Source organism: Euphorbia lathyris, chromosome 8, assembly GCF_963576675.1.
Source record: "Euphorbia lathyris chromosome 8, ddEupLath1.1, whole genome shotgun sequence".
Lineage (NCBI taxonomy): Eukaryota > Viridiplantae > Streptophyta > Magnoliopsida > Malpighiales > Euphorbiaceae > Euphorbia > Euphorbia lathyris.
The window spans coordinates 73,179,315-73,251,403 of record NC_088917.1 but is presented as its reverse complement, the minus strand read 5'-3'; the positions used below and the strand labels follow the sequence as shown (position 1 = coordinate 73,251,403).

Below are 72,089 nucleotides of genomic sequence, written 5' to 3'. Positions count from 1 at the left end.
CCGTTTCGTTCCAAATCTAACATTTTGGGGCTCACGGTTTTAAAACACATCTAGATGCCTATCCATCGCTATCCCTTAGCGCCGCTCCTTGCTCAGACCTTCTATCCCGGCGCCATCCATTCCGGACCGGGTCGTTATAGGCCCACCAGCTTCTGTCTGGTTTGTCACCGAATCACACATCGGAGAGTCAGCTCTGATACCAATTGTAACATTCTGGTCCAATACTATGCAGATATTATTCGTTTTGGCCCAAATCCAATACCTTGGGCCACACGGCTTTAAAACGTGTTTGTATGTATTGGATGTCCACCTTACTAATAAGTCACATTCCCTGTCTCTCCATTTTCTATGTGAGATTCTGTTCATCTTTGCCCCCATCGTCATCTCTTAGTGTTGCTCCTTGCTTAGCCCTTCTACCCCGGCGCATCCATCCCGGACCGGGTCGTTACAATATTAATAACATAGTAAATATTTTAAACATTTTGACAAAAAAAAAAATTGTGATTAACTTATATGTAGCAGATTTAATACGTAGAATTTAACAGAATTTTTGTAATTTTATTAGTAATAAAATACTAAATATTTTAAACATAATTGATATTTAGAAAGTTTAAAGTGACAGTTAAATATCAGTCAAATCAATTTTTCTAATTTTCTATAACTTAGATTAAAATTGATTTTACTTGCACGCGTTAGAGTTAGATTTACATCATTTCATGTGTTATCGCTAAATTTACACTTCCTTTAAAACGTTAGTGCTAAATTTAGTCTTTCATTCCGCAAACAAATGAAGATCAGTCCCTGATTTATCATCATCATGTAAAATAATATTAAAATTTGGGACTGTCGATTAGTTGGGAATTTCTCGTTCCCGTTGGAGATCCGCTCCGGTTGGGATGGGAATCCCCGTTTGGGATCCCTAGGGCGGGGATGGGAATGATAGCTAAATTTTCCACATTTGTAATTTGAGGACGGGAACAAAGAATCCCTAATAGACTTGTGATCGATATGGTTAATGCAATCCCCACCCCTTACCTTACTATGATGCGTCAAGGGGGAAAAAAAAGCAAAATCATTTATTTGTTTATTAAATATCAACTATTACCAATAATTGAAATGTATTAAATATTTGTCATGAACTACTCATGGGGATCTGATAAGAAATAATTAATTAAAACATATTTTTGGTAATATTTGACATGCTATATTCAAAGCCTCAAATATTTGACCAAATCATATCCGAATTGGGTGAGATCGCAATCACATTTAAATAATTCATATAATTTGTTTGTCCTTTCCCAATTTCTTTTGTGTTAATTTATTGGCTTTTATGTTGGAAGTATCAATTTTACATCTAGATATATATTAAAAAAAAAAAATTGCAACCCAACCTCAATCTCCTAAAGACAAAAGGTCAAAACCATCCTGACAAGAGTGATTCTGAGAGTTGGGTCTGGGTGGTAACCAGTGGCGAATACAGAACTGTTCGATTGAGGGGACGATTTGACACCAAGCCGAGCGGGCGAATTTTACACCAAGCAAAAATGTTAAAAAAAAATCAACGATATAAAGAGTAGTAGCTAACAATAACTTCAATCATTTCAATAAAAGATAGTTAAAAAAATACACCGCTAGTTAGTTCCTATTAGTAGAAGCCAACGACTTACTAACAACTTTAGAACTACCAAGAGGTGGCAAGTATATCCTTCGAGATCTCATATTCTAAAAATTTTGCAAAATTACCCCATGATCAACATTCATGAATTTTTTTTTTCTCAATGTAACATATCAAGCAATCTCCAAGCAAATCATCTCCCATTCGGTTGCGCAAATCAGTCTTGATAATTTTCATTGCTGAAAAACATCTTTTAACTGTAGCTGTTACAATAGGTAATACCAATGCTAACTCGATAAGTCGATACACCAAACGATAAGTGGTGTGATATTTATTTTTCACCATCTGCTTTGCAAGCTCGTCAATATCACAAAGACCATATAATGCTTCATTCAATCTACATCAGTAATGTAGTTTTTAAGCTGATGGTCAAGCTCAATCAACTCAAAAGAGGAAAAATCTTCCGAATACAACCCAACAAAATAAAGCGGTCTTTCATGATTAAAAATAGCAAAAGAATCAGAAGGATAAGACATGTTATGCACCTAAATAGCTCTGAACTTGCCTAAGTGAAACGTCTGTCTAATGCTCCAGAAATATCATCAATTACCTAGAATAAAATGAAGGGATTATCCGAAAACCAAGGATATCCAAACTAATAGAGATGAGAAATAATCGTAAAAAGTGAAGATAGGGATGGAGATGGGGATGGGGAGAAAAAAATTTCCTGAAACCTAAATGGGGATGGGAATGAGGATTGTTATATCCACCATGTGGAGATTTCCATCCCGTTACCATATAAATCCTCATCAAAATCCCTGAATAAACTTAATAATTTTAAATATCACTCAAATAACATTAATTATTTACAAACTATCATGTTGTTCTAACATTAATTAGTTAAAATATGGAGGGAGAATACTGAATTAAATAGAAGAAAGCATCAAGTATCAGTGAATATGTGCTATTCAAGCGGAAATTATGACACGTTTGATTTGGGATTATTAAGGTTTTAATTGAGTGCATCATGTTATGATTGACAGTACAACACAAGGTATGTGGAGATAAAAAAAGTATTAGTGGATAAAATATTTAGGTTAGTAATTAGTATACCCGTTACTGTTTTATAACGATTTTACGTGTTATAAAACAGTAACTAGTTAAAACTAGTGTGGTGTGATTTTGATATATAAATTAAATGTATTTTTAAATTAATGTTATTATTTTATTGGGTATGGGATTTCCCATTATCCTTAGGAATCTGTATGGAGAGGGGACGATGATGAAAAAAAAAATCCTTAAATCATTTAACGGGGATTTTCCGGAACCATCTCCATAAATATTAGGAACGAAGTGGAAAATGCATTTCCGTCCCCGCTCCACACTGTTGCCACCCATAGTTGGACCTCCAAGCCCACTTATCTCCGCCCATATGGTCCTTATATTTTTATTCATTTTAATTCATTTTTTTAAAGAATAAAAAAATTTATTGGCTGATATCAGCTAAAAGAATGAGGACAAAAAAGGAGGGGCAGAATGCCACTCACTACGGTGAGACAAAGAATTGACAACCCTGGCTAACCTATGAGCCGCAATTCACTAACCGTTTAACAAAAGAGATAGATACTGTTGAAACACCTTTCCACAAGATTTTGATTTGACAAAATCATCCATGATTAAGAGGCAATTAAATTTAAATGCTTTGATTTAATTGTACTAATGTGTTTGTTCAATATTGAGTGCAAAAATATATATAAAGTAAGACAGGTCAAAAGTCAGCATAAGCCAAAAGCTGAGTGGAACGGAACTCAGCATGAAAGGATAGAAGCTGAGTAAAGTAGAACTCAGCATTAGAAGCTTCTTTCAAAATTGCCAGAACGAAGCTGACTAAATTAGAAGACTCCTTCAGAATTGAATAAACAAGAACGGAGCTGACTAAGAAGGAACTCAGCATAGAAGTTGAACATTCGAAGATAACAAATGAAGCTGAGTGACAGTCAGGACAGCATGAAGGATCTGTTTACTAAAGGACAAAGTCTGCCAATCTTCTGCACCAATAATTGAAGCCTCGAAAATACAAAGAAGACTAATTCCAAGAAACATGGGTCAATGGATTATTGGTAAAAGACAATTGGCACAAAAAGACAAGTCTGATGCAAGAAGACAAAACTTGACGCCTGAAGAAAACAGAGGAAGGGAATGGCGGAACAGACTGAAGCTGACCAGAATCTGTCCCCCCAAAAGAGCCGTTTTGGTGTTAACGGCTAAAACAATTCAAACGATCCAATCTGCAGATTTCCTTCTATAAAAGGACAATCAAGAACCTTGGATCATTGCCGAAGCATCAAAAGAAAAATACAAGAGAGAAAATCTTCAAAGCACTCAAATACAAAAGATCTTACACCGAATCTTCCATTCTTTGTGTAAATGCTAGATTGATTGTTTTGTAATCATCTAATGTGCTCTTTAGTTATAAAAGAACAAGTTTTTGGTCAATAGGAATATTGAGAGTGTTGAGCTGAGTACTTGGTTGTAAGTATTCAGTGGTAGAAAAATCTAAGTGCTGGGTTGTAGTACTTAGTAGGAGCTGAGTAGACGAATAGAGGACGTACTCTTGCATACTCACTGCCTTGTAAAGGGTTTGTGCTCTACCTTGAAAGAGCTCAGTATTGGATTGAAAATCCCAGGAGGAACTGGGGACTGGACGTAGGCAGAGAGGCCGAACCAGGATAAGTCGTGCTGAGTAACTTCTAAACTCTTTCCCTCAATATATATATATATATATATATGTGCATGTGTTGCTTGTGAAATTTACTCAACTTATAAATTGCTAAAACTGAAACTGAGTAAATCTAAGTGCTAAGTTGGAAGCTGACCTTTCAAGTGTCAATTCCCAATTTTCGAGTCAAGCAGTCTTAGTCAGCATAGTACTAAAACTGTCTGACTAATCAACCGGCCGTGCTGACCAACACGCTGAGTTATCTAACTCTTAAAATAACTCTAAGTCAGCTTAATTAAACGCGAAAAAGTTACATTAGTTCCTAACCCCCCCCCCCCCCCCCTTGGAACTAATTACTAGGGACCAACAAGTGGTATCAGAGCCTAAGCTCTCTACTCAAAGATCTAACAATCTTGAGCTGATCCCTAAAAATGGGTGAGAATAGCATTCGGTTCCTTCCAGGAAACCAAACAACACAAATACTCCCTGAGGGATTATCAATCACTAGACCTCCCCTATTCTTTGGGTCAAATTATACATTCTGGAAGAATAGGATGAAGAACTTTATTCAAGCCACAAACATGAGTGCATGGCTTGCAATTGTTCAAGGTCCACATGTGCCATACAAAACTGTTAACAATGAGAAAATTGTTAAAAGTGAGGCTGAGTGGACAGAGGATGACCTCAGAAAACTACAAAATAATGCTTCGGCTATAAATATGCTTCAGTGTGCTTTAGATGCTGCAGAATACAATAAGACTTCAGGTTGTGAGTCAGCACAGGAGATTTGGAAGAAGCTTGAAGTAACTTATGAAGGCACAAGCAAAGTTAAGGAGTCTAAAGTCAATCAGCATATGAGACTCTACGAGCTGTTTGAGATGAATGAGAATGAAGACATCTCAGAAATGAACGCAAGATTCACAAACATTATAAACGAGCTCAAAAGGCTTGGAAAGAACTTCACTGAAGAGGAACAGGTGAAGAAAATCCTGAGAAGTCTGCCTAAGAGCTGGCAAGCAAAGAAAACAGCTGTAGAAGAAGCTCAAGACTTGATTACCTACAAATATGATGAGCTGATCGGATCCCTGCTGACCCATGAAATCTCTATGAAAAACTTTGAAGCTAAAGAGAAAGAAAAGTCAGAAGATAAGAAACAAAAGTCACTTGTCATGAAAGCTGACTCGACTGAAGCTGAGTCAACTGATGATGAGGAAATGGCCATGTTCACCAGAAAGATGAAGAAGCTGTTCAGGAGAAATGATAGAAACGGCAAAATGTCATTTAGAAGAAATGACAAGTACAAAGCTAAGTCAAGTGACAAGTACAAAAAGGACAGCTCGAAGTTTGTCACATGTTTTGAGTGTCATCAAACTAGGCACATCAAATCAAGCTGTCCCAACCTCAAGAAAGAGAAGAAGGGAAGTAAAAAGGCTATGGTAGCCACGTGGAGTGACAGTGATGAGTCAACGTCATCTGAAGCTGAGCAAAATGAAACAGCCAATATATGCTTCATGGCAGATGATGGAGCTGACCAATCTCAATCTGAGCAAGCTGACCTTTCTGATAAAACTGACCAGGAGGATCACAACAATGAGGTAACATCCCTACTTTTGCTCAGAAATGAGATGGTAAACGCCTTGAGTGATTTATACACACTAACTAAAAAGTGTAACAAGAAAATCAAATCACTCAGCAGGCGGTGTGACGAGATTGAAGAGGTCAAGCTGAGTGACCTCCGATATCTCCTCTAGGACAACTCTGACTTACATACCAACATGCAAATCATGCATGAGTTTGTCACGGAGGTTCAAACTGAGTCAAAGAAACTTAGAAAGGATGTCACAATGTTACAAAGCCAAGTAAAAGGTTTGAGTAAAAATAAACCCCATGCTAAGTACGCAAGTACTAGTCAGCGTAAGCAATTCACTCTATGTGAATGTTGTGGAAAAAGGGGGCACACAAAGGATGTGTGTTGGCATAACAAGCGGATTGTCCAATGTGACTTCTGCGGAAGAAAAGGGCATACCACAAAAGTATGTTGGTATGCCCAACACAACAATGCTGACCATGCTCAGTTCAATCCTCAAAGGGTACCTTTTTGTGACTTCTGTGGTAAGCCAGGCCACACCATAAAAGTATGCCGTCACAAGTTAAAATATGATTTTGCACCTGTTTATACTAACAAGAAAGGACCCAAAAGGAATTGGGTACCTAAAATGAATAGTTTGAACTGCAGGTCAGCTTGACATGCGTGGAGAAGTCAAAACTATGGTACATAGACAGCGCATGCTCAAGGCACATGACAGGTGATGAAACACAGTTCATCACACTAGAGCTTAAACGAGGTGGAAGCGTAAGCTTTGGAGACAACAAGAAGGGTAAGATAGTCGGCTCAGAAACACCTCTTCCAAGCGACTCAACATTGCCAAAGGAAATAAAGATCCCAATAGGACACACAGAACAGTCCATTCTTGATGCTGCCAACAACAAGTTGATGAGCAGAGATCAGCTTAGAAAATACCTTATCAATGTTGCCTTCGTCTCAATGCTTGAGCCAAAGAATTTTGCTGATGCTGAGCAAGATGAATATTGGATAAATGCCATGCAAGAAGAACTTGACCAATTCACCAGAAATAAGGTATGGGATCTAGTACCTAGACTTAGGAATCAAAAGCCCATAGGAACCCAGTGGGTCTTTAGAAATAAACTAGATGAGCATGGAAATGTAATTAGAAACAAAGCTCGACTTGTAGCCCAAGGCTATAGTCAGCAAGAGGGTATAGACTATGGAGAAACGTTTGCACCAGTTGCTAGGTAGAAGCTATACGTATATTGTGTGCCTATGCTAGTTTTATGAATTTTAAACTATACCAAATGGATGTAAAAAATGCATTTCTTAATGGTTTTATAAACGAAGAGGTATATGTTAATCAACCTCCTGGATTTGAAGATTCAAAGTTTCCAAACCACGTTTATAAACTCAAAAAGGCCCTGTACGGCCTAAAGCAAGCTCCAAGAGCTTGGTATGAGAGGTTGACCAATTTCCTGCTGACCAGGAACTATGTCAGGGTAAAAGCTGACACAACCTTGTTTATTAAGAAAAAGGGTAAACATACCCTACTTGCACAAATATATGTAGATGATATGATATTTAGTGCTACTAACGAATCCTTGTGTAAAGAATTTAGCCAACAGATGCAAACTGAGTTTGAAATGTCCATGATAGGTGAACTCAACTTCTTCCTTGGACTTCAAATCAAGCAAGGTAAGAATGGCATCTTTATAAGTCAGTCTAAGTACACCAAGGAAATGTTAAAGAAATTCAGCATGGTAGATTGCAAACCAATATCAACCCCCATGGGTACTGATACTGTCCTATGCAAGGATGAGAAGAGTAAGTCAGTTGATAGTAAACTCTATCGAGGTATGATAGGTTCCTTACTCTATCTCACAGCTAGTAGACCTGATATTCAGTACTCAGTATGCTATTGTGCTAGATATCAAGCTGACCCAAGGGAATCTTATCTAACTGCTGTGAAAAGAATTTTTAGATACTTGCAAAGCTCAGTTGATGCAGGTCTATAGTATCCAACTTCAAATGACTTCACACTCATTGGATATAATGATGTTGACTATGGACGAGATAAGCTAGAATGGAAGAGTACTTCGGGAGGATGTCATTTCCTCGAAAGCTGTCTAGTATCTTGGTTCAGCAAGAAGCAATCATCCGTAGCCCTGTCTACAACCGAAGCTGAGTACGTGGCTGCTGGAAGCTGTGCTGCGCAAGTCCTATGGATAAAGCAACAGCTTGAGGATTATGGAGTCAAAACAAAGACAATAGAGATCAAATGTGACAACAAAAGTGCCATTGATCTATCTAAGAATCCAGTCCAACACAGCAGGATGAAGCATGTTAGCATCAGACACCACTTCATCAGAGACCACGTACTAAAAGATGAGATCAAGCTGACCTATGTGCCAACAAATGAACAGCTTGCAGATATCTTCACTAAGCCCTTGGCACGAGAACAATTCAATACACTAAGGGAAGCCATCGGTATGTCAAATCCACTCTAAATAAATCTATATGAAAAATTGAATGTTGAGTGATTGCCATGTTGAGTGGAAAGTTGAATGTTTGTGCAAATGCCATGCTGAGTAAATTAACAATAAGAAACTTCTACTCACCAAGTTTGAAATGATCACCCTATGCTGAGTTGACATATACATTGTGTGATTATACTGAGTAGATACAAATATTGAGTAATCACCTTATGCTGAGTAGATGTACATGCTGAGTGATCAACGTATGTTGAGTTATTTAGAAAAATCATGTTAACAAAAAAACTAGGCACTCAACATCGCGAATACTTCGAATTCTAGCAAAACCAAGTAAAAAACCCACTCGCATAAAATAAATGCCTACACGTGTAACCACTGGCACCTTGGAAAGACGCACATTAATGATAAATCCCATGCGCCGAAGATGTCATAAATGACAGTATCTTTGTCGGTTGAACGTCCCTAGGCAAAACGGCTAGTTAAATGAATAGGGCCGCCATAAATCTATATAAAAAGTGGAAGGATCCCCACTCATTACTCTTTACGCCTACGATTTTCTGAAATTGAACTCTTCTCTCTCCCTAAAACCTCAAAACCTTCATCTATAACAATGGCTTCTGGCAAAAACGAAATCCCTAACCTCACCTCTCAGCTCGATCAAACATCTAGCAAACCTACTCATGATGACCCCGCTGGTCCCTCGAAGCAAATAGAGCGAAATATGATCAAAGTCCATAAGAAGGTCAACAATCTGGAAGTTCTGAAATGCAGATGGTTCTCTCCAGGATTCGTCACCTCTGAGAAACCGTTCTGTGACTGGATCAAGAAGAACAAGTGGACTGGTCTCTTCTCTCTCTCAGGAACAACCTACCCTAGGTTAGTACGGGAATTCTATTCGAATCTATATGTTGATGAAGATGATTCTGATTATTTGGAGACCTCGGTCAAAGGTCAGAAAATCACCATAACTCCTGCCTATCTAGCCACCTTACTAGATTTACCAGACGAAGGAATAGAATTTAGGACAACAAAGGAGAAGGTGCCAAAAGAAAAGCTTGAGAAGATCAAGGGGTTCTGTAAACCCAAGGATCATAAAGGTGAAATACCCAGCACCTGTATGGGGCAAGAACAGAAGATGGCACACTACATGCTGACCAACTTTATCTTCCCCAAACTCAGCTCAGCTTCATCCGCCTCTAACTTTGAGCAGTGCTTCATATGGCACATGCTGACCTACACTCCGCTCAATCTTCCCGTCTTCTTAGTTGGAGCTCTTCAACGAGGTGGTAAGAAACTCCGTTTGGGCTCTCTGATCATAAAAATTCTCGAGGACAAGCAGATCGAGACGGTAAATGAAACAAGTAGCTTGGGGAGTGAAATCACTGCAGTTCTGCTGGATGGATTGTTGTACAATCAACCCTTGAAAGGCTATGAAGAAGCTGGAGATGCTGAGGAAAATGAAGAAGCTGAGCAACTAGAAGTTGAGCTTGAAAATGAACCTGAAAAAGAAGTGGAGGCTCATGCTGAGTCCCCTAAGACAGCTCAGCCTGAGAAGAAGAAGAAGAAGAGGAAGGCTCTTGAAACTTGCTCCAAAGACATTCATGCTGTCCCAAAGAAAGTGAGGCTATTGTCTCAAGAAAAAGTTAAAGCTGACAAGGCTAAGGAAAAAGCTGAGTCATCAGAGAAGAGAAAGAGGCCAGAAGGGCCTGAAGATGAAGAAGAGGAAACTCCAGAATCCCCCTTGATGAAAAGGAAGAAGGTTAATACCTTAAAGACAGTTGAAGCTGATCCCCTAGATTGGGCTATCTCTGACGGTCATGGAACTGACCTAGAAACAGAAGCTGAGAAAGAAGCTGAGCAACAAGCTGAGAAAGAAAGGGAAGCTGAAACTCATGCTGAGGAAGAAGTTCATACTGAGCAGGAAAAACCTACAAATGTTGAGCAACCTCAGGATGAGGCTGAACAGAGAGTTGAAGAAGAAGAAAGTGTTGCTGTTGAGGATCATGCTGAGCAACTTGAGAATCCATGTCACATCCGTGTCCCTAATTTTAGTTATTATACCCTAATATTATGTTGTATTATATTTATTTATTGATTGAAGAGTTAATTGGATATTATGGATATAGTTTGGAGGCCAATTTCATGCTTTAAGTGTAAAATTAAAAGTTTAGGATAAATTTTAAAAGAAGCTAAAGTTTAGAGGGACCAAAATGGATATTTTTCTTTATTGGGAACATAAATCTCAAGATTCAAGGCTTGTAATTTCGTGGTTCAAGATGTATTCCCAACCCAAACAAAACTTCATTTTCTCATTTTTATACATTCAAACACTAAAATTACCCAATTTCATCAATTTTTTTATCATTCTTTGATATCTGGAGTATGCACCGTTGGATCGAGCTCATTTTTTTACAATAGGTTTTAGACATCCTAATACACATTGTGTTCGGTGTGATTTGGATTTGGAGACGTCTAGCTTGGGTTTGACCTAGACAGATTAGAGGGACAAATTTGGGGTTTAATGTGCTAATTTTCTCAATTAGTGCTAAAGTAAGTAATTATCAACTACCCTTTTAAGTTTTTATGTATATATAACTCTATATTTTCCAGAAAATTGAATTTTTATGGTGATTTTTGACATGCATTTGATTAATTGGAGTTTCTATGAATTAGTTTTTAACATGAGATTAAAGTTAAGTTCAAAGTAATTATATATGTATTTGCATGTCAATTTCAACATATAATATATGTTTATGTATATATGATTTAAGTTTGGTTTTGATGAACTTAGTATATTTGATTAATATTTGTGTAAGATTTGATATTTTGAAGAGTTAAAATTCAAAGAAAAGTGTGTTGAGAAATTTTATTGATAATTGATTTATGAACAAGGGTACATTTATATATTAAGTGATTTTTTTATAAATTTATTTCTCAAAGTAAATTTTAATTTTAATTAAAGATTGTTAAAGTTGCAATTTTGATGAATTTATGATTTATTGAAATAAAGTATATTTTTAAATTATTTATTGATGATTTTAGTATAATAATGATTATGATGGAATATTTTAGAAATTGATTGAGTAAAGGTGTTGATAAAACTTTACGATGTTTGTTTATGAGTTATATATATTTTGATATATATATATATATTTCTGATTTTAAATTATATTATGAAATTATAATAGTTTTAGTATCCATCAAGAGTAATCCAGATAGGTGGTTTTTATTAAAGTCCGTATTTAGTGAGAAATACGGCCTGTGTACACAGTTGAAAGACCTATCGGGTATGGCAAAGAAGTGTTGAGTAAGACCATGCGGGCTAGGCAAATTATGAGATATCTCGATATATTGTGGGGATTGATACATACGGGGATTATCTATCGGATGGATACAATTTATTGAGATACGATTTGCGATGAATTTATTGATATACAGTTTGTGAAGTGTTTATCGAGATACGATTTGTGAAGTATTATTGATATACGGTTTATGAAGTAACTATTGATTTACGGTTGATTTGAGTAAATGGTTAATTGCGAACTTATTTATTTTGTTTAGTTGAGATTTTAACCAAATAAATATATATAGCTATTTTGAATACAAGTTTTGTATTAAGTACTTTAATACAGTTTTACAATGTGTGATATTTGAGAAATAATGCTTATAACAAGCTTATGATATTTTAAAGTGCATATTTGGTTAAAAGTACTATTTTGAGTATTTTATTATAGTTTAATCCATAAAGTGTTCATTTTTAAGAATATGAATTTTATATGATGCATTTTGAAAATTAAAGTATATATATATAGCTATTTTGAGTATAAGTACTTTATGTAGTTGATAATTACTTACTGAGATTTTTGTCTCACCCTTTTCAAATGTTTTAATGTTTTTAGGTGAACAAGTACAGGATAGAGAGAATGTTACCGGCCGATTAGGCGAGAATTAGAAGTTGTTGCTTATTGCTAGAATTATAATTAGAACTTTAGTATTTAATTGTAATATGATGAAGTTGGTAAATATGTTGAGGTTTTAATGTAATAGGAATATGAATTTGTTTAGAATATATCTAAGAGGAAGTTTTAAAAAGTGTGATATTTATGACATTTGGATAATTTGGAGACTATTAGGTGTTGATTGTGATCTTTCTATTTCACGCCCGATGCCGATTGAGGTCGTTTACGGGTCGGGTGTGACAATCCATATATAGAAGAGGAGACAGTTGCTACTGAGTCCAGTGAAGGTATTTCAGCTGACCCTTCATCCCCAAAAGCTCCGACACGAAGAAGACTCAAAAAGAAGGCACAAAAGCAAATTGATCTTATGGACGACTTTCCTGTTGAAGATATTGAGACTGACCTCTCCAAAATCCAGTTCCAGTATTTCTCGAATGATGCTGAGACTGAGTCACCTCCAGTAGATCCCGTACAAAAACAAGCCTCTGTTACTTAGGATGAGGAACAAGCCAAAACCCCTGAAGATCCAATCCAAGCTGCTCAAGATGAATCAAATCCTGCCTCAACTTCACCCACTCAAGTTGAGCAGGTCAACATGACTATCCAAACTCCACCTCCAACTCAGCATGTTGACGACTCAGCTCCTGAAGTCAATCAAAGTCCAGGTACCAATCAAGGTACTCAATCTGGCAAAGAGCCCACTCCTCCACCACCATCAAGCTCAATACACGCCTCTGAGTCTAATGCTGCTCAATTCACGTACTTGAATGCTACTGAGTCAGGACGCCGTATCATTGCTTCTGCTCAGTCCTTGCTTCAAGAATTGAACCCTCCTCAAGTTGATGCTGCTAGATCTTCTGATACTGAGTCCTCTCAACTACCTGGAATCACTCATCTTCTCAATGAACTACGAGGACTCAAGGATCTAGTAAGTGTAATAACCACCATTCAAACTCAGCAGCCAAGGCAAGACCAAATCACAAAGCTGACTGAATTGGTTCTCACAATGGTGAACCATCTGAACTCACTTGAAGGCAAAATCCACCAACCATCAGAAGTTAATCTAGGGTATGCCACTTCCACAGAACTTCAAGACTATTTTGCTAAGTTAACTGCAGAACTGCCCAAATCAAGCGCACCTGGCCATACTGAGTTTGCCACCTCTGCTGAACTTCAAGAGTGCTTTACCAAGCTTAATGCGGAGCTGACCAGTACGCGTGACTTAGTATCTTCCTCCTCTTAGTGTACAATTGACCAACTGAGTGAAGCAGTCAGCCTACTCAACATCAACAAAGCACAGATGGATGTTGATCCAGTCGCCAACAGTGAACTCTTGAGCTTTTCCCAGGCGATAATGAAGGCTTTGCGCATCAACAATGCCCAGCGCATATTTATGACTCTGCCCTGCTCAAGATGTACCACCAGTCTTTTGGTCAGCTCACCAGCTCGCTCACCTGGCTTAGCAAATCTCATGAATTCCTGCTCAGCATGATTAGCAGTTCTCTTCGTGTTCCTCGCCATGTCCAAGATGACAGTGTTCCTATAATTGATGGCTTGCGAGAAAGTACTAGGAGGCTCCAGCGTTATTCCACTCACCTCTCCGCTCATGCTCGCACTGACACATTCATTTATAAACCCGATGATGGCAAAACGGGGGAGACAAGTCAAGGAGGAACTCAGCTTGCAGGTAATGCCTCAGGAAGCAAAGACAAAGGCAAAGGAATAGCTAAAGCTGACCACCAAGCCCAGAAGAAGAAGAACTAGATATAGTCTAGTAAATGTTTAGAACTTAGCATAGAAACCTTTATATATGTGTTTGCCTTATTTTTCTTGTTCAATCTATGCCAAGTACTATTTTCTCAATATAGTCGATAAAATTGAACAAACAAATTAAGAAGTAAAACATACTCAGTATACATTAACACTAAAACACTTAGGTAATAAACTGAGTAACAACATACTTCTAATATTTTTGAAAGCTGACTTAAAATTCAAAAAGTTCATATCTTGAAAAATCCAACATTAAACTAAGTCAGTATACACAAATGTCTTAAAGAAAATTCAATTAAATCTTGGAAGGTTTAGAATTAAGTTAAGACAATATGTGCAACCCTTACGGGGGAGTCATTTCAAAAATATATCAATCATGGGGTAACTTATAACTGAGTTCCATAATTATGTATTTTGCCAACATCAAAATGGGGGAGTTTGTTGAAACACCTTTCCACAAGATTTTGATTTGACAAAATCATCCATGATTAAGAGGCAATTAAATTTAAATGCTTTGATTTAATTGTACTAATGTGTTTGTTCAATATTGAGTGCAAAAATATATATAAAGTAAGACAGGTCAGAAGTCAGCACAAGCCAAAAGCTGAGTGGAACGGAACTCAGCATGAAAGGATAGAAGATGAGTAAAGTAGAACTCAACATCAGAAGCTTCTTTCAAAATTGCCAGAACGAAGCTGACTAAATTAGAAGACTCCTTCAGAATTGAATAAACAAGAACGGAGCTGACTAAGAAGGAACGCAGCATAGAAGTTGAACATTCGAAGATAACAAATGAAGCTGAGTGACAGTCAGGACAGCATGAAGGCTCCGTTTACTAAAGGACAAAGTCTGCCAATCTTCTGCACCAATAATTGAAGCCTCGAAAATACAAAGAATACTAATTCCAAGAAACATGGGTCAATGGATTATTGGTAAAAGACAACTGGCACAAAAAGACAAGTCTGATGCAAGAAGACAAAACTTGACGCCTGAAGAAAACAGAGGAAGGGAATGGCGGAACAGACTGAAGCTGACCAGAATCTGTCCCCCCAAAAGAGCCGTTTTGGTGTTACCGGCTAAAACAATTCAAACGATCCAATCTGCAGATTTCCTTCTATAAAAGGACAATCAAGAACCTTGGATCATTGTCAAAGCATCAAAAAAAAAATACAAGAGAGAAAATCTTCAAAGCACTCAAATACAAAAGATCTTACACCGAATCTTCCATTCTTTGTGTAAATGCTAGATTGATTGTTTTGTAATCATCTAAGGTGTTCTTTTGTTATAAAAGAACAAGTTTTTGATCAATAGGAATATTGAGAGTGTTGAGCTGAGTACTTGGTTGTAAGTATTCAGTGGTAGAAAAATCTAAGTGCTCGGTTGTAGTACTTAGTAGGAGCTGAGTAGACGAATAGAGGACGTACTCTTGCATACTCACTGCCTTGTAAAGGGTTTGTGCTCTACCTTGAAAGAGCTCAGTATTGGATTGAAAATCCTAGGAGGAACTGGGGACTGGACGTAGGCAAAGAGGCCGAACCAGGATAAGTCGTGCTGAGTAACTTCTAAACTCTTTCCCTCAATATATATATATATGTGCATGTGTTGCTTGTGAAATTTACTCAACTTATAAATTGCTAAAACTGAAACTGAGTAAATCTAAGTGCTAAGTTGGAAGCTGACCTTTCAAGTGTCAATTCCCAATTCTCGAGTCAAGCAGTCTTAGTCAACATAGTACTAAAACTGTCTGACTAATCAACCGGTCGTGCTGACCAACACCCTGAGTTATCAAACTCTTAAAATAACTCTAAGTAAGCTTAATTAAACGCGAAAAAGTTACATTAGTTCCTAACCCCTCCTTGGAACTAATTACTTGGGACCAACAGATACATCATCTAACTCTTGGAACAAATCTATACAATCAGAAATCAAAATAGAAAGGTATGAAAGAGAGTGAGAACGATCCTTGATCTCATTAACAACTGACAAACAATCTGTACGGATCTCAACACAATTTACACCACTGTCTTTGATCCACGATAGTGCTTCCTTGACAGCCATAGCTTCTGCTAATATTGGTTCAAAGCATCCTTGCAACCCACCATGTCTGGCAAATAAGCAAGAACCCGAATGGTCCCTTAGCACGAAAGCAAATGAGCAGTATCCCTCATTATGGAAGAATCCAGAATTTCTTTTCTTTTTAGTTATGTTTAGATTTTAAAGGTGAGAAATCAAATAGTAAAATTGATCATCAATTCTAAAATTTCCAATTTAGCCCCTTTAATCACTGCTGTCTTTCTAGCTTTTTTGGCATTTTTGTCTTATATCATTTTTTCACCTCGTTACACCCATACTTTTTCCAAACTAGTCTATACCCTTCCATTCGGTCCATCTGTCTTTCTAAAATTGATGCAAGTTTCGGTACATTAACTACTATCTCTAAATTAGTCAATACCCTTCCATTCAGTCCTAAACTAGAAATTGACTTAGGCATCAGAGCGGGTTTGCCGAATTTTATCCTCGTCTAATGTTAAGCCCAAAATATACCTAAAATATCATCAATATTTACATCAGTTTTACTACGAATTTATGTTGTTTATATCTATTTAGAGTACTTTTACGTCTGAATATGTTTCTTTCATGCAAGGTACCTAAATATTTGGTAAAATCCAAATCGGAGCGAAAAATGTCAGAAACGAAGGAAACCCTCTACGAAAAGAGTCAAAGACGAAGAAAATCAAACGCACCGAAACGAAGATAGGAAACGAAGTCAAGACCGGGAATAATCACCCATGTCGCGACCGAGATTCCCTAATCTCGGCCGCGACACGCTAAATTCCAGCGTCCCTCTCTTCCGTTTTTGAAGACCAAAACTTGCCCCCTAATCTCGGTAGAGATTCACCATTCTCAGTAACATCAGATTTTCTATCAGCATAGATTTCACATGTTAAAATGCAAAGAAATGCGTCTGTTTGGGTAGATAGAAACATCTCTTCACAGCGGACACGATCCTTGGACACGACCCTTAGACACGACTCTTCAACATCTATAAATAAAGAGTTGATTTCAGAGTTGTGAGGAGAGGGAGATTAATTAAGAAGAGTGCAGAATTTATGCAGAAACTCTGACTCAGAAATGAGTCAGAGATTAGATTTCATTTTTGTAAAAGCACTCTTGTCGTACACAAGTTGTTCTTAAATTATTTATAAACACAGTAGCAAATAGATTTAGATTAAGATTTGTTCAAGACTAGTTTACATTTTGGTAGTAGAAGAACCATCTCTATTCCAAAGATTCAGCGAGAAGATTAAGTAGCGGATTCGATCCCGGAGCCTGGCAAACTCTAACGAGGTTTGAAGACATGAAAATCGACCTGGAACTCACTAAGTCCTCTTGAATGCTTCCATGCTTTTTATTCTCTGTAAACTTGTATCCAATTCACATTTCATCTAATAAAGTTCATTCAATTCAATATAATTTTATGTAGCACTTTGGTAAAAGATCCGAAGTGAGTTCTGGTGTTTTCATTAAAACGTAGTTAAATTCAATATCTTTACAAGGAAACTTTGTTGAACACTTAGGCAAATTCATTCTTAAGGACGATATGATCGTTAAGTCGGCTTATCGGAAATAAGTATTAATTTGGTTAAGGTAGCAATCTAACCCGACCGTAGGAGGATTGTCTGTGGTTCAAAGCCTTTTAATTGAAGGAGTTTACGTTATTACACTTTTATAATTTATACAAAGTTTAAAGTTGTTTTCTTTGCTTAATGCAAACGAATACAATTATTCTCTTATTTTAAACACTAAACGTTTCTGTTTTGTAATTCATATTCAAAACAGAATTGATTTCTAGCATTTTACATATATTCTAACCTAATTCTTATTTAATCAATCTCAAAACCAATTTCAAATAACGATTATCTATTTTTATAAACCTTAAGTCGTATTTAAACTACATTTAAATAAGTTTTTGTAAAAAAAACGTTCTCTGTGGGATTAATATCTTTTATTACTACAAGCGAAACTGTGCACTTGCGGAAATCGCTCAACATCTAACCTACATATTATTTTGTAGACCCAACCCAACGTCGGATCAGCATCATAACTTGGACACATAATCAATATCAAGTAACAAGTTATCAAGATGTATCAAGATGTATCAAATGAATTCACCTAACTATATGGTTTTAGAAATATTTTTTTATAAAGCTTTCTAAGATATTGATGTACATTCTGCAGTTAATAGCTTTATTCTTTCAAGCTAGCTTCATTTTTTCTACGTTTAAATTACAATTTGATGGTCATCATTTCTATGGTGGAAACAAGCCTATTGTGTTCGGCAGTTTTGTTTTCGTGATTGGATTCTTAATATTTTCTCATCTTACACAATTTCGATAATGTAAAATAGTACTACGGAGGATTATTTTTGGTGTTCACGAAGAGTTAGGCAGGGTAATACTCTATTATCTATTATTTTTTACATCACAAAAGATTTTTGAGTGGTAGTTATTAATATCAGACAGATACAAACATGTCCACATTGTTGAAACACCTTTCCACAAGATTTTGATTTGACAAAATCATCCATAATTAAGAGACAATTAAATTTAAGTGATTTATTTTAATTGTACTAATCCGTTTGTTCAATGTTGAGTATAAATATAGAGAAAGATAAATATAAATAGTAAGATAGGAAGTGGTCAGCATAGAAGCCTAAAGTATCAAGCTGAGTGGAATCAAACTTAGCATCAAAAGACAAAGACATACATGCCCAAAGACATACATGCCCACAACAACTGTCTCACGAAGCTGAGCTATACTCAGCTTGCAAATTGCCGATGACAATGATTTACGCAGTAGAAGCTGAGTGATTCCTCAGGACAGCATGAAAAATTCGTTTGCTAAAAGACAATGATTACCGCCCCTCTGCACCAATAATTGAATCCTTGGAAATACACATAAGACATATTCTAAGATGTATGGGTCAATGGATTATTGGTAAAGGACAACTGACATAAAAAGACAAGCCAGACGCAAGAAGACAAGCCTGACGTCTGAAGGAAAACAGAGGAAGGGAATGTCCGGGACAGTCTGAAGCTGACCAGAATCTGTCCCCTAAAAGAGCCGTTTTAACATCAAACGGCTACATCATTTCAAAATGATCCATCACAGATTTTCCCTATTTAAGGACAATCAAACTTCTTGGATCATTGCCGAATTACAAGAAGAAAAATACAAGAGAGAAAAGATACAAAAAGCACTTAGATACAAAAAGAGATCTTACACCCATCTTCTATTCCTTGTGTAAATGCTAGAGTGATTACTTGTAATCTTCTAAAGTGTTCTTTATTTGAAAAGGAACAAGTGTTTATCAATTGTAAAATTGAGAGTGTAGTGATGAGTGTTTGGTTGTAAACATTCAGTGGTAGAGAAATCTAGGTGCTGGGTTGTAGCACTTAGTAAGAGTTGAGTAGACGAATAGAGGAAGGTACTCTTGCATATTCAACTGCCTTGTAATTGGTTTGTGCTCTACCTTTAAAGAGCTCAGTATTGGATTCTAAAAGCCTGGAGGACTCTAGGGACTGGACGTAGGCAGAGAGGCCGAACCAGGATAAGTGATACTGAGTAATCTCTAAACTCTCTCTCTCTCAATATATATATGTGCATATGTTATATGTGAAGTGTACTCAACATATAAAATTGGTTTAAAGTTGACTCTGAGTAATTTCAAAGTGCTATGTTAGAAGCTGACCTCCAAGAGTGTCAATATCTAACTTATAAATAAAACAGTTTTAGTCAATATCTGACCAAAGCTGTCTTATAGCATATCTGGCCAAACTGACCAGAAGCTGAGTTGACAAACTTGCAAAATAACTAAGTCAGCATACAATTAAAAAAAAGTTATATTAGTTCCTAACCCCCCTTTGGAACTAATCACACGAGACCAACAAGTGGTATCAGAGCCTAAGCTCACTACTCAAAGATATAGCTATCTTGAGCGGATCCTATAAATGGGTGAGAACAGCACTCATTTCCTTCCAGGGAACCAAACAACACAGATACTCCCTGAGGGATTGTCAATCACTAGACCTCCCCTATTCTTTGGATCTAATTATACATTCTGGAAGAATAGGATGAAAAACTTTATTCAAGCCACAAACATGAGTGCATGGCTTGCAATTGTTCAAGGTCCACATTTGCCATATAAAGCTGTTAACAATGAGAAAATTGTTAAGAGCGAAGCTGAGTGGACAGAGGATGACCTCAGAAAATTACAAAATAATGCTTCGGCTATAAATATGCTTCAGTGTGCTTTAGATGCTGCAGAATACAATAAGATTTCAGGTTGTGAGTCAGCACAGGAGATTTGGAAAAAGCTTGAAGTGACCTATGAAGGCACCAGTAAGGTTAAGGAGTCCAAAGTCAATCAGCATATGAGACTCTATGAGCTGTTCGAGATGAACGAAAACGAAGACATCTCAGAAATGAACTCAAGATTCACCAACATCATAAATGAGCTCAAAAGACTTGGAAAGAACTTCACTGAAGAGGAACAAGTGAAGAAGATCTTGAGAAGTTTACCTAAGAGTTGGCAAGCAAAGAAAACAGCTGTAGAAGAAGCTCAAGATTTGACTACCTACAAATATGATGAGCTAATCGGATCCCTGCTGACCCACGAGATCTCTATGAAAAATTTTGAGGCAAAAGAAAAGTCTGAGGATAAGAAACAAAAATCTCTAGTGATGAAAGCTGAATCCACAGAAGCTGAGTCAACTGATGATGAGGAAATAGCCATGTTTACTAGAAAGATGAAGAAGTTGTTCAGAAGAAATGACAGGAACATCAAAAGGCCATACAAAAGAGGTGACAGGTATAAAGCTGAGCCAAGTGACAACAGATATCAGAAAGATAGCTCCAAGTCTGTCACTTGCTTCGAGTGCCACCAAACTGGGCACATCAAGTCAAGCTGCCCAAACCTAAAAAGAGATAAGAAGGGAAACAAGAAGGCAATGGTAGCAACATGGAGTGACAGTGACGAGTCAACATAATCCGAAACTGAGCAAAATGAAACTGCCAATATATGCTTCATGGCAGATGATGGAGCTGACCAATCTCAATCCGAGCAAGCTGACCTCTCTGATGAAACTGACCAGGAGGAACACAACAATGAGGTAACATCCCTACTTTTGCTTAGAAATGAAATGGTAAATGCCTTGAGTGATTTATATGCACTAACTAAAAAGTGCAACAAGAAAATCAAATCACTTAGCAGGCGGTGTGACGAGACTGAAGAGGTCAAGCTAAGTGACTTCCGATATCTTCTCCAGGACAACTCAGATTTACATACCAACATGCAAATAATGCATAAGCTTGTCACGGAGGTTCAATCTGAGTCAAAGAAACTTAGAAAGGATGTTACAATCTTACAGAGTCAAACAAAAGGCTCAAAAAGAAATAAACCCCATACTGAGTACGCAAGTACTAGTCAGCATAAGCAATTCACTCAATGTGAATGTTGTGGAAAAAGGGGGCACACAAAAGAAGTGTGTTGGCATAACAAGTGAGTTGTCCAATGTGACTTCTACGGAAGAAAAGGACATTCCACAAAAGTATGCTAGCATGCTCAGCACAACAATGCTGACCGCACTCAGTACAACCCCCAAAGGGTGAAATTTTGTGACTTTTGTGGTAAGCCAGGCCACACTATAAAAGTATGTCGTCACAAATTAAAGTATGATTTTGCACATGTTTACACTAACAAGAAAGGACCCAAAAAGAATTGGGTACCTAAAAATGAATAGTTTAAAATGCAGGTTTGCTTGACATGCGTAGAGAAGTCAAAGCTGTGGTATATAGACAGCGCATACTCAAGACACATGACAGGTGATGAAACACAATTCATCACACTAGAGCTTAAACGAGGTGGAAGTGTAAGCTTTGGAGACAATAAGAAGGGTAAGATAGTCGGCTCATGTACTATCGGAGGTAACCCAACTATTGAGTCTGTCTCCTTAGTCAAAGGTCTTAAATACAACCTACTGAGTGTAGCTCAGCTTTGTATGAGCGGCAGAAAGGTTGTATTCGATGATACTAAGTGTCAAATACTCGAAGGGAACACAAATGAATTGATTTTAACTGCCCCTCGTGTAGATAATGTTTACATGCTAAATTTAGAAAAACAGTTTTCCAAAAACATATGCTTAGTGTCTAAAGAGGATAACTCCTAGCTATGGCATAGAAGACTTGGGCATGTCAGCATGGATCTTCTTGCCAAATTAGCTAGAAAGCAATTAGTTGAGGAATTACCCAAATTGAAATTTGAGAAAGATCAATTATGTAAAGCTTGTCAGCAAGGGAAACAAACCAAAAAGTAATTTCAAAGTAAAAATATTGTCTCAACCAAGAGACCATTGGAATTACTACACTTGGATCTTTTCGGACCTATCCAGCCACTCAGCTTGGGAGGTAAGAAATTTTCCTTGGTCATTGTAGATGATTTCTCTCGGTACACTTGGATCATCTTGCTGAGTAGCAAGGATGAAACTTTTGAGATGTTCACTACACTTATCAAAAAGCTTGAAATTGACAAAGACCTAAAAGTAGCTCATATTAGAAGCGACAATGGTGGAGAATTCAAAAACCAACAGTTTGATGAATTCTGTGAAACCAGTGGTATTGACCATAATTTCTCTGCTCCTAGAACACCTCAACAGAATGGGGTTGTTGAAAGGAAGAACAGAACAATTGTTGAAATTGCCAGAACCATGCTGAGTGAAAATAGGCTTCCAAAGTACTTCTGGGGTGAAGCTGTCCACACAGCATGCTATATACTGAATAGGGCTCTAGTAAGACCTATACTTAAGAAAACCCCATATGAACTTTGGAAAGGACGAAAGCCCAACATTGGTTACTTTCGTGCTTTTGGGTGTAAATGTTTCATACTCAATACAAAGGACAATCTTGCAAAATTTGATGCTAAAGCTGACGAAGCAATCTTCTTAGGGTACTCAACAAACAGTAAAGCATATAGAGTCTATAATAAATGAACTCAAGTTGTAGAAGAGTCTGTTCATGTTGAGTTCGATGAAGCTGACTCAACAGGAAAGACAACTCAGCTCACTGAAGATGAACCAAGCTCAGCTTCCGCTGATCAGAATGGAGCCTCTGAATCATCAATACAAGGGCTGACCAAAGGTAAGCAAGAAGTTGAAATAACATTTACTGACCAATCTATTCCTGTAGAGATTGTAGAAACACCTATTCCAAATGACTCAACATTGCCTAAAGAAATAAAAATTCCAAGAGGACATTCAGAAAAGTCCATTCTTGATGCTGCTGACAACAAGCTGATGACCAGAGATCAGCTTAGGAAATACCTCAGCAATGTTGCATTCGTCTCAATACATGAACCAAAGAACTTTGCTGATGCTGAGCACGATGAATATTGGATCAATGCCATGCAAGAAGAGCTTGACCAATTCACTAGAAATGAGGTATGGGATTTAGTGCCTAAACCTAGGAATCAAAAGCCTATAGGAACTAAGTGGGTGTTTAGAAACAAACTAGATGAGCATGGAAATGTAATGAGAAACAAAGCTCGACTTGTAGCCCAATGCTATAGTCAGCAAGAGGGTATTGACTATGGGGAAACATTTGCACCTGTTGCTAGGTTAGAAGCAATACGCATATTGTGTGCTTATGCCAGTTTCATGAACTTTAAGTTATACCAAATGGATGTCAAAAGTGCATTTCTTAATGGTTTCATAAACGAAGAGGTATATGTTAATCAACCTCCTGGGTTTGAAGATCCCAAATTTCCAAACCACGTTTATAAACTCAAAAAGGCCATGTACGGTCTGAAACAAGCTCCAAGAGCTTGGTATGAGAGGTTGACCAACTTCCTGCTGACCAGGAACTATGTCAGGGGAAAAGCTGACACAACCTTGTTCATTAAGAAAAAGGGGAAACATACCCTACTTGCACAAATATATGTAGATGATATAATATTTGGTGCTACTGACGAATCTTTATGCAAAGAATTTAGCAAACAGATGCAAACTAGTTCGATATGTCCATGATGGGGGAACTCAACTTCTTCTTTGGACTCCAAATCAAGCAAGGTAAGAATGGCATCTTCATAAGCCAGTCCAAGTACACAAAGGAAATGTTAAAGAAATTCAATATGATGGACTGCAAACCAATATCAACCCCTATGGGTACTGATACTGTCCTATGCAAAGATGAGAAAAGTAAGTCAATAGACACTAAACTCTATCGAGGTATGATAGGTTCGTTACTTTATCTCACAGCTAGTAGACTGGATATACAGTACTCAGTATGCTATTGTGCGAGATATCAAGCTGACCCTAGAGAATCTCATCTAACAGCTGTAAAAAGAATCTTTAGATATTTGCAGAGTTCAGTTGATGCAGGTCTATGGTATCCAACTTCAAATAACTTCACACTCATTGGATATACTGATGCTGACTATGGACGAGATAAGCTAGAACGTAAGAGCACTTCAGGAGGATGTCATTTCCTTGGAAGCTGTCTAGTATCTTGGTTCAGCAAGAAGCAATCATCTGTGGCCCTGTCTACAACTGAAGCTGAGTATATGGCTGCTGGAAGCTGTGTTGCTCAAGTCCTCTGGATAAAGCAACAGCTTGAGGATTATGGAGTGAAGCCTGAAACAATAGAGATCAAATGTGACAACAAGAGTGTCATTGATCTGTCCAAAAATCCAATCCAACATAGCAGGATGAAGCATGTCAGCATAAGGCATCACTTCATCAGAGATCACGTACTAAAAGATGAGATCAAGCTGACCTATGTGCCAATAAATAAACAGCTTGTAGATATCTTCACCAAGCCCTTGGCACGTGAACAATTTAACATACTAAGGGAAGCTATCGGTATGTCTAATCCCCTTCAATAAATTTCTAAGTAAATGTTGTATGATTGCCATGCTGAGTGAAAATTTGAACGCTGTACAAATGCCATGCTGAGTAAAATAAACTACTACTGAGCTCAAAATGTAGAAAAATCACCTCATACTGAGTTGACATACATGTGGTGTGATTATCATGAGTAGGTACATATACTGAGCAACTATCATATACTAAGGTAGGAATTTACCTCGATAAGAACCAGGTTCTCAGTATCACAAACGGTTCATTTTCTAGGAAAATTGCGCTAAAACCCACTTGCACCATTAAATGCCAACACGTGTAATAAAAAGCACCTAGGAGAGGCAAACAATTATGAGACAACCCATGCGTCGGAAATGTCATAAATGACAAGAATCTCTGTCGGTTGAACGCCCCAAGGAAAAACAGCTAGTTCAATTAATAGGACCGTTTTAGGTATATATAAATAATGGATAAATTACTCCTCAAATCTCTTCACACGTAAATCCTTTAGTATTCAGAATCTCACTCTCTCAAATCTTCCACAAAAATCTCTGAAAATGACTAACACTCAGAAAATCTCCGGTGAAAATTCCGGAAAATTGATCACCGATGAAAGCCCCAAATCTACTCCTTAGTCTAATCTAACTCCGAGCAAGCACCGACAAACGGACCCGACGAGTTCCTCAAAACAGAAGAAACCCAAGGCCAGAACCATGGTAAAGGTTCACACGAAGGTCCACAACCTGGAAGTCCTAAAATGCCGCTGGTTCTCTCCCAGCTTCGTTACCGCCGAAAAGCCATTCTGTGAATGGATTGAAAAGAACGAATGGACATGCCTCTTCTCTCTCCCCGGAACCACCTATCCTCGGTTGGTTAGGGAATTCTACTCCGGTCTCCATGTTGACAAGGACGATGCTGACTATTTGGAGACAAACGTTAAAGGTCACAAGATTGTAATCACTCCGTCCTACTTGGCAACCTTACTCAACTTGCCTAACAAAGGAACCGAGTTTAGAACAACAAAAGAAAAGGTATCAACGGAAAAGCTTGACCAGATGAAGGGATTTTGCAAACCCAAAAATTACAAAGGAGAAATCCCCAGCACCAGTATGGGGCAAAACCAGAAGATGGCGCACTACCTATTCACCAACTTCATCTTCCCTAAACTCAACTCGGTCTCGTCTGCCTCCAACTTTGAGCAGTGCTTTATATGGCACATGCTAGCCTATTGCCCACTCAACATGCTTGTATTTTTGGTAGGAGCACTTCAACGTGGGGGTAAGAAACTTTGACTAGGTTCTCTAATCACCAAGATCCTTGAAGATCACAAGATTGAGACCATCACTGAAACTAAAAGCTTGGGAACAGAAATAACTGCGGCTCTACTACTTGGGTTATTGTTCAACCAACCTCTAAAGGGAGGTGAAGATGTTGACGAAGATGAGGAAGAAAATGATGCTGAACAAGAAATTGAAACTGAGCTAGCAGCAGATGATGCTGAGCCAGAAGTTGAACCAGAGGAAGTTCCTGCCGATTCCCCTAAGGCAAAGAAGAAGAGAAAGACACTTGCCTCGTGTGCAAAGGATATTAAAACTGTGCCCAGGAAGAAGAGGGCTATGACCAGAGGAAAGAATGTTGATGCTAACCCACCCCAGGTTACACCTAAGTCAGCAGAGAAAAGGAAAGGGCGAGCTGAGCCCGAGGAAGAAAGTGAAGAATCCCCAGAACAACCTCTGAGGAAGAAAAGTCGAAATTCTGGATTGAAAGTTGTTGAGGCTGATCCACTTGATTGGGTTGTGACACCCAAATCTCACTGCACTCAGAACATTGGGATTGATCTTGAGAAAACTCTAGTTGAGCAAGCTGATGAAGGAGAAGAACAAAGACAGGTTGATACTCAGCTTAATGCTGAAGAAACAGATCATGCTGAGCCGGATAATGTTGAGCAAAATCAAGAGGCACATGTTGAACAAGAAGAAGAGGAACATCAAAGAGAAGATCTGAATGTTGAAGCCGAGGTTGAGGATGCAAATGTTCAAATTGACCCTTCACCTCCAAAATCTAAGTCCCTCAAAAGACTGAAAAAGAAAGCTGTCAAAACCCCTCTTTTTGATCTCTTGGCTGAGTCTCCATCTTTGGAGCAGATCACGGATCCATCCGAAATCCAATTCAAGTATTTTTCCCATCATGTTGAGTCTTCTCCCAAGGAACCAGAGCAAAATCAAGCCTCTGTTACTCATTCTGAGGAACATGCCAAGACTCCACCAAATCCAAATCCTGCCGAGCAACAGCTCGAAGATCCAACCACTCAACATGGGGAGAAAACTATGGATCCACCTGTTCAACCTCAACATCCTGACACTGAACCTCATCAAGCCCCAGTTACTCAAGCTAGTAAGCAGCCAACTCCACCACCATCCAGCTCCACCTCCATTCTTGCGTCTGAGCCAACTTCCACTGAGCAACATGCATATCTTAGTGCAACTCAGTCTGGTCGTCGCATCATTGAAACGGCTCAATCTATTCTCCAAGAGTTCACCACTTCTGATGCTGCTAGGTCTGCTCATCCCGAGTCAACCAATATCTCTGCCATCACTCAACTTCTCACGGAAATTAAGGGACTCAAGGATCTTATCAGTATTGTGACCACCATCCAATCACAGCAACCTAAGCAAGATCATATTGCCAAGCTGACTGAGCTATTCCTTCTGATGATAAACCACATGAACTCCCTTGAAGGGAAAATCAACAATCTCTCTGCCCCTACTCCAGGATATGCAACTTCTGCTGAGTTAGATCACCACTTTGCCAAACTGAGAACAGAACTTCCCAACCTTGGGACAACAGCCAATCCTGAGTATGCCACATCTGCTGAGTTGCAGGGATGCTTTGCCAAGCTGACTGTCGATCTCACATGTACGTGTGAGCTCGTTTCCTCCACTTCTCAATGTACCATTGATCAACTCAGTGAAGTCGTGAGTCTTCTCAGTGTCAACAAAGCTCAGATGGATGTTGACCCCATCAATGATAAACTTTCACAAGGTATTCTGCAGGCCATTTGCTATGACAATGCTCAACGCATCTTCTATGACTCTGCCCTATTGAAGATGTATCATCAATCCTTTGCTCAGATTACCAGCTCTCTTACTTGGCTTAGTAAGTCCCATGAGTGTATTATCAACCTGATCACTGGGTCCATCCCCGTTCCTCGCTGTGATAGATGGCTTGAGTGAAAGCACGAAGCGTTTACAATGCTATTCGAATGTTCTATCCTCAGCTGCAAGAAATGACACCTTTGTCTATAAACCCGATGCTGGCAAAACGGGGGAGAGAACTCAAGCTGGAACTCAACAAACGACAGGTGCATCAGGAAGCAAAGTGAAAGGAAAGGGTAAGGCCTTAGAGTGAGAAAAGAAGAAAGGGTTAAGGCAGTGCTTGAAGCACAAGTGAAACTTAAGTTTTTGTTTGGTTAAAAATTCTATTTTGTGGGCACAAGTATTGTGTATGTGTATGCTTGGTTAAAAATCTATGTGTATGTTTCATTCTATCAAAAGAACTGCTTTTCTATTCAAATGCCATACTTGTCAATACACATTAACAAAAGCAAATTGAACAAACTGATACTCAGTATATATAATAACGAGTGAATCAAACTGAGTATTCAAGCATTTCTGAAAGCTGACCTAGACTCAAAATAATTTAGAACTAAATCTAGTCAGTACACACTTCCTTAGTCTGTCTCAAAATTAAATCTTGGAAGGTTTAAGAGGTAAATTAACAGATGCAACCCTTACAGGGGAGAAATTTCAGAAATGTGAAAAATAAATCAATCATGGGGAATTTCAAAACTGAGTTCCATAATTATGCATTTTGCCAACATCAAAATGGGGGAGTTTGTTGAAACACCTTTCCACAAGATTTTGATTTGACAAAATCATCCATGATTAAGAGACAATTAAATTTAAGTGCTTTATTTTAATTGTACCAATCCGTTTGTTCAATGTTGAGTATAAATATAGAGAAAGATAAATATAAATAGTAAGACAGGAAGTGGTCAGCATAGAAGCCTAAAGTATCAAGCTGAGTGGAATCAAACTTAGCATCAAAAGACAAAGACATACACGCCCACAACATCTGTCTCACGAAGCTGAGCTATACTCAGCTTGGAAATTGCCGATGACAATGATTTACGCAGTAAAAGCTGAGTGATTCCTCAAGACAGCATGAAAAAGTCGTTTGCTAAAAGACAATGATTACCGCCCCTCTGCACCAATAATTGAATCCTTGGAAATACACATAAGACACATTCAGAGATGTATGGGTCAATGGATTATTGGTAAAGGACAACTGACACAAAAAGACAAGCCATACGCAAGAAGACAAGCCTGACGTCTAAAGGAAAACAGAGGAAGGGAATGGCCGGGACAGTCTGAAGCTGACCAGAATCTGTCCCCTAAAAGAGCCGTTTTAACATCAAACGGCTACATCATTTCAAAATGATCCATCACAGATTTTCCCTATTTAAGGACAATCAAACTTCTTGGATCATTGCCGAATTACAAGAAGAAAAATACAAGAGAGAAAAGATACAAAAAGCACTTAGATACAAAAAGAGATCTTACACCCATCTTCTATTCCTTGTGTAAATGCTAGAGTGATTACTTGTAATCTTCTAAAGTGTTCTTTATTTGAAAAGGAACAAGTGTTTATCAATTGTAAAATTGAGAGTGTAGTGCTGAGTGTTTGGTTGTAAACATTCAGTGGTAGAGAAATCTAGGTGCTGGGCTGTAGCACTTAGTAGGAGTTGAGTAGACGAATAGAGGAAGGTACTCTTGCATATTCAACTGCCTTGTAATTGGTTTGTGCTCTATCTTTAAAGAGCTCAGTATTGGATTCTAAAAGCCCGGAGGACTCTAGGGACTGGACGTAGGCAGAGAGGCCGAACCAGGATAAGTGATACTGAGTAATCTCTAAACTCTCTCTCAATATATATATATATGTGCATATGTTATATGTGAAGTTTACTCAGCATATAAAATTGGTTTAAAGTTGACTCTGAGTAATTTCAAAGTGCTATGTTAGAAGCTGACCTCCAAGAGTGTCAATATCTAACTTATAAATAAAACAGCTTTAGTCAATATCCGGCCAAAGCTGTCTTATAGCATATCTGGCCAAGCTGACCAGAAGCTGAGTTGACAAAATTGCAAAATAACTAAGTCAGCATACAATTAAAAAAAGTTATATTAGTTCCTAACCCCCCCCCCTTGGAACTAATCACACGGGACCAACACACATGGCATCTATGAAGCCCGAGCTTTCACTTAGAATCGGGACACACGTGGAATTATCATAGAGGATTAGTTCTCCAAACGACCTAATCTCATAGTTTTGATCTAAGAGATAACACCGACCTAATCAAAATTCAACTTGTTATAGCATAACTATACACAATCTCTTTAATCACGGATCTAGTGGGTTTGAGGGATACTGGATCCCGATCTATGGGTGCACGTTAGCCTATCAATAGGCGACATATAGCACAACACGCTCCAAACCTTATAATCGCCTCTCTCTGTTTTGATCACATCATACATAGAGGAAGACATCCTCCAAGGCACATATTCATTTATATTCATCAAGGTTATACTCTCTACTTTTGATTTACTATTGTGTTCATCCTCAAATTGTCCTTGAAAGATAACTTATGCATCATAGCGGGTTAGCTGGACTCCGATCCCTCCTTTGACCCTACTTGTGTCTTATTGTAGGCTTGCTTGAGGATCTACAAGATTTTATCACCTCAAATTGGTGTGATGAGCATGGACAGATATAGTCATGACTCATTTGAATAGTTCAATTTACTTCCTATCCTCTAGTACACTCCCCACATCTAGAGTCTAAAAGATGACTAAAGAAGAAGAACACTGACTGTCATGGCTGTCGCTCGCTGGAGCTCATGTCGTGCTCACCCCCATCGAGCTTTTTCTCTTTTATCTTTTACCTTTTTTCACCAGGGTCGATCTTTGTCTGTTTCGAGTCACCACCAATCATATTTTGCTAGTATAGTCACCGTGTTTATTTGGATTGACTTTGTATTATTGAATTTTGGTAAGGTTTGAATGTAGAGAGATTCATATTCATTTTTCTGATTACGTGTAGGGAAGAGATGAGATCTCACCCTACTCCGCTCGATAAACTGACACTATTGGTGATATTGTATGTGTTTTTTTTATGTATGATACTATCGCTCTTACTAAAAGCAAAATATACATATTAGTAATTTTGTGATTCAAATTTTGATTATTTTTAGGGTTTATTTTAGTATGTGATTATATATATGGCATATATATAATCGTATCTATTAATTTAAAATTCGGTTCGATTTGCCGTATATCACATATACAGAAATTGAAAACGAATTCTAAACAAATGTATTTTAGATGTATTATGAAGTGGTTCGAGCAACATTCTCAAATTAATTCAAATTGTTTTAGCATCCAGAATGACACCCCGAGCTAATCGATGTTTTTCGTGTATATTACATGTACATTGTATTATTTATTTGTTAGAATTTCACATTTTAATCCACGTAGGTTACATAATATAAAAGAATTTTTTTTATAGATTTATTTACATGTATTATAGTATAAAACGTTAATTAAATTCAAAATAACATTTAAGATCATTTCTTATTTTATTTTATATGTACAATTTAACAAAAAGCGGGATTGATTATGTACAATGATTTTGGAACTGAATTTAACGAAGTGAGATAGAATAATTTAATAACAAAAAAAATCAAATTAGTAAACAAATAATATGCAATGAACCTAGTATAAAAGATTCGGATGAAATGAATAAATAAATATTAAATTGAAAACCGATTAATTAATCGAGTCACCCGTGAATTTTTTTATCATTCGATCGGTCACTGAATAATTAATTATTCCGTTTCCAATTTATAAAGCAAAAGTAAGAATTAAGTGGTGAAATAAAAAAATAAAAAGCAATCGGGATTAAATTCCAATATGAAGGGGTTGAATAAAAAATTTTAATGAGCTAAAGGGTGGAATTGAAATATGGAAGGGTTCAATTGAACTCAATTTGAAACATGGAAGGGCTCAATTGAATTTATTCAAATAATTGAAGTTGATTTGAAATGTAGAGGGGTTCAATCGTACTCAATTAGAACAATTGTGGTCGATTTGAAATAGTAGGGGGGGGGGGGGGGTGTGTGTGTGTGTTAATTGAACCAAATTTAAACAATAGGAGTCGGATTGAAACGTGGAGCATTGAACCCATTTTGAACAATTTGGGTCGATTTGGAAATGGAGGGACTAAATTGATACAATTTAAGCAAACCGAGTCAATTGGGAAATACGGAGGGATTATTTTGAAACAATTTAAATAAATGTGGTCAATTTGGATATACGAATGGACTAAATTGAGATAATTTAAACAAATGGATTAATTGTGAAACACAAAGGGATCTAAATAATTGAGGATGGAAATTCACGAAGATAAAACATGATAATTTGAAATCCGCTTAAAGTCATATAAATTTCATTTCGTCCATAACCAATTTTGTTCATCTATATAAACTTAAAAAGTTAATTATACAAGTTTAAACAAGTTTAAAAGGCTAATGCAATATTTTATAAATTTAAGGGATCAATCAACTTTTTAAACAAAGAAGAAACTACTAATATACAGTAAAACCTCTATAAATTAATAATATTGGGACCATGAAATTTTATTAACTTATAGAGATATTAATTAATAAATAAATTATTAATTATTAATTTATAGAGAGATTTTAATTTTTTTTTAAAATAAATTTTAAATTATCAATTTAAATAAAATTTTTGTCTAAAATCAATGAACAACTAAAGTTTTTATCTACAATCAATGAATTATATTCATCGTATTTTTACGTAATAAAATTAAATGTACATTATATAAGTTAATTGAACTTGAAAGTTCATTGTACTTATGTTACAAATATTCAATATATCATAATTAATGAGTTACTATATAAATTTCTATAGAGTCATATTTTGGTAAATTATCCTAAATATATATCTATATATACTTGACATATGTATTTGAGAAATTATTAATTTATAGAGATAATAAAACAATGTATTTATAAAGGGTTGTTCCAAAAAATTATTATCTTATTAATTTATTAAAATTGATCATTTTTTGAACTGGCCCAATCGGGACCAGCATAAATTATTATTTTAAAGAGATTATTAATTTATCGAATATTAATTTAGGAAGGTTTTACTGTATTATGCTTTTTTAATATAATTTTTTTTAGCTTTTTACATAGAAAATCGCATCTTGTTATAAAATTACTGTTTTTTATTAAAAAAAAATCATACTACTAAAATTAATTATTAATATGTCACTAAATAAAATATACTATATTTATTTAGATTCCAATTTATAAATATTAAATCGTAGTTTACACTCGGTCTTTGATTGTTTTTTACAGGGTCTGATCTGGAGTATATGGGATGAGAAATCTACGTCGTTCTAGGATGATAGGTGGCTGGGTTCTTCCTGTCTTCGTGAGTTGGTTGTGCGTAGGGTGGAGGATGAGGACCTCAATTGGCGGGTGAGTGATGTGTTTGATGATAGTGGGAGTTGGAATTGGTGTAGAATTGAGCATTATTTGGATATCCCTATTTTGTTGCGTCTGAGATGTATCCTTACGGCTCGTGATTCGGACATCCGGGACATGCCTAGATGAGTTAATTTTTCTAATGGTAATTTTACTTGTAAGGATGTGTATTCTCTTTTGATTGCTAATCGTGGTGCTGCGAAGGTGGATGCTCGGTTTGATGCGGTTTGGAAGATTAAAGTCCATCATCGTATTCGGACTTTCTTTTGACTGTGATTTCATGTCAAGATTTTCGCCAATTTGGAGCGGAAAAGAAGACATTTGAGTGAGGTGGATGTTTGTTTTATTGCCACAGGGATCCTGAGTCTATTATTCATGTGCTCAGGGATTATCCTGTGAGCGTTTTTATTTGGCGGGGGCTTCTTCCACCGGGTTCGTGGGGGTGGTTCTTTGAGATGGCTAAAGAATCTTGGCTTATTAACCGTATGGTGGGTTCTGATAAAATGTTTGGGATTCGGAACTAGGTGAGTCTTTAGAGATCTTTTGTAATAGTGAAGGTATCCCGGGTGATCGAATTGCTTCGATCCATGGAACTTTGGATGGTGTTACTGCGGCTTGGGAGGTCTGGCCGAAGTTGATTGTAGGGGGGGCAGACGAAAATTGCTTTAGTGGGAAAAACCGGATAGGGACTGGTTTAAACTCAATGTGGACGACTCCTCTAATGTTTCGATGGGTCCGATTGCTTCAAGTGGCGTGATTAGGGATAGTTCGGGGAACTGGTGTAGGGGGTTTACTAAAAATGTCGGCCAGGGTGATATTTTAACTACTGAACTGTGGGGGATACATGTTGGTCTTAAGTTAGTGTTGGATTCTAATTGTCAGAGGTTGATTGCGGAGTCTGACTGTCATCAAGCGGTTAGTTTGGTTAATTCAGATACGCCTCTTCATCACCCGACTCGTACTTTAATTCGGGGGTATTAGATCCTTTATGTCTCGGTTTGAGAATATTGCAGTGTGCCACATCTACATAGAGTGTAATAAGTGTGCGGATTTCCTTGCCCGTTCTGCTATCAGTCTGGCGCCAGGTATTACGGTGTTATAGACAGCTCCTACCTTGGTATCTCATTTTCTTTATGATGATCGCGCATGCAGGCCTTATTTGAGGCTTCTAGCTTCTTGATTTTTTTTTCGATTCTATTACTGTTTGTTCTTGTTTTGTCTGTTATCTATCAAAAAATGATAAAAATATCTAGTTTACAAATTATATCTTTTAAAATATATTAAAAAATAATAATTTTTTTAATTTAAATTATTACATCATTTTTTAAACTGAAATCATTTTTTTACTAAATCATTTTTTAAACTGAAAGCATTTTTTTTACTAAATAAGTAAATATCGGTTAAGAACTGATTTGATAACCCATTTAATCATTTAAATTAAAATATTAAACATTTATTTAATTTAAGGAGTATTTAATGATAGTTGTTTTTCATCATTTAAATTAGTTAATTAAATTTAAAAAAAAAATCACTTATTTAGATAAGTTAAAATATTTAACTTAATATTTTAAGTTAAACATTATCAACTAATATTTTTATAAAAGTTATATCATTTAATTCTTTCACCACTTATAATATCAAACATTTAAAATACAGTACTTATTTTTTCAGCATTTAATTTTCAGTTTTATTAAACACCACCTAATTACTAATACAAAATTAATTGAAAAATTTAGAGATTATAACAAAATTTTATCCGAACTTATAAAGGACAAGCTACCAAAATAGGATTATGGTTTTTGGGAAGTACTAATTTAGGTTCCAAGTACAAAACTGCACTAATATAGGTTTAACGTTTAAGAAGGGTACCAATTTAGGACGTCATTGATATTACTCCGTTAAATTCTATCAATTGTACATGGAAAAAGAAATCAGAATTTAACAGAGTAATAGAAATAACGTGTCCAACTCGTTATCGAAATCTAAATTGATACATTTTTTAACTTTAAATCTAAACCTAAATCGATATTTCTCCAAAAACTATACCGCTGTTTGTCCAACTTATAAAAGCCGCACAAGGTCCAATCAGGCCTCGGGGGTTGCTGAAGGTCCAGGCCTCTTAACAAACATCGATGTGTTCACCTGAGCTGCGTTTGTCAGAATCGGCCGTCTCCGTACAGTGGTGATCACTGTATCACCGACCTTCTTATCTGGTACTTTCACAAATCTTGAAATCAGTATGCATTTGATATTTGATGTTCTATTACTTTGCAATGCGTCGATGTATTTCTTTGAAATCTTCATGTCTAACTGCAATTCGAACGAAATTCTCCAATCTGTAACACTTCAATTGCAGGTAATTTTTGCATATGGATCTAAAGGAAATTGCATTATTGAAGGAGATTGAGATCTCGCAACCTACACCACAGAAGAGAGGACGCAAGCCTAAGATCGCAGCAAAGCAGAGTACCTCGAAATCTGATCCGCCGCGTACAAGATCGAAGGATGCTCAGCACTGGACTAAACAGGAAGCGCTGGTTCTTGTGGACGTGATTTCGGTAATTGAAGCGGATTGTTTGAAAAATGTGTCTTCCTTTCAGAAATGGAAAATCATTGCCGAACACTGTACTGAATTAGACCTACGGCGCACTGTGAACCAGTGCCGGATGAAGTGGAAGTCTCTGGTCACTGAATACTACCAGATAAAACATTGGGATTCCAGATCCGAGAATGGTTCTTTTTGGAATTTGAATTATGAAAAGAGGAAAGAACTCCAACTTCCCGAGAATTTTGACGAGGCCCTCTTTCAAGCCATCGGCGATTATGTAAGGGCCCAGGTGAAAGATGTAGATACTGATTCGGATACTGATGTTGAAACTGAAGCTGAAGCTGAAGCTCAAGCTGACCTTCTTGGTCCCATTGCAGAATCAGGTATGTTTTCTTTTTTATTCTCACGATCAAACCAGCTTAATATTTTGTTTCTCGAATTTATTATATATCCATGGGTTTAATCTAATTAAGTTATTGTTAATAGTTGTCATTCATTTTGAATTCCTCTGATTATAGATGTATTTTTACTGCTGCACATATAATTGGAGTTCAATTCTGCAATTTTTGCAGTCTGAATGTCAAAATCCTTGCTACTTGATGATTGCTTTTGTCTTGTCTATTCAAAAACAGAAAAGCTTTTCCTCCATATTGTTGGTGTTTTTGACTGGAAGCTCCTTTAGACAGTTAACAGGAAGAGAATTCGATATCTAGGACTATGAACATATGATTGTTAATAGTTAGTATCATTAATTTTGAATTCTTCTGTCTATAGATGGGTTAAATGCATCTATCTGTGAAGTTCAATTGTGCAATTTTTGCAGTGTCAACAAAATCCTTGCTACTTTGTGATTGTTTTTGTCTTCACTATTCAGGAAAAACAAAAGCTTGTCTTTTGTACTAGAAGCTCCATTATGCAGTTAATAGGAACAGAAAATGATCTCCATGACCATATAATTGTCAATAACATCTCACTAATACTTGTTTCTACATTAAAGTAAAAAAAGATCAAGACTTAATTTGTGTCCTCAAGAGAAAGGTAGCCTTCTCTTGGTAAAGTTCCTCCAACGCCATAATTTTATAGCTTTGTGTTGCATTTTATCTTGTCAAGATGTTTTTAAGTTTCGCATGTTTTTTTACTGCTGGAAACTGCGTAATTTAATTAAGCTTCTATGCTATTAACCTGGTATGTTATGGTTCACTAACTGTTAAATTTTCAGTAGGATCAGTACTATCCCTTTAACTAATGGCATTGATATCAAATATTCATGTACAAGGGATTGTGTTAATTAATTTTCATTGGTCCATCCGTCCATGCCTCTTGATAGAAGTTTGAAGTTCTTAGCATAATGATCCAAGGACAAAGATCAAAGATCATCAGTTTTTTAGGATCCAAATATAAAGCACTAATGCATGCAAAATCTATACTAGATCAAAGACTCATCATAATTCCTTAACAGGGTTAAATGCGCCGTTGGTCACTAAACTTAGATGGTTGTCTCAAAATGGTCACTCAACTTTAATTTGTCTCAAGCAAATCACTCAGCTTTGAGTTTTGTCTCAATTAGGTCACATGAGTATGAGTTAACGCAGATGTCTAATCGAAACGACACGTGACATTCATTTATGCGCCACCTGGCAGCCACGTATAGGTTATTTTTATGAAAAAAAGCAGAATTTAGTTTTTATTCATAAAAATAACCGACATGTGGCTGCACGTGTCGTTTCGATTAGACATTTGAGCTAACTCATACGCACGTGTCAGCCGTGGCATCATTCTGATGCATTTTAACCACTGAAATCGCCCGAGTGACATAATTGAGACAAAACTCAAAGTTGAATGATTTTATTGAGACAAATTGAAGTTGAGTGACCATTATCATCTAAGTTTAGTGATCAACATGCATTTAACCCTTCCTTAACGAAGTAAAACATAACAACTTATGTGTTTTTGAGTTGGCTTGCTATTAGTTTTCTTGGGCAGTTATATCGTGATTGTAATTTATGGTTCTTTGGGTATCAAGGGCCTGATACGCAGTCATCTTGCTACAGTAGGATGCTTTAGATCATTATAGATTAGATGCTAACATGTAACTTTGTGTTCTGTCTCGATAAAGCTTGAAATAGTGCAAATTTCTCATCGAAACTAGGAAGACGAGTCAGAAACTTAGCATAACCCTACAGCTTGTTTGAACTATTGATTTTGATCATTGAGTAAACTATTTGAAATCATCATCTGTTGATGATTTTGAAGATTTCTCAAGACTCAAAGAGTATAAAACAATTATGCTTTGCAGAAGCAGTCATTTGATGAGATTTTCACCTACATTATTTCATTCTAATGTCTCTATTAGGGTCCAAAAGACGTAAGCCGTGTTCAAGCTCTGAGGGAACCGTGCTAGAAGAAAGACCTCGGAACATCTGTGATTTGGAACAGCCTTGTGAACTCCAGGATGAAGTGGGACCTCAAAAAAGCTGGGAGGAAGTAGATCCTCAGATGTGGATTGTAAAATACAATCAGGAAGAAACTCGAGAACGTCATCCTCAGGAGTCATGTAGAAAAGAAAACCTTGAAATAACCAATGTTCAAGATGAGCCTCAAAAGAGCCCCGAAAAGACCGTTCATCCTCAGGAGTCATGTAGAAAAGAAAACATTGAAATAATCAATGTTGAAGATGAACCTCAAAAGAGCCCCGAAAAGATCGTTCATCCTCAGGAGTCATGTAGAAAAGAAAACCTTGAAATAATCAATGCTGAAGATGACCCTCAAAAGAGCCCCAAAAAGATTGTTCGCGCCCAAAAGAAGAAGATAATGGGACAATTAGGAGAAGAAGAAATGGCGGCCTTTCAGAATCTGTCTCAGAATGCGGAAACAATCCTTGCTGTAGTTCAAGGCAATCTTCCTGGCACAGCAGAACATGGAGCGACTAACCCGAAAAGCGTTCCGGATTCCGAAACTGATTTTGCAAGACAGCAAGGGGACTCACTAATTACTTGCCTTGGAAATATAGTGAGCATTCTTAACAAATTTCCTTACCTAATCCATGAACCTTGAGTAATTTACATTGTTTAGCAACTCTTGATTATAATTTGCACAGATCATGCTTTTTTCATACTATCCATTGTTGCGTCTCTGTTTAGTCTTTACTATTTTCGGCTTATGATGTTAAACCATCGAATATCTATAAGAGAACATCTACCGTACTCCTCGTGGAGTAATACACCCAACCAATCAAAAGAGGGATACATAACACTTCATGGGAGATGATTGTGTTAGAAATAAATGTACGCAAGTGGAATTAATTGATTGGTCGGGTGTATTGCTTCAGCTTTCATGAGTACTGTAGAATTTCTGTATGAACTCAAATTTGGTGCTAGATTCTACTGGATATCTACAATCAAACACAAAACGAACAGTAGCAATAGTTTCAAAATTGAATGTGAATTTCTTTTAGGGACAATATGTTTGACACGATCTTTTTGGCACAATTATCATTTTGTGTCATTCATGTTGTATATAATCGTCATAGGTACTCGTATGGGTATGAGTGCATAACTTTTAATTTTGGCACAATTATCATTTTTGTGTCATTCATGTTGTATATAATCATGTGGAATCTAGGAAGCACCGTCATAGGTACTCGTATGGGTATGGGTGCATAACTTTTAATTTTGATTAGGTTTTCGTTACTTTTAATTTTGATTTAGATTTTAATTTATTTTCTTTACATAAAAAAAGAGCATCTGCTATCTTTTTGTGTAGATTTCTTTTTCTATTTGGATTTTATTTTATTTTTTTACATATATATTAACCTTTTTTTTGTAAAATTATTAAAAAAAAACTCCATATATTTCACTTTAATTCAGAAGCTGTGTCCCCGTAATAAAAAAAAGAGGGGACACTAATTTTCGCGTGTCAGGTGTGTGTCCGCATGTCGGAGTGTTCAACACCCCGTACGTTAACCTACACGATAATCCGTTTTCAAACCCCTACACGAGTATTACAGAGCTCGTAATTTCAAGAAAATACCATAATCAAACCCAAAGAATATTCTGTTAGCATGGTAACCAAAGAGGACGGCTCTTGTCTAAAGTGTGGGAGCATTGGAATTGATTTGTTAGAAAAGCAAGTGTAGAATTAGGGGCAACAGAATCTTTACTTCTTTCCTAACAATTTAGGGAAAAATTCTAAGGTAGCATAGAACTATTAATGGCCCTACCGTCCTGATTAGAACTGTCCACGGTACCGGGTCTCTTGGGCCGGGCTTGGACAATGAAAATTGATCATAGGCTCAGTCTGGCCTGTCTATTTTTTGAGCGGGTTTGGGATTGATAAAAATGCAACATTGATCACTGAACTTACATGGTTGTCTCAAAATGGTCACTCAACTTCAATTTGTCTCAATAAAATCACTTAACTTTGAGTTTTGTCTTAATTAGGTCACTTTTCAGTGATTAAAAAACATCGGAATGATGACATAGGTGACGCGTCAGCATGAGTCAACTCATATTTCGGACTGAAATGGCATATGACATCCATGTATGCGCCAACTGGCTATCACGTGTCGATTATTTTTATAAAAAAACAAAATTTAGTTTTTTTTTATAAAAATAACAGACACGTGGCTGTCACATTTCGTTTCGGTTAGAGATATGAGTTGACTCATGTTGACGTGTCATCCATGTCATTATTTCGATGTCTTTTAACCACTGAAATGGCAGAGTGACATAATTGAGAAAAAATTCAAATTTAAGTGATTTAATTGAAACAAATTGGAATTGAGTGACCAATTTGAGACAACCATGTAAATTCAGTGACTAATGGTGCATTAAACCCACCTTGGATCAGATTGTTTTTCATGGTGTTTAAATAAGCAAGATGTAGTGGCTCAATCCACAACATAGGCAAAATATGTTGCTGCAACTAAGCCTTATGTCTGAGGAAAATTTTGGCAAATCTAGCATGTTCAAAGTGAGGTAACGAAATTGTTCGTTGACAATCAAGCAACTATTTCCATTTCGAACACCATGTATTCCATGGCAAGAGTAAACATTTCAACATTAAGTATTATTTCCTCAGATAAGTTGGAAAAGACAATGAAATTCTTCTGGTTCATTGTAAATTAGAGAAACAACTTATAAACATTACGACTAAGGCTTTGAATGTTTGAGAGCAAAGATGAGAGTTTTCAGCAAAAGTTGCAAGGATAGTGCTTATTTTTTGGGATTCAGAATCTGCATATCTTTTTATTCTATTTTAGACTTTCGAATTAATCTGTTTTATTTTGAATTCAAGTTTGTTGAGTTCAGTTAGTTTATTTAGATTTTGTTGGTAAAGATTTTGTATTTCAATTTTGATGTGGTTGTATTAAATTCACAAGTGAATAAAATCATATATATTCACATCACCCAATTTTCTACTTCTATTTTCTTTCTTTTATTTCTTAAAACTATAAAATTACACATGAAAAAAAAAAACACATCTCTCGTTAATGAAGTTTGAAATTGCACCGTCTGCTAAACGTTCAACCTCATGTTGCATTTTTGTATATGGAAGCCGAATTCGTTCTGTCTCAATAACCATAGAACTAAATTTAAATATTATCCCTATTTTTTAGCGCAAACTTGATTTTGTTTAAAAATATTACAGGTAAAATTTTATCCTTTCATACGTTAATAGTAGATAGGAACAATCCGTATCTTATCCCAATTTTTTAAAATTTAAATAATGTAAGAATATGGTGTAAGCAAGCAAAAGTGGCACATGATTTGATGTTTAAATATTATCCAGTTTGCTGCTATGTATGATGTATCAGTAACAGAATCAGCCATAATTTAGGGGCTGGAGCCACTTTGGGGTGCTGATTTTGCTTGGTTTTTACTTGGGAATGTCTAGATGGTTCGGGTCTGCTCTTGTGCTCGATAAGTTCCTGTTTCGAACTCACAATCTCGGAATTTCCTTTGAAATAAAGGTGTCAAAATGAGTTACCTTGTCATAATCATGTTATACGACATGTATATTCTACACGAAAAGGCTTGTTACAGTGCTATTCGTTGCTTAATTTTATACAACTTCACTCTTTCTTTTTCTTCATACAGAATCTACGCCATTTTTCATAAATCGTGTTATTATGTCAAAAATAATAAACGTAACAAGCACATGAAAAGTTCGCAGTCCATAAATATAACAATTTTATAAGATTGGATAAATGATACTAACAAAAACTAAGCACATTTCGTCATTTCCAGCCATACACAACATTAGAAACAAAATCATAAACTCATACAAGGATTTTGTTTCGAAATCGGAGATAATTTTACTAAAGATTGGAAACTGCTACGATAATTCAGTCCAAACATCATCTGACTAAAGCCATATGATCACCAAAACCAGATGATTCACTGACCAGAATATTTATTGTACTTTAGAAGTAAAGCATCCTAGAAATACTTGAAATCACTTCTTCTTTGCAATGAACAGACCCCAACATTGCTCGCCCGAGGAACTCCTTATCAACTTTGACTTCCATCCGTCAACTATATCGTTGTAGTCTTCCTGTAAAACGACCAGATTAGTACAAAAAATAAAGATAAACCAACAAAGACTAACAGACCAGTGCTGAACTCACTTCAGAAAAGTCGGAAATGAACTCTTCTTTGTCCTTCTCAATGTCGTTTAGTTCGCGTTGCAGAACTTTCAGGAACTACAGAACAAGTAATAAGTCATTTAAGCTGGAAAGCTAATGTGATATCAAAAATGTTTGATAAGGTTGTTTAAAGGACCTGATCAGTTCGATCTTCTGCCACGACATCATCGAAACCAGCATCCCTAAGCATCTGCATATCATTTACGAGATTAGGATGTGCGAGCTAAACAGCAACAAAGAATTCAGCAAGCAATTACAATTTATTCAATTGAAAAATAATACCTGGCCATATGCTTTAACATCATGAAGATCATAACCTCTCTGCTTAATATACTCGGCGAATTCAGAGGTTGGAGTTCCAGCACTCTTGCAGTAATCACTAATAAGAACTTTGCCTCCAGGCTTTAACCACTTGTAAAATGACCTAAACAATGCAGGTTTGTCCTGAAATATTGTAAAAAACAGAATAAGTTTACCTGATATGATGTCAAATTAAACATTTAAGGATCTGAAAGTATCAATATAAAAGGGTTAGTTTTGCACTAGGAGCCAGCTCAACTACAAAAGAAGTGATACAAAATAAAATATGAAAACCGAAAGAGTGTTTACTTGAATGTGCAGAATGGTATCACGGCTGTAGATAACATCAAATGTATTATCAGGATATGTCTTTGTTGTACAATCTGCAACTTCAAATTCAGTTGCACATTTGAGTCCAATGGCACGTTCCAGAGCAAAAGAAATCATATTGACGGAGAGATCAATGCCGACAACTTCCACATCAAAGTTCTCAGCCATGTAAAAGTCACCTCCGCCTATACCACATCCAACATCCAGAACTTTCTGGCCAGGCTTAAGATCCAGCTTTTCCACAAATTCTTTTGTTGTTTCTGAACATGGGCAAAATCAAAGATTCATTTTAAACAATGCAAAACTTCACAGCTTGATAGTTAAGGACATGAAGCAAAAAGGTAGAAATGGGAAAATGTGGCATACCTAATCCTCCAGTGCTCACGAAACCTTGTCCAAAGACACGCTCATATCGCAAGATTCCATTACTCTTATACTGAACAGTATCCAGGAAGCGTTGAAACCCCTTATCGTCTTGTGAACTGACTTTCTTCCATAACCAACAAATCTGTAACATGCAAAACCCACAAGCTGGATTGTCAGTAAGCCAATTTATTTTGAAACTTAATTACTCAAATTACAAAATCAAATAGATCATTTAAATTACCTGGTTTTGGTTCTTCTTGCTTCTCACATAAGCTCCAATACACTTGCAACCAACAAGAGATAGTTCATAAGAATTGCCAGAACCATCAGTGCTGTGAGACTCTTTGAAGATCTGTTATACAAAAAAAAAAAAATCAGCAACATACATGCATTATAAATCATAGTGCCATTACATGGGGTCTAACAAGATCTACAACGTAATGCTATGACGATTCAAAGGAACATTTTCTTAATCATATTAGCATCTCTTGAAGCTAAGCTAATAAGACTTTTAAGTCCAGTTACTATATAATCTAGTCTTGCTACATGCTTGACTGTTATGTAGCCACTCCTTGACTGATGGTTGCAAGGAATCATTATAAGTCGTGCCATCCTTCTAATAATAAAAGGAAGGGAAGTATGTAAAGTCTCTGAACATTGTTGTTTTTACAAATTCAGCCTCTGATTTTTTGTTTTTACACATTTAGGCATTCATCATTTATAAAGCCCTTTCGTCAAGGACTCAATGTGCAGGTTTATAAATAATCAAGGGCTAAATGTGTCAAACTAAAAGTTCAGAGGATCAATATGAAAAAAAAGCAAATTTCAGGGCCTCGGGTTGCTTTAATCCTAATACAAATACTGTTTGCAACCAAAAGACAGCAAGATGACTGAGACCAAAAAACCCAATTTCTATGATTTTTAACACAAAATCTATAAAAAAGGGAAGCCTGTCATGCTTTGGATGTGTTTGATCACCAAAAAGCTTTGGGAGATGAAGCAAACCTTTGTGTAAAATCTCGGCTCACGGTAGTGAGTTGGATTGTACTTTCTCTTACTATCTCCGGATTGATGGAAACAAGACTCTCTGAAGAAAATATACCCACCAACCTTCAACCATTTGACCATCCTCTCGGCTAGATTCTCTACCTGTCGTGAATAGTCACAGTAAATAAAAGAGAAAAAAACAATCAAATTTCAAATTTCAAATGGCAAAGACTGCAAGATCCAAAGAACATAGAAAACATAACCTCACAGGCTATTCAGAGATTATGTAACATGCACAAACAATAACTATAAAAACTCCATAAATCAGATAGCCTTCATATCTATGAAGAACATAGGCATAATCAGACGCAAATCATCACAGCCTTAAGTAGATTTAACATTGTACCAAAATAACATTGCAGTATTAACAAATCCATGTTATGAGACAATCAAAGTCAAGTAAACAGTACCTCGTAATCTGAGAGATACATGAGAAGCCAATTTGAGAAGATTAAATCCATTGATCCCTCTGAAAAGTTCAAGTCTTGAGACGTGACATCAGCGCACATAAATTTGACATTCTTGTGGTGTCCATTGATTTTTTCATTCTGCAGACAGTATGATAAAGAAAAAGCAAAACAATTTAGATACAATTCATAACACTACATTAACATTAAACATAGCATTCTAGAAAACAAATGTAGGTGACAAAAAGAAGAACAACTAACCTTCTTTATCACACTGTCAATGAAATCAACAGCAATAAGCTGACCAGCCTTCTGTGCTAGTTCGCCAGTAAAACGGCCAATACCAGCTCCAAATTCCAAAACTGATTTCCCTTCGTACGGTGGAAGAAGAGAAAGCACCTGTGAACAGTCCTAACGATTTGTAAAATGAGCATGGATTTACATTTATTTATACACTAACTCAAATTACTTACATTACGTAGGATATAAAGATAGAATCACTAAATCAGTGAGATCAAAACAGTACCTCGGGACGTTCTTCTTTGTCTAGATCAGATGCTTTTGAGTCAAGCATCATTGCCTCCACTGTCAAATCAGCTGAGTGTTCGATCCAGTAATTCTTTTGAATCTCACGTTCTTCAACTGGCAAAACAAATTCAACAATGTAAACTGATCGAAATTGATCTAAGCATTAATTAGTTATAAATCCACTCCTAATTTAACTATATGTTTCAATTCAGATCGCAACACGTTCTTTAAACTCGCAAACAACAATTCAACAATGTGAACTGATTGAAATTGATCTAACAATTAATTCATTATAAATCCACTCCTAATTTAACTACATGTTTCAATTCAGATCGCGATTGTTCCACTGGAAAACAACAATTGAACAATGTAAACTGATTAAAATTGATCGAAGCATCAATTAGTTATAAACTTAGTCCCAGTTTAACCATATGTTTCAATTCAGATCCCAATTCAATCTACAAAATGCAGGATTACCGTGTTGTTGAGCCATTGTTGAAATGAAGTGGAAGAGATAGGAAAATTGAAGAAGAGATGGAGGGAGCAAGTTAGGTGAAATCCGAGAGGATTGAGAAAGGGAGAAAAATCAGGGGAGATAAGATTTTAAAAGCCTTCAATGGCAATGCGAGATCTAGAAAAGCTCCTGGATCTGCGGTTTAAGAGTCTGCCTTTCTGCTGCATGAGAAAGAACACAACAAAAAGGTTTGACGCAAGAAAGCTCTGCGTTTTGGTTATGTTTTGATGGGTTGCAGACTTCGATATGTGTGGGAGGGTTTTATAGATAGAAGTTGGTGGCTTTATTTAATTTTGGCTTAATATATTATTGCCCCTGAACTTGTTCAAAATGGTTGATTGGTCCCTTAAATTTTCAAAGTGTCCCGACAGCCTCCTGAACTTATATAAAATGTCCAGTTAGCTTCTTGAACTTGCGTAAAATGTAATCAATTAATCATTCGGTTGTAAAAAAGTAAGTCAAATGCGGAAGATATGTTACACGTGTTTTATAATGTTATTACATACTTCACAAAATAGATTAAAATATGTTAAAAAAGATTTTCTTACTTATTCAACTATAAAACATTTCTTCTCTAATATTATAATTGTATACCCCGATTTTGGTCGTTTTACTTTTTTAAGATGCGTGCAACATATCTTCTGCATTTAACTTATATTTTTCCAACCGAGTGATTAATTAATTACATTTTATGCAAGTTCAGAGAGGCTAATTGAACATTTTATGCAAGTTTAGAAAGGCTATTAAGACACTTTAAAAATTCAGGAGGTCAATCAACTATTTCAGATAAATTTAAGGGTCAAATGATGTATTAAGCCTTTATTTTTTAAATAAACTATTCAGTTTGAGATTTTTAATATATTAATTAATAGTAACGTCTACACAACTCAACTGGGCTGAAAATTTTCATTTTATAGTATTTGTTTCAGCGGGAGATGAGAAATCCTCATTTGCTTTCTCTATACGGTGGGGATAAGGCACGGTTTTAGGGTATGACCTAAGAGAGAGGGGTACAAAAATAATAATACGGTAAATTTAATTTTAAAAAATATAATGGATACAAAAAAAATTTCTCACCTGAATTTAACTGCAACATACTCGAGACATAAGAGAGGCAGGAGCTCGAAAATATAAAATTTATAAAAAATACAAAAATTAAAATCTCAAAAGATATAAAACAATAATATAATTCATACGTTGATGCATATGATTTTTTTTTTCAAAAATAAAAGTTTTGCAAATGATTTTATCAAAATTGTTGAGTTTGTTAAAGCACTAGATTGTTATCATTTTGAGATTCTTGAGTTTATTAAAGCACCAAATTGTTATTATTTCAATTGCTTTTCGAATTCTTATAACTATGGTAGTCACTGTTATATCTATCGAAAGAATTTTTATTTTAAATTTAAAATTATTGAAAAACTATTTGAGATAATCAATGTTACAAGAAAAGTTAAATGGTTTAGTAATTTTACGTACTGAGAGAAATATGTTAGAGCATATTGATCTATAAAATCTTTTAGTGATTCTATATTTAGAAATGCTCGTAGTTAACTTTATGTAGAGGATGAGTTCGAAATCACAACTTTCTACTTCTGATTTCAGAGATGTAGGATCCATTTAATTTACCTGCTGTTTGATGTTGGACTAGACTGCTTCACTAAAAAGCAGTGATTCATACTTTTGGAAAAAAACTACTTTTCCATGTATAAAAAAGTAAATAGAAATTTTTAACTAAATACTTAAAACTTTCATTTTCAATATAAAAAGATAAATTGGATGAGAAAATAGAATAAACAATCCCCTCATACTTATATTATAATTAAACTTAAATTTCAATGACCTATCCAGTTTAATATGGCATATAATTGAGTAAACATTTTTTTTATATTTTACAAAAGAAAATGTAATCCAGACCTTTTAAATGGGGTAAATTAGATTTATTGCCACAAACCATGTTCATTTTCACGGGTTGACAATTAAACTTCAAAACATATAGCAAAAATAATTTAATTTCATATTTTTTTATTATTATGTTATGGTCACTAAATTTTAATTAACGTTCAAATGACTATTGACAATCTTAGTTGTTTAAAGTTATCGTGAAAATGCATTTTTTATTTTCCATAATCACTATTTTTAGAGTTTTTTCTCTTTAAATATTTCGTTTATTTATCGTAATGCTACGATATTTAATGAATTAAAAAAAGTTGAAAAATTGAAGTTGCTTAGACTGTCATTAATTTTTAGAATTTTGTATTTCCAACTTATCAATGATCATTTTGAAATATTAATTGAAGTTTAGTGGCTATAATATTAAAAAACGCTAATTATTAATCTAGTCCATTTGAAATGGTCCATTAACATATTTGACACATTTCCCTTTCATCTTATAGATCTAAATATTTTCATCCACTTTGGACAAAAATACATTTCCTCAGACTCTCAAACGTCTTCTTCGCCCTCTCTTTGTTTCATCTTCTCTTTTTCATTCCTTTCGTTCTTCATTTTACATATACATTATATAAATACGCGGTTGGTTAGTTAAATGTTTTTTCCGTTAAATCCGTCTTTTCCAATTATTATGTTTTGAAGTTCTGAGGCCATATTAGTTGGGGTAAGCTCAAGTCATGAGTGTATTCATGGCTTTAAATATTTCTTTTTTCTTTTTATCAAAAATAAAATATATTTCTTTTTTCTGGAAAACAACATATCAATAAAAGTTAAAAACGACCGACATTTTAATATAAAAAAATAGAAGAAAAATTGGATTCACAATTAGGGGGAAAAAAGTTAAAAAGAATCTGGGAAAGATCTGAGTAGGTGGGAGAGGTATCACGTGATCCTATGAACGTCTTCCACGTGTTATTTGGTATGTGGGCCATATCCTCAACCGATTAGTTTCATACAATTATCACTCATCCATTATTGACTTGTTTTAACTGCACAAAACGACACCACATTGAAGTTCGTAACCAAAGTGCTGACTCATCTGTTTTTGGACTTCTCTCAATCAAGCAGATCCATAAATATTTATTTTCTTATATTTTTATAAATTTCGTACTTTTTTTTATCTACTCTTGGAAGATCTATGGTTGGGATGATAAATTTATTTAATATTATATAGTTTTTAATATCTATATTTGAAATCTAATTTGATTTAATTATACGGATTCTCACCAAAAATATTTAATTATGGATTGGGGAGAGATTCCATATGAAGTTCGGGTCCTACCTAGTTTTAAAACGTGAACAGCTTCTTTCCATATTTCATTAAAAAAAAGGATTAATCTTTAATAATTAGGATAAATACACGAAGGCTCCTTGAACTTAGTAAAAGAAAACAATTTGATTTATAATTTTGAAAATATCTCATTAGTTATCGCGATTCATTGATTTTCTAAATTTATTTAAAATTAAAACTTTAACATATATTAAAAGTAAATTTTTCTCATAGAAATCAGAAAGTTATACTAGACATTTGATATTATTGAATAGAGCACTGATTCTATATGGAATACACATTCCGTTTAAATTAAGAGAAGTTAAGAATTCTTACTATTTCTTTGAATCGAATTGGCATTTTCTTAAATTCGAAGCTACCCATTATTTAATAAAGATCAAAAATTTCTAATAATAAACCAAAATCTCGATATCTCCTTCTCATCTTTACTGAATAGTCGGGATATTGAGAAATATCCATGACATATTATCCTCTTAAATTTATTTAAATGTTAAAGTGACTTATTCTCAAAACATAATTAAAGTGATATGTGTTTGAACTTGTTCTAGTTTTCTCTTATTTTACCACTTAGCCGTTAGATTTAATCATACCATACCATGTTACATTAAATAAGTTAAGAAAGCTATAACATTTTTTTTTGAAACACAATGATACACTTTAAAATTCAGAAGACTAATCAATTTTTTAGATTAAGATCAGGAAATTTTTATGTATTTAGAGTCTAATAAATTATTAAAGGCTACTTGGTTTTCTTTTTTAAATAATTTTTAGATGTTTTCAAAGCCCTTCTTTCAAATAACTCAATTTTTGGAGCTTTGGTGAAAAAGAAAATTGTATTTATACACTAATTAAATTATTCCTGATATTATAATATTACAGTAGTATTCATCTTGATCCTGAATGATCAAATGAATTTAGTTATTCATCATTAGATCTGGACTCATTATAATCCTACAGTGGAGATTCAAAGCATCCTAAGATATAGATTTATTATTTCTGCCGGTATGGTTTTATAAATTTATTTTAATATTTTATTATATTGTTTTTTTGGAAGAATATTATGTTGTTCTTTAATTGTCAATTTCATGTGAATATTTTTTTACTTTAAAATTGAAATATTTCTGTCTTTAAATATTGAATTTCCCTTATATTATATCAATTTATAAATATTATGTCGTTCTTATATTAGATGTGAATTATTAAAAAAAAGTACAATAATAACTTTTTTAGGAAAATAATGTATATTTTAATTATTTCAATTAAATTGATATTATATTTTTAATTTTTACTTTATTCATATATAAATCTAAATATACTCATATGTGTCATTTTATTTTTCATTTTCAATACATTTGAAAAATAAGAGAAAAAGCTCTCATTTAAAAACAAGACATTGTTTACGGATTTTTTTTAAAGATAAAAAATATCATGTTTTAAATTATTTTCCATCACTTGAATTAAAGCAAATTTCATTTACAGAGACTGAAGTCCAAATAAAAACATATTATTAAATAAACACACACATATTAGTAATATTTTTATGGCTTAATATATACCCAGCCCCCTAAAGTTGTCCATTTTATTCATTTAACCCCTTCAACTTAAGGGACATCCTTTTAACCCCCTAAACTCCAAAAAAACGCTACTTTTAACCCCCTATTTTAGAATGCCGAGATATAATGTTGTCCGTGTGTATCACGCGCGTGACACGTGTGTATCCTGAATTACCCAGCCCCCTAAAGTTGTCCATTTTATTCATTTAACCCCCTCACCTCACGGGCCGCCCCTTTAACCCCCTAAACTCAAAAAAAAACGCTACTTTTAACCCCATATTTTAGACTGCCGAGATATAATGTTGTCCGTGTGTATAATTTGCTCTTTTCTTTCCTACTTTCTTCTTTTGAAAGTCCTTAATATTGAAAAATTGCTATAAATATCATTTAGTCATCACTTATCTTCCACTGTATTCTATACTTCATATCAAATCAGATTTTAACTCTTCCTTTGTATTGCCTTCCACTGTATCTATATACACTGTGGTCATAATTCATACAAAGTTAAAGCATTTTTTACAATTTCAACGTGGATTGAGACCAAAAAAAGCACCAATTAAAAATTAGAAAGACACCAATTAAATCTTCTTTATCTCCAATGCCCGTACTTGAGTTGGAACTAAGATTTTTTTGGAGTTTAGGGGGTTAAAGGGTTGTCCCGTGAGGTGAGGGGGTTAAATGAACAAAATGGACAACTTTAGGGGGATGTATGCATTTTTTTTTACCGTTGGAGGCAAGAACAAAATCCTCCCACGCGCCTCCTGTGTTTGAGACACAAACGTTGACTAGGTCAATGCCACGTCGGATGATAGGGGGTTAAAAGTAGCGTTTTTTTGGAGTTTAAGGAATTAAAAGGATGTCCCTTAAGTTGAAGGGGTTAAATGAATAAAATGGACAACTTTAGAGGGCTGGGTATGTATTAAGCCTATTTTTATTTGTTCATATGTTTAAGATACGGAATCTAAAATAAAATAAAATAAATTGTCACTATCTCCGTGGTGGCTCACAAAAATGATTTATAAATAAAATAATCAATCAAATGAAGTCCAACCTTTCAAAAATGGAAAAGAAGAGTTAACCCTTTTATGAACATATTTTAAGAATAAATTAAAATATGTTGAAAATGATTTACTTGAAACATACATATATAACCAATTAAAGTTAAATTTAGTGGTTAACGACGTCAAGTCCCTTAAGCTAGATTTCGAGTTCGAGTCTTAACATACACAGAGAGCTTTAATTGTGAGATGATCCATTTAAATGAGTTCTTATATTAAGCATCTGGTCTTCCATGTCACTCAGAGGACTCTCAATTCACATTTGGACACATGTATTATGACCCCATGTAATAATTAAAATAATGGATTCTCTTATAATATGTGTGGGTCCATATTATACATGTTAAAATATGTATGAAAGGTCATCTATTTAACATGGAGAACCGGGTGTTTCTAATAATTTGCTCGTCTAAATAGTGCATAACGAGTCTCGAATTAAGAAATCAGGCAAACTATTAAAAAAAAAGGAATGGAGCAAATCCTTCTTTTGCCAAGAAACTTTAGCTTAGTAGTAAAGCAGTTTCACCTACACCCCCAACATTTAAAGGGTTTCGAGACACAATAAAGTTGGAGATAATTTTTAATATATAAAATTAAATCAATAAACAAGAAATAACAACATGTTGTCATAATAAAAGAAAAAATTTATTTTTCAAAAAAAAAACAGAAAAATTATAAATGTTTGACCTTCCCTTCAAAAATTAAACTAATTTCAACTTAATAATACTAATGCACCTTTGTAAATGGAGCCTGTGCCATTTTTGAGCTGTGGCTTACTCCAATCTGCTGGCTCTGGAATTGCTTCACCTAAAACAGTTAAAAATTGCTCAAATTAATAGTTAAGAGATAATCCTATATCAGGGGGATGCAGTCAGGGGCGGGCTCGGGGTGTCAGAGTACTCCACCCTCCGAGAATGACCCCTGACCATCTCCATAAAAGGAACTGTTGGGGTGTAAATTCGGGAAGAAAATATATTGTCTTCATTTTAGTGTCTACTTCCATGTTCCTCTCACAAAAGGTAGTCCTCACTTAATTAAAATAATATATTTTGTGAGCTAGGAAGGGGACACTGAAATGGGAACAACAGATTTTCTTCCGTAAATTTGCACTCTTAGCTTTTGAAGCCCGTATTCATCTACTGTTAAATATACGACCGGTACGTTGCGAGACCAGTTTTACACATGCGTGTATATATGTATAAAAAAATCACGTTATCTTAACAGTCCCAATCCCAATCTTCCGGAAACAGAGGGACTTAAACTATCCCTAGTAAGGATGATTTCAGTGATTGGAGCCAGGACCCCACTAGACACCCATTGTCTACGCCTCTGTATTCGCTTATGAGTGCAATTGCGACACTTTCATGCATACCCTCATTTTAAATGTAGGCCTCGAACCACCCTCTGGCGGTCGGGAATGCACGGAGTCTCCGTGCATTCTCTCCCTCCGCCATGGGCTTACGGGCTCAAAGTTTATGATGTTTTTCTTTTTCTTATAGAAGAAAAGAGAAGAAAACTATAAGGATAGAACAAATCTTACCTCTAGTAGCCATTAGTTATTGATGAATCTTGGTGGAGAAAAATGGAGAGGATGAGGCAAAGAGAAAGTAGATAGTTTGTGGTTTTTGCATGAAGATCACATGTTTTATAGAGCTTTTGTATGTACAAAATTTGGGTCATTAAGAATCACATATTATCTGCCAAACATTATGGCTGAATGAATGAGACAAGTTTAAATGATTTCAGATGGTACAATATTGTATTAGGTGACTCCATACTATGTTAAAAAAAATTAAAACTAATCTCAATGTAAAATGTATAATCAGAGAGAAATTTTTGGAAATAATTTAATATTATTTTTATAGAATTTATATTGGGTGCTTGATTCGAAGCTCGTTGAACACTTTTTTTTATATGGATGCTCTTTTAATTAAAGTTTTATGCGTATACTAAGAGTCGAATTTGAGATACTCAATTTCAGCAACCTGAGGTCTTTAACCCCTCAAATCAATATTAAAGTCTAGCATCACTGACTTGTTTGTGTCGTCGAGATGGTGGGATGATGCTATGAGTTTGGAGTTGCTACTTTTGGACGCGGCAAAGCATATCTGGACTTGAGTTCCACGTCTATCTAATAAGAGTTAAGAGCACTCTCTCTTCAGTTGCTTTAGGTAGGTGTATCACTTTTCATCTCAGGAAATGTAACTCATTCTATGCCATCTTGATGGAAATAATGTAACTATTAATAGAAATGGTAAGAAAATAGTTTGAAGAAGAAGAGGAAGAATGAGAAATAGAGAACAAAACTAATTTCTAGTTGATTAGAAGAAGCTACAAAACGTTTAACTTGATTACATCTACTAATCTACTATTTATAATCGTTTTCAACTAACAGAACATGCTAATTATGTTATCTTGAAAAACAAGTTGTCAAATTCCTGTAGTGAAATAAGAAAAAATAGCGTAAAAAACTACTTTTTAGTGATATCTATTACCTGGATCTCCTTTCAATCAATACTTGCAGTGGATATTTTTTCAATATGACATGAGCAGAGGCGAACTCGTTAGGAGTTGATGCTAATTTTGCTAAATGATTTGCCTCATCATTCTTCTTTCTTGGGATTCTTTGAACTTCCATACTTTGGCCCTCTGTTTTCCTTCTTGCAATAGTTGTCTTACAATTAGCCGATATTTCTTCATGATGTCATCCCTTGCCTCGTAGTTCTCCGTGAGTTGGCAGACTACGAACTTAGAGTCACTTGTTAACACAGATTTATCCGGTTTGATTATAGTTAGGATCTGAAGATCCTGCAGCAAAGCCTCATATTCGGCCACATTATTAGATACCAAAAACTCTAAAGTGGTTGCATACCTGAGTTTAAAACCATAAGGACCTTGTACAATGAATCTGATTCTAACACCTTCTTTGTTTGAACTTCCATCCACAAATATCTCCCATATTTCTGAAGTTTTTGGTTGCTTATTGTCTTCCTCTGGTACTTTAAGCAGAAAGTCTGCTAGTGCATGTGCTTTAAAAGCTTTTTGGGGCTCATATCGGATGTCATCTATTAATTTCAAATCCCACTTTGTCAGCCTTCCAGAAGTTTCAGGTCTTTGCAAGATTTTGCTCAAAGGCATGTCTGTCCCGACCATGATTGATTGACTTTAGAAATAATGTTGAAGCTTTTATGTCATGATTACTACCCCAAATGCTAGCTTTTCTAGCCTTGGGCAACTTACCTCAGCATCTCTTAGGACTCTGCTATTGTAATAGATAGGGAATTGCTCTGTACCTTCTTCCCGAATTAGCACAGTCCCTACCAATTCCTCAGATACACTTATATATAAGTATAGAGTTTCTCTAGGTAGAGGTTCGCTCAGCAGTGGAAGTGAAGCTAGGAAAAGCTTTAGCTGATTAATGGACGTTTGACACTCTTCCGTCTAGTTGAAAATTTTAGCACCTTTAAGGTTTTGTAAAACGGCATGCATCTTTTAGTTGAACATGAAATAAAGCATCCCAAAGCGTTAACTTTTACATTCAATTTTTGGACATCATTTAGTTTCTTTGGAGGCTCCATATTGATGATAGCCTGGATTTTGTCTGAATTCGCTTCAATGCCCCGCTGAGAAATCATAAATCCTAAGAACTTACCCGAAGACACCCCAAACATGCATTTTTTTGGATTTAGCTTGAGATTGTGCTCCTGTAAGGTAATGAAGACTGTGGCTAAATCAGTTGCATGTAGGGCTATAAATGAGTCGAGCCGCTCATGAGTGGCTTGGTGGTCGGTTCAATAAAAGCTTGGCTCGACTCAGCTCGATTTGTAAATGAGTCGCTCGTGAGCACGATTTACTAGCTCGGTTCGTAAACGAGCCGAGCTTGAGCAGGCCAAAGCTCAGCTCAAAAGGTCACGAACAGGCTCGATTAGAACATTTATGGACAAATTTTTGTTTTGTAGAAAAATATATAGTTTTGTGTTTGTTCACAAATATCTAAACTTAATATTATTTCATTTACTATTAGATGAGTTCGTTCACAAACATAATAAATGAGTAGTAGACGAACTATTTGTAAGCATCTTATTTATTTATTCATGGACTTTGCTTATGAGCAAGCCAAAGCTCAGCTCGAGCACGTTAATTTTATAGCAAGCATGGCTTGAGCAGGCCAAAGCTTAGCTCCGCTCGATTACAGACCTAGTTGCATTTTCTTCTATAGTTTGTCTTTTAAAAATCATATCATCAACATAAATTTCCACCTTGTCCTATATGACGTCTTTGAATATCTGGTTTACTAGTCACTGGTATGTAGCTGATAGCTCCCATTTGTATAGGGTTTTTAGGCCCTTTTTAGTTCGTTTTCGCTTTATTTCCTTTCAGTTTTGTTGTCATTTTGTTCGCTTTTAGTGAAAAATAAGTAGTTTCGAGTATTTATGGCATTTTCTGTGTTTTCAGGTGTTTTAAGGCGTATTTGAGTATTCCCGAACCAGACCCGAGCCTTTTGGAGCAATTCCGGACAATTCAGGGACCGTCGGAGCACTTTTGGGATTCATCAGGGGCCATTAGAGCGGATTTCGGAAGCCCAGGGACCAAAATGGAGAAAAACCGGACCTTTGCCCCATCTGGATGCCTGTCTCGCCGAGACGGGCACTGTCTTGCCAAGACACTAGGCTGTCTCGACGAGACAGCCACTCGTCTCGGCGAGACAGCCTCTGTCTCGACGAGACGAGGCGGGAGAGGCGTAAAAACGCCTCTCCCCAGCTGGAAACTCGAATTTACAGCCTTTTTAATACCTTTTTCACGCGGGAAAAGTCGTTGGTACCCCCGGAAGACCTAGTTTTGCTGCCTACGACTATAAATAGGCAGCCTAACTTAATCCAAGGGGATGATTATTATTTTCCTTTCCTGTAGCCGTATTAAACACTTTTAGCTTTAAGTTTTCAAGAAAAGTTTGTAGTTAGCTTTAATTTCGTTGAAGAACAGCTCAACGGGTGGAGGATCTACCAACTTTGTTTATACTGTAATCAGACAACGGGTTTTAGAATTACTCTCTCTTTCCCTTTATCTTAATTACGTATTAATCTAAGTATGCCTTCGTTTATTCCCTTTTGCATTATAATTATGATTGGTTTGTCTATGAACTAATCCCCATCCAATCTAAGATGGGGATGAAATTGGTTGGATTGTTATGAATGTTTAGGGTTAGGGTTTAAGAAATTCGCTTTTGATTCGATCAGTTTATGCATGCTTTATGCCTAGGTAATGTTAGGAACATGATTTATGCTAGAATGATCATTCATAATGAACAACTAGCCTGTTTGTGTATATAATGTGCCTAATGCTTGTAACCCTGACATTGCCCTAGATAATAGATAGATTGATTCTTGACCATGGAATTTTCTATACAGAATTTGCATTAAATTGACTTCGCTAGAGACCACTAGGAATGAGGCTTTGTGGCTGGGCTACGGCTTAAGCCTTAATTGCCAACGCACCTAACGCTTTGCATGTCCTAGGGTATATGCCTAATCAAGCCGTCACCCGAATACATGTGAATAGGAAGGGCAATACTGATCACATTCGTCCTTCACTTAGGGCAATTACCTTCAATCACTAGTCGAACTTGAACCTGAACCCCTATAATCCCATTCATGGGAATTCACCAATGGAATCCCCTTCCTAGGTTGTAACTATCATTAATCACAATCCACCCTGCGGCTCGTTCTGTTTACTGCTTTCTTAGTTTAGTCATTTAATTTATTAGTATAAACACAAAATTGCTTTTAACCCAGCTGAATAGACAGATTCCCAATTGAATTTAACTGATTAGGATAGTAGTCCTTGTGGTTCGATCTCGTGCTTAAGCACTGTATTACTTGCTGCGATAGGATACACTTGTCCTATTTATTGTTATACATTTTACGAGCATCAGTAGCATCTGCATTTTTTAGTTTGAACGACATTACATTATAACCATATGTACCTTCATCCGTTTGAAAGTATGTTCGCAATATGTCCTCCGAATTCATTAGAATTTGATGATATCCAGCTGCAGTATCCCGGAGTGAATAAACTACATATCCTGTCGTTGAGTCTATCAACATATCAGTGCAAGGTAATGGGTATGAATCTTTAGGACAAGCCTTATTCAAGTTGGTGAAATCAACGCACAGACGCCACTTGTCGTTGACTTTTTTCACTAAAACGGTGTTAGCTATGCATTTTACATAATAGACCTCTTTGACGTGTTTACAGTCTATCAGCTTTTTGACTTCAGTTTGAATTATTTTTTGCTTTTCAATCCCATTATTCATTTTCTTTTGAATGATCAGAGTGGCCTCCGGATTGACATTTAAAGAATGCATCATGAGATTCGGAGATACTCCTGTTACATCTTCGGGACACCAATCAAAAGTATTAACATTAGCTTTTAGGGTTTCAACTATATATGCCTTGGGCCACTCTAGGATTTTTGCAAAGACCTGGACAGATTTGCCTCCGACAAGCCAAACCGCCTCTAAAGTACTGACTAGCTCTGCCCTTTCTCTTTCTTCCTCATCATCTTGCAATGGTTTCATGTCCAAAGAGGCTATGTAAGCTCTTAAGCATCGATTGATTACCATGTGCCACTAACATTCTTCTTTTAGTTGGGATTTTCCACGCCAAATGATGGATAGAAAGAGCACCTGCCTATTTTGACAAAAGTGGACGTCCAATAATTACATTGTAAGGAAAAACTGAGTTAATTACTTGAAATTCAGCAGTTGTATTCCACATGATGGGGCCATCTTCAATTGCAATTTTCATTTATGTACTGCCTAAGAGGGGTATCAAATGACCTGATATCCCTATTAGAGGCGATAAAGTAGGAACCAACTTCTCCGGATCAAGGCATAATGCTTCATATGCCTTACGAGTGATGATATTGACTGAACTTCTTGTGTCAATAAAAACTCTCTATACCTTGTATTCTTCAAGTAAGATCTCAATGACTAAGGCATCGTTATGTGTCTGATGAGAAAAACTACCAAAATAAAATTCAGATCTGGATTTGGCAATCCACTCCCGGTCTTTGTATACTCGATTTATTTTAACTGAATGATCCTCCTTCGGGCCACTTGCAATTATATTAATCACTCCCCTAGGAGCACGTTATGTGTGGTATTTATCATTAGGCTCCCAATATTTGATGGAGTTTTTAAGAAATTTATCCAGCTTTCCAGCTCCGACCATCTTGTTGAGCTCACCTACTAACTGTCTGCAACCTTCAGTGCCATGCCCCTCACTCTTGTGGAATTTATAATATAGGTCATTATATCTTCAACCTGATGATTTGAGCTTCGATGGGTACTAGATATGTCGTCTTTTGGACTCTATCCAGTACAAAGTTTCTTTTCTAGGAGCGTTTATGAGAGCATAGTTTTGATCTGTTTGCTTTTTGGAACTCCTGTGCTCATCCATGCTCTTGTCCCTTTTAGTTTCCTTTGGTTGATGAACCAAACTCAACCGCTATTTCAATAATTGATTTAATTTGTGACTATTCCATATGACAAAGTCATGTGCTCTTCTCATAAGAGTTGGAATTATCTTTGGCCTCCGGGTTGTTTTATCGATTCACTTGGCTCCTGCACGAGATAATTCAAATATTGCATTGCTTTACTTTCAGGAATGGAAGTGGTGAAGTGATAAGAAAAATCATTCGACATTATTTTGAACGTTTTGATGGAGCCTAGTAACAACTGATCATACCAATATGATGTCGAATCTCTTATAGTTCTTGAAAATAACTGATATATGAGAGCATCGGTAGCCGTCGTAGTTTAGAGAGTCTTGAGAAATTTTTTAACATGAAGAGTAGGGTCAGCCATATAGTTACAATATTTGAGAAGTGGATATTTGAATCCTCTCGGCATAGGTTATTTCACACTAAGAGGAGTGTCTATGTCGGTAGTTTCTAACAGCATTGACTCCAGACCTTCGTCCTTCATGGCATGACGAAGCTCCTTCCTAATAAGATTGTACACATCTTCTTTTAAGGAACTTGCTTCTTCAATCTTCAATCAGGGTTTTCGGTTGTTGATTTCTTCGATCTATTGATCTAGACGCCTCTGGCCTTTTATGATTTGACAGTGATGAATCAAGGATTCAGAGGAATTATGACGAACGCCTCGACCTCGCTTTAGAGATCTGGAACCTTCAGGCTTCGGGACTTGCTTAAGAGATGACGGCAAACTATAATATCTTCGGTATGATGGACTAATATGCTTTTCTTTTGACCTTCCAAGAATAACTTTAGGTTGAAACTCTCATGAGATTCCTCTTATCTTCGGACAAGTTCAGACGTCGTGATGTCCTGTAGAGCAAGATATGGAGATATGTCTATCCATATACATATTTGCCTTTCTTGCCTCTTTAAGCTCTGCTCTCATCACCTCCGTTTATGTTTCATATTCCGCCCTTAGAATATTCATATCCGTTTATGTTTCATATTCCGCCCTTAGAATATTCATAGACTCGTGAACGAAGCCTATATTGTATATCAGCTACTTTGTGAGGCCATCCATGAACCGATGTTGTTCGTGATCCAAAGATCCCAAACGAGAGGAGAAATATGCAAAGGCTCTGGTGGATTATTGCCAACGTCTATCAGGCCATGATTAGGTGCACTTGAAGTGCTTGCGATATTAGTAGTTTGCTAAAGAACTGGCTGGACCACAAAACTATATAGATGAGCCATTAGCAAGAAGTTCGCCCACACTCACCACACCACTTTATGTCTTCAAATATGAATAACACTTTCAGTTAGCCTTGAGAAGAACTGAGTCAACAACAAATGATCAAGGAGGGGTTGGAATCCGACGTCTCCTCTCCGATGCTTAAGTTAGTTGTATACTTTGAGGAAATTACTTGAAAGCAGTACATAAGTAAGATAATGAATATGTGTGTACCTTATGTCGTATCTCTTGAGGCTATTTATAGGGATTTGTTCACACACCTGAGGTTAGGTACCTTTCCATGTGTAAGCTGTTGATTGGCTTCGATCCATTTCCCTTTTCACCTTTCCTTAATATACGACATGTTCTCGGGAATAGGAGTGTATTTTGAAGCTTGAGTTGTCCATTGGTCCACGTATCTAGTTGGTTAAGCTTTATCCCAGAGCTTTGATTACTACATGTGTTTAAGGCTTTAGTAAACTGATTCAGAGTAAGCCCATTTCTTTGATTCACCATGGACTCATTCTTTCATTCTATACTACATCAATTATTATTATTATTATTATTATTATTATTATATTGAGTTGTAATTCACTTTTGAACATTGTCACATGATTATCGGTGAACTGTGTTTATTATTTTAGGATATTTTTATTTAATTGCGTTTTCTACTTGTTTTCATAATACGGTTCAAGACTTTAAGGACATTGTTTAATGTTTGGTAAATTGTATTACTTATGCACATGATTTTTTTACTTGTTTAAGTTGTTTCAATGATATTATTATTCAAGGGTTAGACTATGCTTACTTTGTTTTTGACAAAGTAAACTTTGACAAAGTAAGATCATCCAATGGTAGAAAAAACAAAGTAAAGCTTACTTTGTCAAAAACAAAGTAAGTATAGAAGACCAATGCTTACTTTGTTTTTTACAAAGTAAGCCTTACTTTGTTTTTTCCACTATTGGATGGTTATGAACTTTGACAAAGTAAGCTCATCCAATGGTAGAAAAAACAAAGTAAAGCTTACTTTGTCAAAAACAAAGTAAGTATAGAAGACACCATTGGATGAACTTACTTTGTTAAAGTCCACCATCATCCAATGGTAAAAAAAACAAAGTAATCTTTACTTTGTAAAAACAAAGTAACCATAAAAGGCACCTATTGTTCAAATATTCATGTTGACACATTTTTAAGGACATATGTTATAAATATATATGTTTTTCTATGAAATAATTATAAGTTATTATATTTAGATTGTACAATATATGTTTTAATTGTATTTATATAATAACTTATTTATTAATAAATACAAAAATACAAATCTGATTAATCTCCCATGATATTATCTATCTGACTAGCATCTAACATTTGTTAGAGCTTGGATATTATTACCATATAACAGAAGATATGGATCAATGAAATTAAGCTTGACATTAGTTCTTTTTGTCTAATTATCTAGTATTTTAGGTCGATAACACAGACTAATCCAGACTCGAGGCGGGTAGATTTTTTTTTCAGGAGACAACGTTCTCTCACCAAATTCTTATCATAACTACATTTTCATCTTTAGAAATCAAACCTTGATTTAATAATTAAACTGATCGAATACACCTAATCGTGTGTTAACTTGTCATTAGTTTAATACAAGAAAGTGGGTGTAGCATTAATCATAAAAAATACTATCCAATTACTAAAAGAACTAAAAATAACCAAACACAAACAATTCATTAATATTAGACCACTATACTTTAAAAAGAAGAAAAAAAAAAGGTTAAATTATTTTGGTTTGATTTCAGAAAAAGAAGTATTATGGACAAATTCATACGGCTTTTGGGTCCTCTCAAAGGAAAATAGAGAATAAAGAGAAGTGGCGAACCTTTAACATGTGAATACTGGGACCGGACCTCCCTCAATAATTATTGGTCACCCCTCACACTACAATCATTGTGGTTTTTATTTTTCTAATTTCTTTTTGAAAGGTCCAAACTTCTTTACAAAGAAAAAAAAATCATGTCAAAATACATTATTAACTTTTAGTATACTAAGCTTTTCAGCACATCAGTCTATTGAGATTGTTTCAACTTCTGATAATTTCATTCAAAGAAAAACTTTTTAACAAAAATTGTGAAGAACTTAAGGCAGATAATGTTTAAATTATACATAGAATATTGAGAGTGTAAATGTGAGATAAATATCAAAGCATGCAATATTATAAAAGGGAAAGAAGTTACTCGGCAGATTTATACTAGTTCAGCCTTTCGTCTATGTCCAGTCCTCATAATACATTCTTATGAGCTTTAATTTACTACTAAACTCTTTCAGATGTAGAACACAAACCTTTTACAATATAATATAAGTTTGAGTAAAGTACCTTCCTTTACTATAATACTCAACTAAATCACTTTTTGCTGCCTATAACCGAAGCAACAAAAATGTTACTGATTTTACAATTGAAAGGTTTAGAATTTCAGATGAGAAATGTGATTGAACTAATCTCTCTAATTGTTATACATATATGAACTTGCTTTGTATTTTTGCTCTTTGCTCTGTTTTTCACTTTGAATTATATCTTGTATATGCTTGATGATCAGTTGTGAAACTTGAGCTTGGACTTGGTTTTTATAGGTGGATCTTTCAAACTAGTCGTTTGAATAAGAAGATGGCCGTTGTGAAGAAGCATCTTTTGTTCTTCTCTAGAGCTTCTAACTGTTGTGCCCGTATTGTCATTTAAGGAAACTAGTTGTTTCTTCTTTCAGAAAATTGTTGACCATTGAGAACTTCAACTAATGATCTTCTTTTGAATTCTGATTCCGCAGGCTGCAGACTGGACGTTTCCATATTAGCAAAGAGAGATGAGTTTCTGACAAAGTCTTTTGTCTTCTGAATTTTGCCAGATTAGAAAAGTCTTCTATCTGACTTTGCACATGGGCTTCTAGTTCTGGTTCCGGGCTTTTTGGCTAGCCTTTAATTCTTTTAAGGCCTTTTAGCTTGCTTTTGTATTTAGCCTCTAATTCCTTATTCAAAATCAAATCACTTAAACAAAATTGTTAGTACATAAGGATATTATATTAATTCTGAATTTTTATTGCTAGAAGGATCTACTTCCTTAATTGTAATTTTTGTCATAATCAAAACTTTATTTAAATTGGGTTTCAACATCACACACTTCGAGCTTCGGAACCACCCTTATTAAAAGTGGTTTCGGGTCTTCTGTCTTGACAAATTGGAGGTTAAGGATACAAAATGATTCCCCAAATCTATATAATGAGAAACTATGTAAAATGAGATTGAAAAAAAATGGTTCCTAAATAAATAGTTAGACTTTATATCATGCAATTTTTTTATATATATTTAAGATTAAAATTGATCCTCCCATCATAGCAATTATGTATTCGCTATTGGGTGTGGTTCGAAATAATCGATGGGCATGGATTGATGGCTTTGCAGTTACTATAAGCATCTGCGTAATTATGTTAGCTAAGTTTTGATATAGTAGGAAAGAAATGGCATAAACGGGTAATGGAGGAGTTGGATTCTCATGTCGTCATTCAACTTGTGTTTTTTTGGATAATCGCTCTTCGCTGACTCTTACTAGTTGATTGATAAATGTGATAACATGAAAACAACCGTGTGGGACATATGGACCAATAAACATGTTTTGATCAGAGTGTAACTATCATTAACACGTGGATCAATGGAAAGATGTGCTGAAGCTATAGGATGTCAATTCACGGGTTGACAGTTAGCACGTACCAAATTCTATTGGGCACATCGAATGATACTCTCTACTATTAGCCTTACACGTGTCTTATTTCACTATTAGGGCATACACATATAGTGCATTTTCTTGGAATGATTTGCATGATTGTCCTGTGTAGTGCCTTTCCTTAGACCTTTTATTGGATTTTTTGTTATGTGTAAGAAGAAGTGTCCTCTCTCACTCCTTTAAAGCCAATTACTAGTATTAATGCAAAAAATAATTTTTATGAGTGCATATGGTCGGTTAACCAGTTTATTAATAAAAAAATATTAATCAGTCCATTTAATTCGGTTAACCAATAATGACTTTTCATAAAAAAAATCACTTTAAATCTATAATTATTTACTTTAAAATAAATATATAATTATTTAAATATTAAATAAAAATATTGAAATTCAAATTCAATTAAAAAACCATCTAATTGATTTTAATATTTTTAACTTAAAAATTAAATATAAATATGTATAGTTATATATTGATAATTAAAGTTTTACATATATTTATACTAGTTTTACGAACATCACTATTAATCAATTTATTTTTCAGTTACTATTAACCATCGGTTTTTGAAATGAAAAATTGTAACCTAGTCCATCAGCTTGGCTAACCCATTTTTCGGTTAGTTTTGTGCAGCCCTAATAATTTATAAAATTAATATTTTATTAGTCCATTAGTTTGTACATATTACACTAGTTAGTCCCTTTGTTTTTGAAAACATATTATAGAGTATCCGAATTTTCATAAAACTAACTACTTGGTCCCTCCATATAAATTTTATATAAACGACAAATTTATCCTTCTATCATTAATTAATTTTTATAGATGTTATTTTATTAAGTTTTATATAAATTTTATTATTATATTGCAAGTATAAACGGGGCGTTTGGTATTCTATTGTGACAGAGATAAGGATAAATGTTGAGATAGAGATAAGGATAAATAGTTGGGATAAGGATAAAAAAATATGATAGTCGAGAATTATTATTCAATGTTTGGTAGGTGGGATAAGGATAGGGATAAAATAATACATTTTACTATTTTAACCTTATTTAAACTACATAACATTAATTTGAAAGATAAGACGGACTTTTCCATCCTATTAAAATCGCAGGAGCTTATCCCATCTTCTTATACCACCCCCCTCTTGGGTATAGGATTTGAGGGGAAGAGACTTATCCCTCGCCTGTCTCACTTTTCTATCTCCCAAACAAACACGGGATAACTTATCTCGTGTTTTTTTTATCCCTATCCCACCTCCTATATCCCTCCTAACAAACACCCCGAAAGAGTAATAATAGTATTCAAACTTAGGATAAATAATTATAAGGTCTCTATAATTTTACTTAATATACTAATTAGTCCTTAGATTTTTCGAAATTACCTTAAATTTCACCACCTTAATGACGGTGCAAACAAGGATTAGTCTAAAAATGGCACAAGCTTAAAGATATCTCACATAGTTGGAGCATAGAATACCATGTGATTTAACAAAAAGATGGTGAATGCAGTCGTATACATAGTGGTGAGACTAAATTGTTTAACAATTCAAATAAATTATAAAAACAAAAATTATACTAATAAACAAATTAATAAAAATAATCTAAATAAAAATAAAAAAATAAGTATTTATTGAAAGAAATAAATCTTATTATTTCCACAATAATATTATAAAAATATGAATAACATTACAGGAGAAATAAGTTTTGTAGAAATAAAAATGATAATTTTATCGACATCAAATAAATACAAACAATTTTTCATGAAAATTTCTGAATCGCAATGTTTCTATTAAAAAAAAAAATTGGTAAACACTTTAAAGTGAAATGTTAAACACTGTTCCGAAAAGCTAAAACAAACACCCCTTAAATCCTTAATATTTTTTTTTAGACACATTAAGTCATTCATCTTTTTTTTTTTTTTTGTTACATTAAGTCTCCAATGACCAAAACTCATTTAATGAAGTATTATTCATTTCACTTAATGTATATTTTTAACGGTCCGAAAATAGTTTTTGATATATAACGCTAATATAACTATAGGAAAAGTGTAAAAACTTTATTTTGAACCGTGAAAATACCAATATTAACCGAATTTTATGTTCAAAACTGATTTTTTTTTTCATCAAAGAACTAATGCACCAAAAAATGAAAGATCAAGTCCCGTGATGATTTTTGCCTTAACTTTATCTTGTCGGTTTTGATCACATGCACCTTAATGACCATGTCGAATTTGGTCATTCACCATTAGATCAAGGCTTATTAAAATCCTAAGGTGGAGATTCAAAACATCCTAAGACTTATATTTAATAAGCCTAGATCTAATGGTGAATGACCAAATTCACTTGGTCATTAAGGTCCAAGTTCCTGCTATCTTGTATACCAACAACTTTACAAATAATAAAAGAAAAAAAATCTAAAATAATTAAATAATTACTTCAAAAATTATTTTCTTATCAAATGGAAATTGCAGACTTATAAATTTTCCTAAGTTCTTTTGCTACTTCAATCATCACAGGCCTATTTTCTTCTGCTTCAGATATGCATTTCAGTGAAACTTCCATAAAACCCTGCAGCTGATCATCTTTTCCCACAATTCTGGAATCCAAAATCTCATCAAACTTATTACCTTCAATATGTTCCTTAACATGATCAACTAAACCCGGGTCCGTACGAGAATGATCAATTGCCATTTTACCTGTCAAAAGAATAAGCAAAAACACACCAAAGTTATAAACATCTTGCCTTTCATTGAAACGCTCCGTAGCAGCATATTCCGGCGCAATGAGTCCCCAAGCCCCTGCCACGGGATCATTTACGTGTGATTCCCCCTCGGGGATCGAGACAGCGATCGAGAAATCTGATAGTTTTGCAATCGAACATTCGTCTAGGAAGATGTTTAAAGGCTTGATGTTCCTGAAAACAATAGGCTTTTCGAAGGCCGAATGCAGATAAGCAACTGCATTAGCAATCTCCATTGCAATCTTCAATCTGTTTACCCAAAGTAATGGCTGATAAAGGGTTATCTCCGGGCCGTAAATACGGTCAGCAAGAGTTCCGTATTCAACTGATTCGAAAACTAGAACCGGAACTTGTGTCTCCAAGCAGCAGCCTAATAGCTTCAGAAAATTCTTGTGGACACTCATTTTGGAAGCGAAGAGAATGTCGTTGAAACAATATTCGTATTGTTCGAAATTTTCCTTGAACTTCTTGATAGAAACAGGTCTTTCCTCCTGGAGAAGGCCTCTGTAGAGGTTATAACCCGAGTCACGAGTTATGATCTTATTCGGGTTATAGTTGTCTGTTGCTTTTTCGAGCTCGTTTGCAGAAAAGATCCTCAGAGGATTGCTTTTACCGTTGCAGAAGGCGATCTGCTTCTCTAGTAAAATTCTTCCGTTCGATAGAGCTGTTGATTCGTTTTGTTCTTTCGTGTCCGGTTTGTTGGTTCTCCAGCATGAAGTCATGTTACCTGTCTGCAAAATCTTGGTATCCACACACCAGAAATACTATTAACGGTCATGTCCGACGCATCACAGTTGTTGATGAACATTTCATTTCGCGCTACGTGAGGTGCCCGGTTTGTTCTTTTTGTAGCTCGTTTTGCTTTTTTACTCCAAACAGTAGAATAGGAGTGTTGTTAGGATTGAAAAATAGCTGTTGATACCTATTTCGGAAGGAAAATCAACAAAGAACAAACAATTACGAGGAATAACAAACAATAAAAAAAAACAACAGTTGAACAAAACAGACCCGAAAATACTAATGCGAATCCTAAATGTTAAACCCTAATGTTAATGGCGTCTTGAGCATTATAGCTTGATGTGCACGGGTACCGTTCGAAAACATGTAAGGCGCACCTTAGTTCAGCGGTTATCAACGACTATGATGCATCAAACTCTTCAACTTGAAGCTGATATTTGACACACACACACATTTTTTGTTTTTGTTACAAAAGTTGTGGGAGATATTGTTGACACAATTCCGGCTCGTGTCGCGCTTAAGTGCAGGACTCACCATGATAATGGCTCCAGTCAGGGGCAGATACAAACTTCAAAAGCTCAGCAGCCCCTTTTTGTGGAGACTGGCTGAACCATCCCTCTCAAGGGTGGTTCCCGGAGCACCCCCTGGCCACCCCTGTCTCTGCCCCTGGCTCCAGTAAGATTCGAACACAAACACGAATAAGCCTATGGGGTCACAAGCAGTAGCAGAGCCAACTTTTGAATACTGTGAGTGAAAATTTCTTCATCTACTAGGGTGCAATTGCAGCACCCCAACAAAATTATCGAGGCGAAGGGGCCACCGGGAAGGGTAGCGGCGGCTAGGGATGCAGCGGCACGCCATGTCCCCTTCCCTCTGCCCCTGGTCACAAGCCGCTTATCACTCACATCAACCATCATGGGTTTTCTCTCTCACACATTAAGCCTATAATTTAGGTATTTCAAATTCAACAATCTCTAGGAAATTGGGTTGAATATTCCAATTTCCAAAGATGATATTGCAGAAATTAGGTCAATTGTATCAAAGTCACAAACTCAAAACCCATAATACAAGAAAAAAACGAAGAATAAGAAAGGGTTTCTAGCAGAAATTTACAAGTGCCATCTGATAAAAAGGGAAATTGTTCAAATTTGAATCCATGAAATGAATTTCCAAGCCTGAAGAGTTATCAATGTTTCTAACCTAGATTCGAATGGAGGAAGATGGTTGAACCAAACGCTGCTACCAATGGAAAATCAGTAGAAAGAATGATAAAAAAATTTGGGCAAAAATTAACATTCATTTAAACAAATTCAAGTTATAGAAAAGGAAGCACCAGAAATTATGCAGTGATCCATGAACATATAATGGAGAAAATTGAGATTAAGTAGATGTACCTGTTGAAGCCAAAGTCAATTATTGTCAACTGAAAGGCGTGGAGAAGATGAGCCAGAGAAACAATTCTTACAATATTTGTTATTCAGTTGTTTGCAACGAACAAGTAGGGTTGTTAACGGCACCGTTTCGGGATGGCACCAACAATTCCATCTATCCTCACCCAGTTGAGAAAAATCGACATAAATTTCCCGTACCAATGGGTAATGGAGATTCTTGTAAATTTATATCCATGTAATAAAATTCTAAACTAATATCAAATATATATATGATTTACTAAATATAATTTATTTTTAAAAAATATGCATAAAATTATGTAACGTCTAATGATGATTAAACACAAACAGTAAATAAAAAGACATAGATGAGAAGAAGTAAATCAATTTGCCTTATTAAACGAAGAATATAAATGAGCAGACCAATCTAATGGATGGAATGAAAATTGTGAAATCGGGTTTCCCAATTTATAAGTTTGAATTAAATAGAAAGTTAGAATTTACATAATTCTAATCGGAATTTAAATTTTATTATAATAGAAACAAGTTTTATTTGTTTAGAATTCACTTGAAGCAGATGAAAGTTCTAATTTTATTAAAAATGGATTCTATAGATTATAAGATATAATTGTATTTAAGGATTAGTTTTTTTACCAATTTGTATATTAGAATTTATTATATAAAATATAAAATATAAGTTTTTTTTATATCAATATTACATTTTAATAGGTATATTTATAGGTATCCCATAGACAATCCTAATGGTATGGGACATGGATAGTGATTACGATTCTCAACCTATCCCCGAAAATTGGGATAATTTCCTTCTCATTATAGGGTACCAGGGATTCTTCAACCTTAATAGAGCGGGATCCAATAGACATAGGTATTACTCATCCCATTGACAAACCTATGAATAAGTGCAACATTACATTTTTTAGTTACACATTTATTATGGTATGAGTTTTTTTTTAAATATTATAGTATGGTTTTAGATTTTTCAAAATCACCACTTCCACGTTTTCTATTCAAAAATTTACTTTCTCTTTCTAACAAAAATAATTCACAAGCATCCATTATAAATCGGCAAAATTATATAGGTAAAAGAAAATCTTTAAGACAATAGAAAATTCATATATTGTTCCATCTACTATGCTCTTAAAAGCAACCGAAATGAAACCCAAATGTCGGTGCCACAAAAAATAGAAGTCGTTTTCTTACAGGTAAACGAGCTATCCTATATACTTTTAAGGAATTTGATTTTAATTTTTCAATTTGAGTAGCTCACTGATTAGCATCTTGGACAAAAGCTCTTAATTCTCCTACTGTATTAATGGAGGATTGTCTTGCATGTGCCTGGGATTTAGTCTGGATGGATTTAACTTCTTCATAATATAATACTTTTTTCATAAAAGAAAATCCTAAATATATTTTCATACTAAATAGCATAAATTAGAATTATAAATAAATTTTTTAAGTTTTTACATTAATTTATGTTGTTGTGTTCAAATGGATTCTGAATGGCTAAATGAATTTGGTCATTCACCGTTGGATTTAAACTTATTTAATACGAGTTTATGATGATCTTAATCTCTACTGTAGTATTCTAACAAATAGGCATACTCGCATGTTAAATGGAACTGAAATTTTCCTTTAATGGGCTTGTTTGGGCTTACATTATAAGCCTGTTGCAAGGCATCGCCTTTGTGGATAAGAGAAGTTAATGGCCCTATGAATTATTGGCCCAAACAAATTGAATCTTTTTTATTTCATTTTTTAAACTTTAGTTATATCCAAATGACAAAGTTCACCCAAAAAAATATAACACAGCAAAAAAATAAATAAATCTCATGATCTAATATATTTATAATAGAATAATGTGATATTTTTTATTTGTAAAATCATGTATGTTTCACTGTTAGTAAAATAGAGAATTTTAACATTATTTAATATATTATCAAATCAAAATATAATATCAATTAAAATAATAATTTAAAAATAGTACATCACTAAAATAAAAAAATATAAATTTTCAGATATTTGTTTCAAATAACGGAGGATTATTAGTAACATTTAAAGTTCAGGATTAAATTGCAGTTTTTTAACATTCTAATTAAAAGTAATTGGAATGTGTTAGATTTTCTTATACCATTTGTGGTATGTTTTCTTTGCATGGAGTTTTATTTCTATTTTTGTTATTTTTTTATTTAATGGAATGACAAAAGGTTTTGGTGTCCGCTATGATTACTTTGTTTAAAACAAAGTAACCATACTTTGTTTCAATAACGAATAGTATAGCGGACATCAAAACGGTACCCGCTATCATCACTTGGTTTAAATGCACTTTGTTTTTTAAACCAATTATACAAAAACACATCATGTATCAGCTTAAGCATTCTATACGTTTTTACTTACTACCTGCTATGCCAGTTACTTCAGATTTTTAAATCCCTAAATGTTCGTTCATGACTGCTACCACAACTTAGCCTCCACCAGTCGGTCGATCACCGCTGCTGCTCCTCTTCATCGTCGATTGTCGTTGCCGC

The 72,089-nt window shown here is 35.3% G+C and overlaps 3 protein-coding genes across 5 annotated transcripts; 1 reads left to right on the top strand and 2 right to left on the bottom strand.

The window, feature by feature from the left end:
• The first annotated feature begins 35,726 nt into the window (after window positions 1-35,726).
• LOC136203397 (uncharacterized) lies at window positions 35,727-39,343 on the top strand. Its single transcript, XM_065994544.1, has 3 exons — window positions 35,727-35,877; window positions 36,021-36,595; window positions 38,566-39,343. Exons 2-3 carry the CDS (start codon window positions 36,034-36,036, stop codon window positions 39,264-39,266), a joined length of 1,263 nt encoding a protein of 420 aa, XP_065850616.1. The 5' UTR covers window positions 35,727-35,877; window positions 36,021-36,033; the 3' UTR covers window positions 39,267-39,343.
• Window positions 39,344-42,379: 3,036 nt separating this feature from the next.
• Window positions 42,380-53,832, bottom strand: LOC136202896 (phosphoethanolamine N-methyltransferase 1-like). The gene is made up of 13 exons (XM_065993870.1): window positions 53,746-53,832; window positions 52,941-53,012; window positions 45,835-45,950; window positions 45,570-45,707; window positions 45,312-45,449; window positions 44,860-45,003; window positions 44,096-44,206; window positions 43,855-43,996; window positions 43,468-43,748; window positions 43,141-43,302; window positions 42,995-43,048; window positions 42,841-42,915; window positions 42,380-42,767 (listed from the first exon to the last, which is right to left on the bottom strand). Exons 1-13 carry the CDS (start codon window positions 53,756-53,758, stop codon window positions 42,669-42,671), a joined length of 1,545 nt encoding a protein of 514 aa, XP_065849942.1. The 5' UTR covers window positions 53,759-53,832; the 3' UTR covers window positions 42,380-42,668.
• Window positions 53,833-67,073: 13,241 nt separating this feature from the next.
• LOC136204084 (non-functional pseudokinase ZED1-like) lies at window positions 67,074-69,734 on the bottom strand. 3 transcript variants are annotated; one of them, XM_065995272.1, is made up of 3 exons: window positions 69,550-69,734; window positions 69,356-69,391; window positions 67,074-68,339 (listed from the first exon to the last, which is right to left on the bottom strand). In XM_065995272.1, the coding sequence occupies exon 3, from the start codon at window positions 68,137-68,139 to the stop codon at window positions 67,132-67,134; it is 1,008 nt and encodes a 335-aa protein (XP_065851344.1). In that variant the 5' UTR covers window positions 68,140-68,339; window positions 69,356-69,391; window positions 69,550-69,734; the 3' UTR covers window positions 67,074-67,131. The 3 variants fall into 3 exon arrangements, with proteins under 3 accessions (XP_065851344.1, XP_065851343.1, XP_065851345.1); XM_065995271.1 differs by lacking the exon at window positions 69,356-69,391; XM_065995273.1 differs by lacking the exons at window positions 69,356-69,391; window positions 69,550-69,734 and adding an exon at window positions 68,533-69,348.
• Between the last annotated feature and the right edge of the window lie 2,355 nt (window positions 69,735-72,089).

What these genes read in the sequence shown, in the direction of transcription:
- LOC136203397 (XM_065994544.1), top strand. Translation starts at nt 36,034, where the DNA reads ATGGATCTAAAGGAAATTGCATTATTGAAGGAGATTGAGATCTCGCAA. An exon ending in TGGTCCCATTGCAGAATCAG is followed by an intron (nt 36,596 to 38,565) that starts GTATGTTTTCTT and finishes TGTCTCTATTAG; the next exon opens with GGTCCAAAAGACGTAAGCCG.
- LOC136202896 (XM_065993870.1), bottom strand. An exon ending in CACAGGCTCCATTTACAAAG is followed by an intron (nt 45,951 to 52,940) that starts GTGCATTAGTAT and finishes TTGTTTTGCCAG; the next exon opens with TTGAAGAACGTGAGATTCAA. An exon ending in AGCCGAGATTTTACACAAAG is followed by an intron (nt 44,207 to 44,859) that starts GTTTGCTTCATC and finishes TTTGTATAACAG; the next exon opens with ATCTTCAAAGAGTCTCACAG.
- LOC136204084 (XM_065995272.1), bottom strand. Translation starts at nt 68,139, where the DNA reads ATGACTTCATGCTGGAGAACCAACAAACCGGACACGAAAGAACAAAAC.